Consider the following 51263-nt stretch of genomic DNA (forward strand, 5'->3'; position numbering starts at 1 on the left):
GTTTGGTTTTCTCTCCTGAGTAGCAGAGTTGAAAGGTCTGGCTGAGAATCAGACTTGCAGACACGTTTGGAATCACTGCCACCTGCCCCTCCCAGTATAGTGACTCAGCGATGGTTAAAGGATTAATATTTTGGGATAGGTGTGCCTGCTAATTGGGGTGCAGTTAATCACAGAATCCTTTTTTAGAGAAAAATGTAGTGAAAACTTGGGCTGAATCATCAAAACTTTCCTCTCTCTGTTCATTTCCAAAATCTGAATGTCCATCCCAGAGCAGGATGAGGACAGCCAAACCATTCTTCTCAACACCAATCACCAAATCCTCACCTGAGAGTGTGGATATGAAGAGCACAGTCTCCACCCTTGAGATCCTCGAGCAGGGAGGAGGCAGAGAGAGGTAGGGAGTGTGCTAACAGGGGTAGGACCAAACTGTGGGAGCCCAGAAGAAGGGAACTAATGCAGGCAGAAAGTGAAGAAAGGCTTCGCAAAGATAGTATTTGACATGGCACTGAAGAATGAGGAGGAGTTTCATAGGCAGAAAAGCATAAGGAAGGGCAGTCGAGGCTGGGAGAATAGCATGTGTGCCAAGGCATCTAGGTGTTTGGAAACATGTAAGAAGGGCACTGTGGTTGAATAGCAGGGGGCATGTGAGGTCGAGACTTGTGAAGGTCTCTTAATGAAATGTGAGTGCTCTAGAACAGGGCCACAGTACCCGCTAAGAATCCTCACTAACAGCCCTGGGTGGATTCATCCCCATTCCTAGCCACCCTGAGTATGCACAGTGTCTGATCAGAGAGAAGCCACAGGGCCAACGGTGGAGAGCAGGCATTGCTTTGCAGGCTACACAAGCGCCACTTGCATGGCAACTACCAGGGAGACAGAGACTAAATCACAAAAGAGACACCCAGCAAGGTAAAAGCTTGGAGATGATGTCCCCTCTGCTGAGGCTGAGGTGAGTGTGGAGAATGTCTGCCTCTCAACTCCTTCCTGCAGGAGCCCTGGCCGTCCCAGCCACTGACCTGAGTGAGGCTCACCAACACGCCTAGGCAGAAGCAGCATCTTCTTGCTCCACACAGCTCTCTGGGTGTCCTAACAATGTGCCTATGAGGGGATGCTGTTGATCATTTATTAAATCAGCAAGAGAACAGCAGGTAAGGTGCCTGGAGGCAAGTCAGAGCCTTTTGTCTTCTCTCAGAACTGGCTGGTGGCAGCAGGCTGTTGTCCAAAACAGGTTATCAATGGTTTGGGAAAAAATGCTTTTTATTTTGTCCTAACCAACTCTATCTGGGACACATGATATCCTGAATGAGACACCAGGAAAACAGACAAAAATTTGAACTGTGTTTGACAAACCTGGACTCTCTTTACAATGCTGTTTTCCTCTAAACACTTTTAGACTGAAACTGAGAATCTCTTGGGAGACCCTCTAGTGAGTGGAGCTGCTTGTCTCACCAGACAGGCTTCTGTTTATCTGGGAGCTCTGCACGCCTCTCCAGCCTCATTTAAAGTGCAGATGGCTTAATAGTAATTAATAATTAAATGAGAGATAGGCTGATTTAGGTAGGACTATACAGAGCAGGGGCACACAAGATGTGGGCTATGAGAATTTTTATTTATTAATATTGTAGCTCTTTAAAAATTATTTTGCTTAAAAAATGCCAACACCCAAGTCTATAAACTGAAAAGTGAACCGGCCCCTCTCCAGAACCTACCCACTGTTACCAATTTGCAGCTTCCTTCTAGAGCTTGTTCTATGCACATACAATGTGAAGCGCATAGTCAGACAGAAACAGCCAGAAGAAAGACAGGATCAGAGCTGGGATAGAGATGCATTTGATGTCAGCTGTTCCCTTCTGTTCCTTCCCTGAACAGGCAATATGAGGAGCTAAGAGTGAAGCTCTTGGGAAAGGGAGTGAGGAGTAAAAGTTTCCTATTTCCATATAGCTGAGGGGGGTCACAGTGGAACATCCCTACAGGGAAGAAGAAACGATGCAATGCTTAGAAACCAGGAGAGGCTGGAGAAGCTGGGTTCATGGAGATGTTGAGATTTCTAAGACTAAGAGATGGGATCAGAGGTACCCAACATGATGGAGGGTCTGAGCCTTCTCTGTCCCTGGATCGCTGCAGCCTTTTTGCAGGAACTGGACAATATGCACTAAAGCACTGAGAACGGCTTCAAAGGTCTAGTAGCTAGGATGCTGTCAGTGCAGGAAACATCAGGGACAACTGACAACACTTAGTATCAACAAGGATGTACTGGAACTCTTTTTATTCTGTTTGTTTGTTTGTTGAGATGGAGTCTGGCTCTGTCACCCAAACTGGAGTGCAGTGGCACAATCTTGGCACACTGCAACCTCCACCTCCTGGGTTCCTGCAATTCGTCTGCCTCAGCCTCCTGAGTAGCTAGGATTACAGGTGTGCACCACCATGTCTGGCTAATTTTTGTATTTTTAGTAGAGATGGGGTTTTGTCATGTTGGCCAGGATGGTCTCAAACCCCTGACTTCGGGTGATCCACCCACCTCGACCTCCCAAAGTGCTAGGATTACAGGTGTGAGCCACCATGCCCAGCCTGGAACTATCTTTTTCTGTTTTCTCCACCCCACCCTACCCCCCAAAAAAACCATCTGCAAGTAGCAACTTGCATGTGTTGTTGGTGGGAATGAAAATAATCCAGTCACTTTGGAAAAGGGTTAAACTATATTTTACAAAGTTAAACATACACTTACCACATGACCACTCATAAATATTGATCCAAGGGAAATGACAATGTATGTCCAAACAAAGGTAATACTCAGATGTTTCCAGCTGCTTTATTCATAACTGCCAAAACCTAGAAACAACCTGATTATATCATATATATCCATCAACAGGTGAATGGATAAACAAATTTGAACACATCTATACAATGGAATATCTATGAACAATTAGAAAGAAATGAAGTTCTAATGCACATGACAACATGAAGGAATCTCAAAAGCATTATTCTAAGTAAAAAAAAGCCAAATACGCCATTGCAGTAGCTCATGCCTGTAATCCTAGCACTTTGGGAGGCTGAAATGGGCAGATCACTTGCAGTCAGGAGTTTGAGGCCAGCCTGGCAGACATGGCAAAACCCCATTTCTACTCAAAGTACAAAAAAATTAGCTGGGTGTGGTGGTGGGCTCCTGTAATCCCAGCTACTCAGGAGGCTGAGACAGGAGAATCGCCTGGACCTGGGAGGCAGAGGTTGCAGTGATCTGAGTTCATGCCACTGCACTACAGCCTCAGCAACAGTGAAACCCTTATTAAAAAAAAAAAAAATATATATATATATATATATAAATAAATTTAGATACATGATATTTTTATGACAATCAAGGTTATTTTTATCAAGAACATGATTTTTTTTTCAATTTGTTTTCATCTTAAGAACTTTGATAACATTTCTAGTTTCCTTCATGTAAGTCCTGCAACTCTGGTTCACCAAAGGCCCAAGTATTTTAGAGCACTTGTCACAATTGTGAATGGAACATTCTTCCAGTGTCCATTTATAGGTGCTTACTGGTATTTGCACGTATCCCTTGCATCCTGCCATCTTTCTAAATTATCTCATGAGAGACAACAGAGCATGGTACTTAATGTTATGGAGTTAAACTGCCAGAGACTTAATCCCATCTCCACTATGTTCTAGCTGTGTGACCTGTGCAAGTTACTCTCTGTGCTCAGTTTCCTCATCCATAAAATGGGTAATAATAACCCTTGTAAAGGTTGTGACAAGGATTAAATAAAGTAACATATATGAAGATTTAGAACAATCTCCGGCATATGATATATTATTATATTATTAATTCCAGTCATTTAATTCCATATTAATATATTATTAATTCCAGTCATTTTAATAGCATATCTGAGGTTAGCTAGCCAGAAGGTGGCTTATGCCTGTAATCCCCAACACTTTGGGAGGCTAAGGTGGGAAGATTGCTTGAGCCCAGGAGTTTAAGACAAGCCTGGTCAACATAACAAGACCCCATCCCTACAAAAACAAACAAAGCCAGGTTCAGTGGCTCATGCCTTTAATCCCAACACTTTAGGAGGCTGAGGCAAAAAGGTGGTTTGAGCCCAGGAGTTTGAGACCAGCCTGAGCAACATAGTGAGACCCTGTCTCTACAAGAAAATAAAATAGGCCGGGCGCGGTGGCTCACGCCTGTAATCCCAGCACTTTGGGAGGCCGAGGCCGGTGGATCACGAGGTCAAGAGATCGAGACCATCCTGGTCAACATGGTGAAACCCCGTCTCTACTAAAAATACAAAAATTCAGCTGGGCATAGTGGCATGTGCCTGTAATCCCAGCTACTCAGGAGGCTGAGGCAGGAGAATTGCCTGAACCCAGGAGGCGGAGGTTGTGGTGAGCCGAGATTGCGCCATTGCACTCCAGCCTGGGTAACAAGAGTGAAACTCCGTCTCAAAAAAAAAAAAGAAAGAAAAGAAAATAAACATTAGTGGGGCATAGTGTCACATGTCTACAGTCCCAGCTACTCAGGAGGCTGAGGTGGGAGGATTGCTTGAGCCCAGGAGTTCAAGGCTGCAGTAAACTATGAGCTATGATTGTGCCACTGTATTCCAGCCTGGGCAACAGAGCAAAACTCTGTCTCAAAAAATAATAAAGATAAATCATATGATTAGTAAAAAGTGATAGTCTTCTTTATCAATGTTTATATTATTTCATTTTTATTGCATTTTTAACACTCCAATACTATGGAGATAAAGGGCTAGTTCCTTATTTAATAAAAATTAACATTTTGCCATGTAAGAAATTTGCTTTCAGTGTTTGATAAAGAATATTTATTATATTTAAGTAATTTGCTTTTATTCCTATTTTACTTAGGGCCATTATTAGGAAAGTCTAAAATTTTTACTGAATTTCTTTTTAGCATCTATTAATATGATAAGCAGTGTTGTTCCTGTTTTTTGTTCATATGGACTAACAGATCTGATGTTGACACCCACTTATATTCCTGGACAAAATTCTACCTGATTATAGAATAGCAAAGTTATAATTTCTGAGGCGCACATTTTTTTTTCACATTTTAACATGTCTGAAATTGGGTCATGCGTTACACTTAGCGGTGTCCTGTGGTTTCTATTGTAGGTAACAGATGTGACTGTTGTCATTGCCTACACATGTCAATGTCCTCATAGCTGCTTAGACTGTGGACCCTTCAGTTGAGTTATGAACTTTGCTTATATGCCATGAGTTGACTTTAAATGCTCTATGAAATTATCTAGGGCCAGGTGCAGTGGCTCACGCCTGTAATCCCGATACACTGGGAGGCTAAAAGTGGAGGGCCGCATGAGTCCAGAAGTTTGAGACTAGCCTGGGCAACATGGCGAGACTCCATCTCTATTTTTTTTTAAAAGTAAAATCTTCTAAAATATTACACCATGATTTGACACTAAAATGAAAAAGTTATTGCAAATGTATAAATTCTTAAAATCAAAGCAGTGGAACATAAATTTGATTATTAGTAAAACAACTTTTGTTAGAGGAATTACTTCATTCGCAAAGCATCAACAGAGACACTTCTGGCACCTAGGAAAGCTGTACATACACATGCAAATGAAGTCTATTATGTTTTGCTATTGAGAAACACACAAAAGAATTGCAATGCACTGGAAAAGTTGCCAAATCTCTTGAAATGGAGAAAAGAGATCCCAAAGCAGTGAAAGGTTATTGTCATCAATTCATTTGTTTTGAAGGACTATCATTAAGATGTCAAACATCTTTTTGTCAAAAACTTCTGACGTTGAGCAGAAGACTCTATGGAGCACCTTTTAAAGAAATGTTGTATCACCGGTGTTTCTGGTGATCAAAGGATAATATTGTATGACAAATTCAGAAATCAGCAACTCTAAGTCTAAAAACAGTGGGAATAAAAGGACTTTGAACGTGAAGATATCTAAGGAATGCCTTATCATGTTCATTTCACTTACATTTTTCTAAGTGTGCACACTACGATACTATGAGATGAGAATGAACTCAGACGTAGACCAGAGTGCAGTAGTACCCTGGCCACAATGACTGGCCATCAGTATGAGGCGCTGGGCTTTGTTCACTTTTTAGTCTAACTGCCTTTTCCCCATGCTGGATCCTAGGAGTCATCCTATGACCACAGGGAGAACTATCCTTAATATGAAGCCAACACAGGCATAATGGTAGAGAAGCAAGGGAACCTCCACTGTTGATGACATCATGGAACCATGGGATTACCTCAAGGCAATTTGAATTAAGTTTTTTGTTAACTTGCAGATCAAAGCTTTGTAACTGAATAAAGGCTCAGTTAATGTTAGCTGGTAGTGCATGTGATGATGGTTGCGGATACTTGAGACACTCCTGCTTTCTCAACCTGGGAGCAAAATAATCCCACCATGTAGCCCTCGGCCAGCCATTAGTTTGCCTGGTAAACCACTGGCCACATCTATGGGAGGTTTTAGAAAGAGGTCCCTAGAGAATTTGCTTTGCTTTGAGACACACTGTAGAAGTACAGGATTTGTATCCTTTCAAAAATAAGAAAGAGCTGAATTCAGGGATATTGGCATGTAGAGAAAATATCTGGAGCTCATCTATACACATCTATTTTTGTGACTCATATACAAGTCTTGTTCTTGATTTCACCTTTACCCACCCACAGAATGGGAATCTGTGCCTCACATACTGAAGTCAAACACGAGTTTTTGCTCTGTTTTCATCTTGATGCTAGCTGCTTCCTGAACAGTTCCCAGTGAGCCCAGACACCACAGGGCCATCAGCTTAATCATGTTATACTGCTGACTCTTGAGTCACTGCTGAGTAGCAGACGAAGCTGAAGCCAGCCGAATCTAGAGGTGCTACGATGCTGAAATAGTCACTAGTCTTCACCAGATCTGCCTCCTGCCAGCAATCTTTTCTGCTATGGGACTTGTGAGGGACAGAAGTTTCCCAGCCCCTGTCAAGATGATAACATTATCTAAAGTTATCAAAGTTGTCACAAAGCTTCTAGTCAAGCTTAATTTCTGCCACCTGAAATTCAAAATCTAAGGCTATTCTACAATCTTTACATTTGAATTATTTTTCTCTTAAAAACTGGGCATGTTGGTGGGGTTTTTTTGGTTTATTCTTGAGGTTTTGATTTTGGTTTGGTTTGGTTTTGGTTTTTCGTCCTTGAGCTTAGTTTTCCTGAGCCTGCTTGCCTATAACTTATTTTTCTGGTATAATGACTGTTTTTTAATGAGTTCAGCCTGTGCTTTCTTGTACAAAAAGAAACGAGGGAATGTGAGGAGCATATTAATTAGCTATTGGATGTAGCCTGGTTTTTTGAAGGCCAGAGCTTTGGGAGGTTACCGAAGTATAAATATAATCATGACTTTTGCACATGGTTGCAATTGCATCACAGCAAAGCCTCAGGGGACCTTCCACCCCAGAATTCTGCTATCCCCAACCCCTGAATGGCTATGTCATTAATGGTCAGTTTGGGAGGGCACAAGTCCCAAGGAAATGACTTCCTGTTTTGTTCTAAGTGGCCTTCCCTGCTAACCCTCCTCACCTTTGAACTTCCTATTTTGGAATGGAAAGAGTGACCCTTCTCTCTCTCCTCTTCACAAGGTAAGGAGAAATAAGGCAAAAGTAATAAAGGTCCTCTGGAGATAAACTGACTTTTTTTGTTTGTTTTGCTACACCCACACTGTACCAAAGTATACCAAATATTTTCTGGCCTTCAAATCATATGCCTAACTCCTGCAGGAACACTGCATGGGCACTCAGGCTGATCTCCCTTACCCCACAACTTAACATCCACCCTCTTTCTCACATTTTCTAAGTACATCTCTGCGCTGTCCCTGGACCAGGCTCTGGGGTCCCAGAGATGAAGTGGAGGAACTCAGTCTGGTTAAGGAGAGACCCCCTTGAGTAGATCAAGCTCTCCAAATGTTGCTGTAAGTTTACATGGAACATGGAGTCTGAGTAGTAAGTCCAGGAAGTAAATCACGGAAGCCTTTGGACTTTGTACACCCGTGGGCAGCTCCCAAGTGAAGAGGGAAAGGCTTTGCAGGCGAATGGCCACCTCTGATCCGCGGGCGTCGGCCTGCTTTGCCACTTCACCCTACGCTGCCCTGTGACTGGTCTTTGCACTGTTACTGATAATGTCTTTTTTTTTCCGAAACAGAGTCTCACTGTGTTGCCCAGGCTGGAGTGTAGTGGCACCACCTTGGCTCACTACAACCTCTGCCTCCTGGGTTGAAGCGATTCTCCTGCCTCAGCCTCTTGAGCAGCTGGGACTACAGATGCATGCCACCACACCCAGCTAATTTTTGTATTTTTAGTAGAGATAAGGTTTTGCCACGTTAGTCAGGCTGGTCTCGAACTCCTTACTTCAAGTGATCAGCCCGCCTTGGCTTCCCAAAGCGTTGGGATTACAGGCGTTAGCCACCGAACCCGGCGAACCACTGATAGGTCTTGTGAGTCAGCTCTGCTGTCTCTGAAAGGATGTTTTCCCAACCTCCTACTTTTTGTTTGTTTTGGAGACAGGGCCTCTCTCTGTTTTGTTTTGTTTTGTTTTGGCGTGACCAGGCTGAGTGCAATGGCGCGATCTCTGCTTACTGCAACCTCCGCCTCCCGGGTTTAAGCGATCCTCCCACCTCAGTCCCGAAGTAGCTGGAAACACAGGCGTGCGCCAACATCCCTGGCTAATTTTTGGTTTTTGTAGAGATGGAGTCTTACTATGGCGCCCAGGCTGGTCTTTAACTCCTGGGCTCAAGAGATCCTCCCAAAGTGCTGAGATTACAGCATAAGCCAGCACGCCAGGCCCAACCTCCTACTTTCCTGAAAGTGTGGGCACTTCCAACACGAGGAGTAAGTGAACGGGCGGACTTGTGACAAACCCACTCCAGCGTCTCCCGGAGTCCGCAGGCTGCTCTCGTCGTTCTCCGCCCCAGAGCCAGCATTTTGGAGTGAAAGGGGACGTGAGTGTAGGATAGAGGCTGGCAATCCTGAATCGGTACACACAGCATGAAGGGGCTCTTCGGAGTGTGTGGGTCCTTAAAATTCCCCCTGCCCATGGGGAGGGGGACTATCAAAAGAGCTATCCAAAACCAGGCTGAAGACTGGAGGGAAGCTGGCTGGCCTCGGCTGCAGGACAGGTGCATCCAGACTCCATTAGCAGAGTCCAGCGCCTTCTTTTGCCCCACGCAGCGCCCTAAAGAACGCGTCGGGGCCTCGGTTCGCGGACTCGAGGAGTGAACCGACCGAGCGCTGTGCATAGAACGGTCGGTGGGGGACACGTTCGAGCGCCACCGGGACTGGGAGTCCCCGTCCCGGAGGTCGGCGAGGCGGGGAAGGCCCGGGGCTCCTCCCACGGAGGCGGGGGGGTCACGTGGCGGCGGCGCGGCGGCGCGCGAGGAAGCGCAGGCGCGAAGCTGCGCAGGCGCGGGGCCCGCCCTTGGGACCCTCGGGGCCGGGCGGTTTGGCCCCTCAGCGCCCGGGCGTCGGGGCGGGAGAAGGCCGGCTAGAGGGCGGCACTGCGGGTAGGTGCTGCGCTACCGGCTCCGCGAGGCACGTGATGTCCGTAGGCGGGGCTTGATGCGGCGTGGGTGGGGAAACTGAGGCAGGGCAGAAGCGGCGGCGCGCGGTAGGATGGGTGCTGGGCTGGTGAGGCGTGTCCCTCGGGTCCGCACCAGGTCCCCTAGGAGCTGCTGCGGCGCCGGCGCTCTCTCGGAGGACGACGCCCCCCCGCCCCGCGCGGCTGCGGGTGGAAAAACCCGGCGCACGGACTTTAGAGACCCGGGGCGGGGGCGGGGCGCTGCTGCGGCGGGCTAGGGTCCCCTCGTCCCCGCCCTCAAGCCTTGAGTAACGCTGGTGGCTCCGATCTCCGCGAATTGTTGGGACAAAGAACAGAGTAGAGGGCTCTGTCCTGGAGCGTGGCCCCGGGGGCGTACCGGCTAGCCGGAGGTGCGGACCTGGCCGTCCTCGCCCCTGTGCCAGTTTACGGTCGTGTCTTTTTAGAGGGCGCGTTTTCTAGCTTTGTTCGGCGTCTCGGTGGCACTTGTTCCCCCTCGTTCCCAAGGGTCACAACCGCCCCTCTTTAAATTGGGTAGAGCCCAGCTGTAAATTTCATAGCCCTGCTCAGGTCCGGAAACGAAAAGATGAGCAAGGTACCAATTGAACAGGCTGCCCCCGAGGTTGTTGCTGGAGCGGGCGGTGAAGGCGCAGGTGGAGATCGTTAGAGGCAAAGGGAGGGAACTTAACGCTCAGTAGGGCCAGGGTTGTGGGGAGGGAGCACCCGGGAGTCCATGGCCAGACCGGGATTCACAGCTGCTCCTGTGCGTCTTTTCCTTACTACGCCATGCTGTCTCCACAGCCCAACAACCCAGAACTCAGCTTAGGTTTTTTCGTTTTATTTTAATGTATTTTCCTTTGAACCTGGCAGTTGGTTTTTTTAAAAAAAGAAAATAATCAGGATTTGTTATGAAAAGCATTGTGAAGGAGTCAGCTTGAATAGTCTCCAATGCTCCTGCGTGGGCCCAGCTTTGGAGAATGAGAATTGGGATTCCGACAGCAGACCCCGACTCCTTACCATACTCATTCATCAGAAAACTCTCCATTTTGTGTACAAATAACATTTTGAGGGCAATCATTGTTCTAGAAATGAGGAAAAATTATACGTCGTATTTATTGCACTTTTTGTACGGTACTTCACAGGGCACCTCCTGTACATTTAATCCTTTAATTCTTACAACTCTGTAGAAGGTAATAAAGGAATCATTCTCATTTTACTGATGTGAAACAGTTCCTTGTCCAGGTTTATAAGGCTTGCAAGAAGTAAAGTTACATCTTAGGTATTCTTGGTTCGGTCTTTCCTATATCCCTCTCTTTTATAAGGGCATACCATTTAGTTGAGACCTTCTGCCTTACTCCTGAAGGGGTACAAATGACATTTCTGATAATTGTCTCATCATTTTGTGTCATTTAAATGGTGCTCAGAAAGTTTGGATAGGACTGGAACTCTGTGGCTCAAGCCCCAGGCTCTGTTCCTAAGAAATAAGGCATCTGTCCTTCTAGTTGGGTTCTTGCCTCTTTGTGAAATGTTGAGAAGTTCCAAGTCGTTTTCTGCTGAGGCTTGTGTGGCAAGAACCATCCCGAGGTGCTGTGCAGGGAGCCAGCCTCACCTCTGAGCTCAGTGACCTCTGGCACAGGGAAATTACAGCTGGACCTTTGCCTTCTGTGGCACTGCTAGTGCAGGAGGCAGTGTTGGTTGCTGCAGGAGTAGCATGCTGGCCAGAGGGGCTGAGACAAGCGTGTTCCCAACAGACCTCGAATGTTCACCAGAAAGCAGACCTGCAGTGACACAGCTGCAGAAGGTCAGTATTTTGTGTCTGTCCTACTTCAGAGGTCCTGTCTTCATAGGGGTGTGAGTGAATCTGAGCCCTGCAAAGAAGAGAAAAGTAATGCTGCTTTACAGTTCTCTAGTGTGTTGCTGCATTGCACATTGCTGCTCCCTTATATTCTTTATGACAACTCTTTAAAGTGCCCTTGTTTTTAAGAAGACACTGAGATTCAGAGGGATGAGATGAGCTCTCAAAGTTAAAGAGAAAAAACAGCATTTTTTGGCTTTTAGCCCATGGTTTCTTGTGGTGCTGCCCTTGTCTTCCTATCCACACACCCATATAACTTGATGGAGCCGGTGTTCTGAGCCTAGACAGGAGACTGTGCAAATGAGAGTAGAATGGCTTGCGCTTTGGGGAGCCCCTGCAGCTTGAGCATGACTTAGAGGAAAAGATCCTTCCCAGCCCCCACATTCCTCACTCTTGGCTGTATCTCAGGGTTTCACAGTAGCTGATTGTGTCCTCTTGTTCTGCTTTCAGCATCTATTCAGAGGTTTCTGAATCTGGCATTTGAGAAGAGGGCTGGGCCAGAACCAGGCAGACACACACCCCAAAGAGCAAAGCTGAGTGTTAGAGACTGAGGCAGATAGGTGAGAGCTCATTGAAAGTGAGTAGTTTTGTGGTGTTTAAAGACAAGGATAGGTGGAAGGATATCTGCTGCTCATAAGGCCCTGCGTGCCTGCGTCATCAGTCTGCTAGACAAGAATGGACAGAGTCTTGTTACTGTGGGGAGGAGAGGAGCAGAATGCTTCTCACCTGAGACTAGGCAGTAAGACCCTTAAGAAGACATTTGGCTTCAGATTATAAACTGCTTACCAAGGATTGGGCTTGGGAGAGGCTGATGTTCTCTCTAGACAGCAGATTTCCCAGGCTTGTTTAGGCGCAGTCTTGCTCCTAGCTTGCCTGAGGCTAGTGAACAGGCTTCAAGACCTGCCGGGGCCCACCACTTCCTAAGCCCAGACTCCCATGCTGTTCCAGCATCAGAGGCCACTGGCCTGTGGCTGGCTGCCCAGGACCCAGAGTGTCCAATGCAGGATAGACAGTCATGGACTGGAAGTTGGGAGACCCAGACCTGAGTCCCAGCGCAGCCACTGACAACCTGCCCTGCCCATGTGACCTTGGACTAGCCAGCCTCTTCTCTGAGCCTTAGTTTCTTCATTTACACAGTAAAAGAGAAGCTGAATTAGAGCTTTGAAGGAAGGAGAGGGGAACAGAGGAGACAAGAGGAGGAAGATGAAGCCTCCTTTCAAGCCTGTTCACTGAGGGCCTGAGGCAAGGAAGCTCCTGTGTACTGTTAGTTTTTTGTCTCCCTCAGCACCCTTTCTTGCTTCTCCCCTGTCTCTGCCTCAGGCCAGCTCATTCTGAAGAGGGAGGATTCCCTGGGTGGGGCTGGCCTAGGCAGGTGTTAGAATATGATGCTTTCTCTACTTATTTCAAACATGAATTAACCCACCCAGTGCTGATACTTTGTTTCATTAAGACTTCATCAGTTCCTGCCCAGTGGCAGCTCCTAGGACAGTTGGGAGTTAGGCCCAGGGAAGGAGGCAGTGTGAATGTGCGCACCCAGCAGGAGGACAGTGGTGGCAGGGGTCCCCATGGCTTTCTGGACATCAGATCCCTGTAGTTGCCATCACATGGTACTTTCGAATCTTTGGATGTCAGAGCTGAGACAACCTCATAGAATTTCAAGTTCCTTCCTCTGTCTGTGCAGATGAGATCCAGGCCCCAAGTGTCTTAGCTTATGTCAGATCGCTCTGCTAGTGAGCAGTAGAGTGAGAACCCAGCCTAAGGTTACCTAAGTCCTTAGGTAACCTTAACTAGATTGTTTCCTTTAACGTCAATCCAGCCCTGTCCAAAATTACCTTTTATACTGAGCTGAAATTGGAATTGAGTAACTGTAAGTTCCAAGTCTGCCTCACTGTGGAATTCTAAGAGTAAAATTCAGATCATTTCATTAACTTGTAAGGCCTGGTAATTACCAGGAACTGTGTTGAGTCCTGGGGATGGAAGCATGAAGACGACAACGCATTGTGCCACTGTGTTGTGAAGACAGACATGTAAATAACTAAAATGTACGAAGTCCATTTGTGCATTTTGCAGGGTTGTGAGTGTGTACGCACACGCATGGATGCTATAGAAGAGGTGAATGAGCAGTCAGTTGTTGGGGCTTTCAGGAAGGGGTTTGGAGAGAAAGTGTTATGCATGTTGGACCTTATGAATAAGTAGGCATTTACTGGGTTGACATGGGGTGGGGGATTGGCATCTCAGGCAAAGGAAACAACGTGAGCAACACTTGCACAGGGAGTGGTCTGGCAAGGGTGCTGTAGTGGCAGGGATGAGGCCAGAAAGGTGAGCCTAAGCCAATCTGTGGTGGGCCCATCAGGTGGCATGCTGAGGAGTTTCTTGTTACTGAGAGTCTGAAAGCGAGAGAAAGACATAATCAGGTTGGGGGTACTGGGATGGCTCTTGCTACAGCATGGAAAATAAACTGTAGAGGACCAGACTAGAGCCAAGCCAGGTTCAGTTCCATGGTTCATGAAATATGTTAGGTAGAGTTATAGGGTCCTGGGTTTGGACAGCAGCGGTGAGGTCGAGAGGAGGATGGATAGCATATGCATTTTAGAAGATGGACAGAACTTCATGATTGAGTCGATGTGGGCAGTGAAGGCAAATGAAGGTTCATATGTGACCTCCCCATCCCCCCAGTTTCCGGCTTGAGCAGTTAACTGGATGCTTGTGTCATCCACTGAGCCGGGGAACTCCAGCAGAGAAATCAACTTTAGTTTTGGACATGGTACAACAGAGATACCTCCAAAACCCCCAAGTGGAAACTTTGGGTCAGGAACAGCAATAGGGACTCGGAAGTCATTACCAAAGTGGTGGGTGAAGCGCTGAAGTAGAAGTCACCCAGGAAGGGAGTGTAGGTTGAGGGAAGCCACTGATGTGGCAGAAAAGGGAGGGAAAGCAGGTGAGGGGCCTCAGGCGCCAGCTGACTTTCCAGGCCTGGGGTGAGGAATGGGTCAAGGGAACAGGCTGCATAAGGAGCCACAGGGAACGGGATGTCTTCTTTTATTTCCACGAGTGTGGCATGTGGGCTGTGTTACAGGCTTTGCTTCTTTAGCCTGCACTAGATAGCAGAGAAGGAGTCTATTGGCACTTGGGAAATGTTACAATCTGCATGACTGCAAATGACTCAAAACTTTGCTCAACTTTTTGAAGGGCTAGGGGGCCTTGGCAGCCTTCCATTTAGATGTTTTCTGGAGACTGATTGTTGGCAGCTGAAGGAGCCCCAGGGTTTCTGGGTGGCCTGGTCCTGCCTATGGAGCGACTGAGCTTAGGGGCCTAGTCCCGCCTCCAGCCCTCCCCCTGCTGCCCGCCCAGGCCCGCCTGCTCGCCCCTGGGTATGCTGCTTTGTCAGGAGAAGCAGAGGTGTGGACACCGTAGATGGTGAGTGTCTTGTTTCCAGGTTTGAACTGTCCAAGGTTAGGGTTAGAGACCATGTGAGGAGGGGAGGTGCCTTGTGTGGGGAAGAGACAGGGTCTTAAAGCTGGAAACTGCAACCGGGGAAACGAGGGGCGATGTTGAGGAACCTAGAATGTTCTGACTCCAAAGTGACCTGTTTTTGTTAGACTTATCGGATGTCACTGGGGATCATTAGGAACCTCCTTATGGAGTTGAGAAAAATGGGGCCTGGGGAGGAGCTGACTCAACTTAGCCTAGGGACCCTCTTGCCCCCGTGTTCAGATCAGAGCTGCCACTCTGAGCTGCCACAGCTGTTGTTTGTTTGTGGCCTTATCCTGCTTCACCTTCTGTGGGAGAGAGTGGATCAGATAAGCCCAGCAGTGGGGAACTGAATGCTATAGCTGTGTCAGGTGGGGGCTGGCTCTTCTGCAAACAACCCTGCTATTCTGTTTCAGAGAAATTGACCCCTTCCTGAATGGAAGTGGGGGGATAGAAGGGGAGGAAAGAGAAGGAACATCTGGTGTATGGTAAATTTCCTTTAGCGTAAATATGGTTTGACTGTACATGATGACTGAAAAAAATAAGGTGATTAAAAAAACATTCTTTTTAAGACAAAGGGAATCATACTCTTGGATCTCCAGGACCCACTTCTTTCTCTTTGTGTGTGTGTGTGTGTGTGTCTGTGTGTATGTATGTATGTGTGTGTGTGTGTGAATCAACAATTACAGCAGATGAAAACCCACTTCTGAATGTGTGGGGAGGAAAGTTGGTCTTTCAAGCTTTGGAGTCCTATCCCTGTTGACTCGGATCCAGGTTGTAATGCCGCTGCCTGCTGGCTCTGTGACACGGGAAGTTACTGAACTTCTCTGAACCTCAGTGTTAGCGGCTAAACAGGAAAATCTCTGCATCACAAAACTGCTGAGTGAATAAAACTCGGCCATTACTGACTGGCTTCTGAGACCACTGACTGCAGAAGTACGGACGACTGCTGGCCTCCATACCCCTGCAATCTTAGAGGCCCACGTGAAAATGCATTGTTCTGGCTGGGTGCAATGGTTCACGCCTGTCATCCTAGCACTTGGGAGGCCTAGGCAGGTGGATTGCCTGAGCTCAGGAGTTCAAGACCAGCCTGGGCAACATGGTGAAACCCCATCTCTACTAAAATACAAAAAATTAGCTAGGCATAGCAGTGTGCACCTATAGTCCCAGCTACTCAGGAGGCTGAGGCAGGAGAATTGCTAGAACCCAGGAGGCAGAGATTACAGTGAGCCAAGATGGTGCCACTGCATTCTAGCTTGGGCGACAGAGCAAGACTACATCTCTTAAAAAAAAAAAAAGAAAATGCATTGTTCTGTTTAGAAATTGAAGTTCCTTTGTCCTTTTTTGTGGGTGAGAGTAATTGTGATTTCAGAATTCAGGGTCTGCTCACTGTGCAGCAACTCACAGTAGTATAAGCTTCAAGGCATGCCAGGATGGGAGTTGCTTTGTAGCCCAGGGGACTTGGATAAGAGCCCAGGCCTGTGTGCTCTCCAGATATTCCCGGAACTGAATTTTCTCTGTTTTTCTATGGCACAAAAGTGGGCTGCTACAGGCCCACTGGCTGCAGTCTGTCCATGGAGAGGCCTGATGCTCACCACTGGTCCTGATAACACTCTCAGCATGGTGCTTCAGTGCCCGAGGATGTGGTCCACTGCCCCAGAGGGCTGATTCTCTGCTCACACTTTCAGGATCACAGTGCGGGACTGGAAAACAGCAGTTCTGGGGGTTTTGAGGTCAGGATATTGTACCCAGCCTTTGAACTTGAGATATGGAGATGGGGGTCTTTGGAACCCAGAAGTTTGAGTTCTCAGGGTTCCTTCAACACTGACACCTGCCCCAGTCAGCCCTCTGTCTCCCGGCTTAGCTGGCTCCGTCCCAGCCTAACCTGTCCATGCTGCCTCCTGTGTCCTATACTGGCTCCAAAGCCGCTTCTTTCTGGGTGCTTCTGTGGCTACCCAGACTGGCTCTCATTCCTGCACCACCGTAGCCTCATGTCCATACCTTTCCCAAGCTGCCTCATCTTTTCACTTGATTTTTTGTGATTTGTGTACCAGGCTCATATTTTCTTGAGGATTGTGTATCATTTCATGTCCTCCCAAATCGCCATTTATTGAACGGGTTAGTGCTGAATAAATATTTGGAAATAAATGTTGAGTCTAGTTGAGTTGTGCTCAGGAGCAGACATGCCAAACACCCATCACTGGGCAGTGAGAAGGTAGAGGCTGTTTGCCTCTGAGTGTAGCAGGGGTGTGTTGGAAGAATGTGGAGCTGACTGTGAGGGGCCCTGGACTTTCTGAACGCACTGATGCGTCCCAGGAGTCAGAGTCCATTTGTGGGGTAGATGTAAGCTGGTTTTTGTATCCTGACGCAGAAATGCCATCAAATCTGTGATCAGAGACCATTCCGTGTGCTCCTGAGTCATACAAGTCATAAATCCAGGAACATTTTGGAAGTACATAAAGGTACAGAAATTGTTTCAGGCTCTGGGGAATCTCTTGTTTACGGCAAGCAAATAAGAGCTGTGGTTTTCCTCCTAATTGTGCTGTGAACTATAATCCAGTAATGTACAACTTTGCCACATTAAAGAATTGGAAGCAGGCCTGTGACAGGTTCTTTCCTGCTTGTCCCAAGAACTTTGGCTGTCCATAAGCCATTGTCTTTGACATTCAGTTTTATTGAATTCATTCCATCATGCACTTGTGGTGAGCCTGCTGTATACCAGATGTGTGTTGAGTTAGGCATGAGAGATTCAGAGATAAACTTCGGGGTATCGCCAAAGGAGAGAAATCTGACAGGTCCAAACCAGTATGTCAGGCACATCAAAAGGATCGTGGGTGATGTTTGGGCATGGGACTGAGGAGGAGGTGAATCAACACCTCTTGGGAGTGGAAGTGGGAGGCTGGAAGTAGGGGGCTGGCAGAACATCAGGGAAGCCGCCTTAAAGAGGCCTCTGAGTCATGAAGCACAAAATGAAGTAGGATATTGCAGGCAGAGGGGTAGAGATGTGTGCGTGTCTGTAATGTGGCTGTTCTCGGGGTCACAGCAGAGGGGGCCCAGCTCCCCAAAGCCAGACTGCCCTTGTGACTTGACTTTATTCTGGCAGCTTATGGGCAACCAAGCACAAGTCCTAAATTCTTTGCTCTAAGACAATGCTTCTCAAATTTTAATGTGCTTATGAATTGCCTGCCAGTCTGACTAAAAGGCAGTGTAAGATTCCTTAATTCTAAGGTGGGGGTTGAGAGTCTGCATTTCTAGATGGTGCCATTTATGGGTTACGTTTTGAGTAGTGGGTAATAAGAAACTTCTCCATCAGCGCAGGTCTCTCATGTCAGACACACTGTAGTAGCACCCCCTTCCCCAACACGCACATACCAATTTTCCCCTTCCCAAGTGTATAGATGCCAAATTCCTCTTTCTTAGATGTTGTTTTTATTTGGTTACCCCCCTTACCTGGAACTTTTCTTCTTCTTCTTCTTTTAAAAAAAGACAAGGTCTCATCCTGTCGCCTAGGCTGGAGTCCTGGGCTAAAGTGATCCTCCCACCTCAGCCTCCCAGGTAGCTGGACCCACAGGCATGTATCACCATGTCTGGCTAATTTTTTTTTCTTTTTTTTTTTGAGATGGAGTCTCACTCTGTCATCCAGGCTGGAGTGCAGTGGCACAATCTCGGCTCACTGCAACCTCTGCCTCCTGGGTTCAGGCGATTCTTCTGCCTCAGCCTCCAGAGTAGCTGGGACTACAGGCACCCACCACCACACCCGGCTAATTTTTGTATTTTTAGTAGAGACAGGGTTTCATCATATTGGCCAGGCTGAATTCCTGACCTGGCGATCCACCTGCCTCAGCCTCCCAAAGTGCTGGTATTACAGGAGTGAGCCACCACGCCCGGCTGGCAATTTTTTATAGACAGGGTTCTGCCATGTTGTACAAGCTTGTTTCAAACTCCTGGGCTCCAGCAGCCCTCCTGCCTCAGCCTGCCAAAATGCTTTGATTACAGGCATGAGCCACCACACTCAACCAAGGTTCTCTCTTATTCCTTTTTTTTAAAAAAACAAATTTTAGATTCATGGGGTACATATTCATATTTGTTACATGGGTATACTGTGTAGTGATGGAGACTGGGCTTCTAGTGTACCCATTATCCAAATAGTAAACTTTATACCTCATAGGTAATTTTCACCCCTCCCCTCCCTGCCTTCCACCCTCCCCTCTTCGGGAGTCCCCAGTGTCTGTTATTTCCATCTTTATGTCCATCTGTACTCATTGATTAGCTCCCACTTGTAAGTAGAATATGTGGTATTTGATTTTCTGTTTCTGGGTTAATTCACTTAGTATAATGGTCTCCAGCTCCATCCATGTTGCTGCAAAGGCTATGATTTCATTCTTTTTTATGGCTGCCTCTTTTATTTCTTAAATAGGAATTTCCAGGTGGCTTCAGTGCTGGTTTGGACTACCTTTTCCTCCCAAAGTCACCACCGAGTCCCTCCCATCCCCACCTCATGCAGTGCACCCCTCACAGCCCCTACCCTTGGCAGTGACATTCGGATTTCCAGGGCCTTTCCTGATCCTTTGGAGACATCCTCTCCCGGCCACAAGTCCTGCAGGGGAGAGTTGAGTCAGAGGTTCGATGGGCTGGGGTGAGGTGGGCCACACAATTACCTCCCCCACTGCCTGGCCTATTCCCAGTGATCTAAGCACACAGAAGCAGGCTAGTACTTATGGAGGAAGGCACCAGTATATGGCAGAGCTTAGGATGGTGTGAGGACCAAATGGAAAAATAGATACTATAAGTGGTTGTGGAAGAAGGAAGGCTAGAGGGGGTACCTTGTGAGCTGCTTCCAGGAGCTCCCACCCAGAGGCACAAGTCTTCCTAGCTGGAGGGATCCTCAGTGAGGCAGCCAGGCAGAAGCTGGGAACAAGGCTGAATTCTGACAGAACCCACCTGTAGCTCCCTTTCAGTGGCAGAGACCTTATGCAGCCATCTTTTGCCCAGCCTCCTCTGAAGCAGATGCCATAGGACCTCCTCTTTCTGATACAATACCTGCATTTGTCTGGCAGACATCTGTGTAGTTCTGTTCATGGGAGAAAAACATCAGATTACATACCAGTGTTTAACAGTGGCCTTCAATAGGTGGTACTTCAGAGAATGTTTGCTTTCTTATCGACTGTGGTTTCATGTATTCTCTGTATTTGTTTTTCGTTTGTTTGTTTTTACTATAAACCTGTTTTGTTTCTATACTGAGGGAGAAATAAAGCTCTTCTCAGTTGGGAGAAATTACTGCCTGCCTACCATTAATGAGGCCCTGCTAGGCACTGGCTGGGGCCTTGATGAGTAGGATATGGTCCCTATTTCTGGAGGGTCCTCAAACTAAAGAGGAAAGAAGATGGGAACAGAACAGTGTGATTGGTGTCCTAAGTATCCTCTGATTACAGAAGAGAAAGCTGCCCCTACCCAGGGAGGCAATAGCTGAGCCACCTGGATTGTGAGGGAGAATCGGGCATTGATGAGAAGGGGAATGAGGAAGTAGTCTGCCTACAGGGAACGTAGCTCAGCACAGCTCCACAGAGCTGGGGGCTGCAACCTGGGGCATGAGAAGAGAGAGCAGCAAAGGAAGCGTTTGAGAAGGCTGTCCGTTGTCTTCACTCCTGACGCCCTGGTGAGCTCCGTGGTGCAGAAACCTCCATGTGTGTGCTGCATCCCCAAGTTCTGGTGGCAGCAGGTGCTTAGCAGCCCTTGTCCAGTCTTGCCTCTGACACTGCTGCTCTCCTCCCCTGTCCTGACCCCTGGTTGGCTGTCCTGCCAGAGCCTTGCCTGGGAGATGAAATTCCAGCTACCCTGTGGGAGCAGTAACGCCCTCTTCCTTCCTCTCAATCTCCAGAAATGTCTTTCCTCCAGGACCCAAATTTCTTCACCATGGGGATGTGGTCCATTGGTGCGGGAGCCCTGGGGGCTGCTGCCTTGGCATTGCTGCTGGCCAACACAGACGTGTTTCTGTCCAAGCCCCAGAAAGCAGCACTGGAGTACCTGGAGGATATTGACCTGAAAACGCTGGAGGACGGTAAGTGGTGACCCTTCAGGTCTCAGTACTTTCTCAAGGAGCTGGGATACAGGCGTACTTACTGTTTTCTTTCTAAACTCTCTCCTTTTTTAATTGAAAAGATAATATAACAACATTAGGAAAAATTTAATAACACTTTTTAAACTAGCAGTAATTCTATTACCCTAACACAGTAATTATTTTTATTTTGGCATATTCCTTTCCATGGTACATAGTAGTACCTAGTTGTGCTTGGTGCAGGTGCTGTTTTATATTTTAGCTTTTCCTATCAAAAGCAGTTTTCCTTCTCTATTGTTGTCTTTGTAACTATAATGATAAATTGCTCCGTAATGTGTAGTAGTAATTACAATCTTTTGCTAAACCAGCCCTACCAGAGTATATTCTGAGGAATTTCAGGCTTGTGGGATCATCAAACTAAAAGGAGTTCGTGAGTGAATAAGTGTGAGAGACACCGTTTATCCAATTCCATGCTCCTGATGCTCGGCACAGATATATGCTTATTAGAATGAGGCGTCTGGATTGCTGCTGATTTGGGCATGGTTGGCCCCTCCCTGTGATGAAGCCACAGTGTCTGAAGAAGCGCTTCAAGCACTTCAAGGTCACCTGTTAGAGCAGACCTGCCTGTCTCCCTCTTCTGGGGGACCCCTAGAGTGCATCGTAGACAGCTGAGAGCCACACACATGTGTGTGTTCTGCTTCCTTGCTGTGTGCTCTCAGTGTTAGAGCTGTAGCTTGGTGGGATTTCAGTCATGCCAGTGGTGTGGCAAGAGAGTTTGAGTGGTGAAGGTCTCATTGATGGCGTGGTCACCGTGTCAGTCGCCCCAGGTGGAAGTCCTCATCATCTGTTCAGTAAGTAAGGCAACTTGCCAAAGGAAGGCAGGAGATTGTGCAGTTTCATAGCAGATCACCTTAGTAAGATATTAAGAGAGATCTGTTAAGCTTTGCTCAACTCACGGTTTTGCAATCTTACTCGATTATAGACTCTTCTCCCCACCCTCTCACCCACCTGACCCCACCTTTTTTTTCCACATAACATTTCACAGAAACATGGATCCCTCTGGGAAATACAAAAATAATAAGGGCTCATATTTATTGAGCCCTTATTACTACTAACTCTATTACCAAACACTGTGGTGAGCACTTTTATATTCATCTTTCAATATGCCCTGTAGTCTAAAGTGGAGCTGCGAGATATTTGCATTTTACAAATGAGGAAGCTGAGGTTCAAAGAGCAAAAATAACTTGCCCAGGGTTACGCAGCTAGATTCAGACTTATTCGGACCTTAGAGCTGGGCTTGAACTACATACAGTACTGTACTACCCCAAAGCGTTTTACTGCTGGGCATCTTCTGTCCTCCTCTGTTAATATATTGCAGTTAACATGTTTAGGTTAAAAATTTGAGACCTTTTCAGTTTGGGCCATGTTTCTGCTCTAAAGGATTATTTTTACAATATCTGATGACATCAGCAATAGACGAAATAGCCATTTTTCCAGAAATGTTCCACTTTTGAATGTTCAGGTTGGAAAAAGGATGTTTATGGTGGGAGGGACCGACTAGGATATAATAGGATTGTTAAGCTTGGTTAACTTTCCTCAGGAAGGTGACTATTCCATCTGTCTGTGTTTTGTGTGTGTGTCTTTTCCCGCATGTGAAATGCCTGCCCAGGGCCTCTATTAGCCCTGGTCTCTGACCTTGGCTGGACTTCGTGTGGTTCATGAGCTGCTTAGTGATGGGGAGTGGGCTGGGAGGAGATATTGAATTTCCTTTTTTTCTGCCTTAGAACCAAGGACTTTGAAAGCAAAGGAGCTATGGGAAAAAAATGGAGCTGTGATTATGGCTGTGCGGAGGCCAGGCTGTTTCCTCTGTCGAGAGGTGAGTGCCGATGAGGATCTATTCAGAGAAGAAGATCCTGGCAAGTAGGGGCCAGTGCTTTCCAGCCAGATCCAAGGGCCAGCTTTAGCCTTTTATCTACACTGGTCTGTTCTGTTGTTTGCTCTAGGTATTTTTTTGATTTGTGCTCTATTCTGTTTTTTTTTTTTACCAACTCAGCCTCTTCTACTGGGGTTAGCAACACATCTGACTTTCGCTTAGTATTCCCGGGCCTTTCACCCTGTGCTGTACCTTCTGAGTCCTGGACCATCTTCCCATTTAATCAAGGGCAACGACCAGGTCCAATTCCTTGCCCCTGATGCTCAGCACAGACATAGGAGATGCCTGGATTGAACCTGATTCAGCTGTAGTCAGCCCCTCCCTGTGATAAAGCTGCAATGTCTGAGGAAGCACTTCAAGGTCGCCTGTTAGAGCAGACTTGCCTGTCTCCCTCTTCTTGGGGAGCCCCTAGAGACCATCGTGGACAGCGGAGAGCCACACAAATGTGAGCTCGGCCTCCTTGCTGTATGCTCTCGGCGTTCAATCTGTAGCTTAGTGAGATTTCAGTCATGCCAGTAGTGCATTTGGCATGAGAGTTTGTTGAAAGTTAGAGCTCACTGACTGGGTAGTCTCCAGGTTGGCCCCTCGAAGAGAAGACATCATCATCTGTTTGTAAGTGAGGGAGCTTATCAGTGGAAGGCAGGATCTGTGATTGTTGAAACACAAAATGCTAGTGTCAGAAGGAATATTGCAAATACTTGGGTCTAGCCTTGTCCCTTTATAGGTGGGAAAACTGAGGACCAGAGTGGTTTGTGGCCTGTTTGTAGTCACACAGCCAGTCAGTGGCAGAAGACCCAGATTCTGAAATTACTGCCCTGCCTGGGAGAAAACTGGGAATGACAGTCCTCCTGCTCTTGAGACAACTTTTCATCTCAAGCAGTGGCTGTGGCGCCATCCAAATTGTCATCCTCATTCCCCTGGTTGCCCTCCCTGACCCTGAGGCATTGCCTTTCAGCCTTGCTGATCTCTCCATGCTTGGGCTGTGCTTGTGTGGTTGGGCTGGTGAAGAACCTACTCGTGCTGCTGGATGCATGTGATGCCTGCGGTACCCCACCCCCGGGGCACTGTGTGCCTGCTATCTCAATGGGTCCTCACCATAGCCCTCGGAAATAGAGCTTGTTGTATCACTTTCATTTTATTATTTTCATTACAGAGGAGGAAACAGGTACAGAGGTTGTAACAAAGCCACACTGATTGGGGAGATGTATTAATTTCCTATTGCCATCACAAATTACCTCAAACTCAATGGCTTTAACCGGCACAAATTTGTCTTGTAGTTCTGAAGGTCAGAATTCCAAAGCGGAATCTGGTTGCATTCCTTCTGAAGGTTGTAGGGGAGAATCCATTTCTTTTGCGTTTTCCCGCTGCTGGAGGCCACCTATGTACATTGGCTTATGGCCCCTTCCTCTGTTTTTAAGTCAGCAATGGCTGGTAAGTCAGCAACAGCATGGAAGCCTGTTTTGACTTGATTTCTCAGGTCCATTAAAACCCAGAAGTTTCCAAGAGCAACAGCTCTCCCTAATTATAACCTGTTTCCCTCTGTACTGGTCTGTGCTCTCACAGAACATTTAGTGGAAACTTACGTTTCCAAATTTACGGAAGGTAGTCTGAGTTATTTTGAGTGGCCCAAATAGTAGGTAGTGACTCAGTTTACATGTCATGACTTTGTATAGTGCCATACCAGGAATAAAGAGCGAGGAAAAGTAAGTAAGGCCTTTCATCTCAGCCAGGCGCAGTGGCTCACGCCTATAATCCCAGCACTTGGGGAGGCTGAGGTGGGAAGGTCACTTGAGCCCAGGAGTTTGAGACCACCCTAGGCAACATAGCAAGACCCTGTCTCTACGAGGAAAAAAAAAAAAAAAGCCAGGCATGGTGGTATGCACCTATAGTCCCAGCTTCTCAGGAGGCTGAGGCAGGAAGATTGCTTAAGCCCAGGAGGTTGGGGCTACAATGAACTATGATTGTGCCACTGTAGCTGGGCGACAGAGCAAGACTCTCAAAAAGAATAAAAAGGCCAGGTGTGGTGGCTTGCACCTGTATTCCCAGCACCTTGGAAGGCCAAGGCACGTAGATCATTTGAGGTTAGGAGTTCAAGACCAGCGTGGTGAAACCCTATCTCTACTGAAAATAAAAAAAATTAGCTAGGCGTGGTGGCATGCACCTGTAATCCCAGTTACTCAGGAGGCTGAGTCATGAGAATCACTTGAACCCAGGAGTTGGAGGCTGCAGTGAGCCAAGATTGTGCCACTGCACTCTAGCATGGGGGAACAGCATGGGCGACAGAGCGAGACTCCATCTCAAAAACAGACAAATGACCTTTCATGTCACAAGCAGGTGGTTTTCGATTATATCATACACTGTAGTCCCCTGTTCTAGGGCAAAATTTGCCATTCACTGAAGTTCTTGATAAATGTGATCAATTCTGCTTCATTAGTTGTCTTTTTTCTTACTCTAGAAAATAAATGAAAAATTAAATGTAATTGCAACAGCGTATTTGTATTGGAGGTGAGTAGACTGCATTTAAAAGGATTTCCTCCTGATTCTTTAATTCTGGCACCAAATGTGAAGAACGGATTGAGTTCTTCATGTTGAGCTTTACCATGACTCATGCAGTTTCCTTCATTCATCTAGCATACAGTTTCTGAGAGTCAAGGGTATCTCTCAGCTCAGCTGCATTCTCCCCATTGTCCCCCTTCAAATCTTCCCACCTGGTAGTTAGCACCTATTTTATATCCAGCCATGTTCTAGGCACCAAGGGTTCCAAGAAATGGAAGACATAGTTTTTAACTGTTAGAAACATTTGGGAATCTAAGAGACAACACTCAACTTAGTGATAACAGGCAGACTCAGTACAGAAAATGTCACCGAACAGGGAAGATAGGATATGCACAGAGAAGTAGGGCTTTTCTCCAGGGTGGACTAGCCAGGGATACCTTTCTAGAACAGGGATACCTTTCCAGAGGGTAGGGCTGAGCTGAAGAGGGAAAGGAAGGTTATGGCCAGAGGAGCGTGTGTCTGCTGGGCCCTTGTGTTAGTTTGGTCTAGTGCAGGGAAGGGGCTGGGAGATGAGGTAGGAGAGAAGCGTTGTGGGCAGGAGTGTTTGGGTATGGCTGCTCCCAAGCTCTGGTCAGGACAGCTATAACAGGAGCCTCATCTCTTCTTCCCACTGGAGAAGACAAGAAGCCTGGGCTGCAGAGGGAACCCAGCACTCTGTGTGGAGGCCCAGAGCCAACTGGGACAGAGGTCCCTGAACCCCTGTGTCATCCACAGGAAGCTTCGGATTTGTCCTCCCTGAAACCCAAGTTGGACGAGCTTGGCGTCCCCCTCTATGCAGTGGTAAAGGAGCACATCAAGAATGAAGTGAAGGATTTCCAGCCTTATTTCAAAGGAGAAATCTTCCTGGATGAAAAGGTGCGTGTGCTGGGCACCTTTTAGACACAGACTGCTGGGGATTGTGCTCAGCTGTGGAGAGTCGGGTGGCCCAGGTATGTCTGGCCTGGAGCTGGAGGCTGGCTTCCCCTTCAGCTGCCCTCAACCTGCAAGGCATTTTTCAACCCCCAGAGCAGGGCATGATCAGACATTTTAAAGCTGTCCTTTCAATTACAGATAGTCCCTGGCCCTCTGATGGTTTGACTTATGGTCTTTCAACTTTATAATGGTGTGGAAGTGGTAGGCATTTAATTCCTACATTTCTTCAAGAACCCATATAGCCATTTTGTTTTTCACATTCAATATTCAGTAAACTACATGAGTTATTCACCACTTCATTATAAAATAGGCTTGTGTTAAATGATTTTACTCAACTATAAATTAATGAGAGTGTTCTGAGCATGTTTAAGGTAGTCTAGGCTAAGCTATGATGTTAGGTTAGGCACCTTAAATGCATTTCAATATAAGATATTTCAACTTATGATGGTTTTATAGGGACATAACCCCATTGTAAGTTGAGCTTATGTATTACTTGAGCCTTTCCTGCAGTGTGAACTAGGAGACTACGAAATAGCTGAAACTCCAACAGGGTTCTCCACTGTTGGGGGCCTAGCACAAAGCCCCACACCCCATCCCGTAATTCATTTATTTCTTTCTCTTCTGCTCCCACCTCTGCAGAATGTAGCACTGTTACCATCCTGTTAGGTGCAAGACTAGTGAGAAGTTAGAGTCAGAATTGAAAGCAACAGATGTCTCCCTAAGTTGGGCCTACCTTGAGGTCAGAAACTGGACCCAGCAGGGTTCTGTTTCCTTGGGCAGTTGAGAGTGGACCTGGATGGGCTGGGCATGGTGGCTCATGCGTATAATCCCAGCACTTTGGGAGGCCAAGGTGGGCAGGTCACTTGAGGTCAGGAGTTTGGGACCGGCCTGGCCAACGTGGTGAAAGCCCATCTCTACTAAAAATTCCAAAATTAGCCGGGCCTGCTGGAGGGCATCTACAATCCCAGCTACTTGGGAGGCTGAGACAGGAGAATCACTTGAACCTAGGAGGCAGAGATTGCAGAAAGCCAAGATTGCACCATTTGCACTCCAGCCTGGATGACAGAGCAAGACTCCATCTCAAAAAACAAAAAACAAAAATAGAAAAAAAGAGTGGACCTGAGTGGGGGTGGTATGTGTATTGGGTGGGAGAGAAGATGAGCCAGCAGGCCTTGAGTCTTTGCCTGAGAACCAATGCCCGGTCGGGAGCCTTTCCTCCCTGGGGAAGGCAGGCATGTAGACCACTCATATGGGATCTGTCTTTCTCACTCCATAGAAAAAGTTCTATGGTCCACAAAGGCGGAAGATGATGTTTATGGGATTTATCCGTCTGGGAGTGTGGTACAACTTCTTCCGAGCCTGGAATGGAGGCTTCTCTGGAAACCTGGAAGGAGAAGGCTTTGTCCTCGGGGGAGTTTTTGTGGTGGGATCAGGAAAGCAGGTAAGTTCTTGGTATTTACTTGTGGGTCTGTAGGTGTCTGTGTCTGTGAGCCTGAGAGCAGGGGCTGGAGTGGGGGTTGACTTTCCCTGTTTTGGGTCTCCTATCCTTTTTTCTAGCAAGCCAGGAGACATGAAGAAGGCAAGGGAAGGCAGTTGTTGTTTATCACACATCTTTCTCTGCTAGTACCTCATACTTGAATCTGCTCCCTCATTACAGTGACACCATGAGACAGTTTGATCATTTTGCAGACAAGGAACTTAGAACTAAGAAGGGATGAGCAATTGCACAAAGAGCACAGCCCATTGGCAGCTATTTTGGGGCTGAGCCCAGGTTTGCTGACTTGAAGTTTGTTTTCTGTGCTTGAATAGAAGCATAGTTTTATTCTGTTTATGAATTTACTCCCTTGCAGTATTCCAGGCCACCATGGTTGGATGGCAGAAAAAAAAACTGAGACAGAAAGAAGGAATAGAACCAGGCCTAATTACGGGAAGTAACAAGGAGGTGGCAGGAAGATGATGCTTTTCCCTGTGGGGGTCTTGGTGTCAGGGCTGGCCTAGGAAAGGTATCTGACTCCTCTGCAAACAGGCTATTATCATAGTTCTGGTTGTGAAGCTCCAGAAGCAGCATGGGGCCCTAGGGGAAGGTGTGGAAAGGAGGGATGGGATCTCTGTAGGCCCAAGAGCCAGGTGTGCAGTTGTTCGTGTCAGAGTATAGACAGCCTTGAGCCATGGTGGCTCCCCCTGCCCTGGAGGGTGGTGTCAGCAGAGGCCAGGAAGATGTGTAGCAGGGATGGGGCAAAGTGGACGAGGGGGCTGGGCACCATGGCTCGTGCCTGTAACCTCAGCACTTTGGGAGGCTGAGGCAGGTGGATCACTTGAGGCCAGGAGTTCGAGACCACACGAACCTGGCCAACATGGCGAAATCCCATCTCTACTAAAGAAACAGTTAAAAAATAGCCAGGTGTACTGATGTGCTTCTGTAGTCCCAGATACTTGGGAGGCTGAGGCAGAAGAATCACTTGAACCCAGGAGGCAGAGGCTGCAGTGAGCTGAGATTGTGCCACCACACTCCAACCTAGGTGACAGAGTGAGACTCCATCTCAAAAAGTAGATGAGGGAAGGATATGGAGAAGGACCTGGAAGCTGGTACCTGAGTTCTAGCCTGTCTCTTTCAACCTTGGATGTAACATTAATCTGTAGAAAGTGTTTTCTTTCTGTAGAAAGATGGGGTTTATCTGCATTGTTGGATCTCACTATTGATGTTGATAATTACATACTCTTACCAATTTGCAAGGAATAAAAGGGAATAGAAATCCTTCAAGTTTAAGCTTTATTTCTTAGGTTTTCATTTTATAGCTTGGTAACTGATTCACTTGACAGTATTAGAATTTAGAATAAATTGGTATCTGATGTAACATAAACGAATTTACTAATTTTCTGGTAAATCTGTCAAAATGTCTTAGTAATAATGGTTTCCACTGAGTGCCTGTCTTGTTCTACATGCTCATGTACATGATCTCACGTCTTCCTCACAACCAATCTGGGATGTTAGGTGTTTTTATTCCCATCTACATATACAGTAGGGGGCCTAGAGATTTAAAATAACTCAGGCAAAGACACAGCTAAGTGGTCCAATGGAACTGAAACTTAGGAACTCAAATCTATTGAACTCCCGGGGCCGTTCCCTGCCCTGCCCCTAGCCTCTCCTTGGAGGTGGTTCCCAGTGACCCCTTCCTGTTGTCCATATGCTTGGGCAGGCCACTTCCCCAGAGGGTTGCCCATCCTCTTCCTCCTCTGGCATAGTAGGGTTCTTTCACCTACTCGCCTCTGCCTTCTCGTGGCCTCTGGGGCAGGGATGGGCATGCCTGCCAGCCTTTTCTTGCCTGGCGATGACTCATCTGGTGCTCAGGGGCCCTACTGGCACATTTCTGATGTTGCTAGGTGTGTTGTTTAACTTTATTGGTATTCCCTGGAGCTCCTGGCCTTCATTCTCCCAGGTGGAACGTTAACTGGCTAGCTGAGCTTCAGGATTTACCTCAGTTCTTGTTGGGTATAGAGCTTTTATAGTCTAAAATTGGGGGTGGCAGGATTTCCTTTTTTTTTCCTTTTTGAGACGAAGTTTTGCTCTTGTTGCCCAGGCTGGACTGCAATGGCACAATCTTGGCTCACTGCAAACTCTGCCTCCCAGGTTCAAGTGATTCTCCTGCCTCAGCCTCCCCAGTACCTAGGATTACAGGCACCTGCCACCACACCCAGCTAATTTTTATATTGTTAGTGGAGATGGGGTTTCACTATATTGGCTAGGCTCATCACGAACTCCTGACCTCAGGTGATCCACCCACCTTGGCCACCCAAAGTGCTGGGGTTACAGGCATGAGCCACCACGCCCGGCCTATTCTTAGTATTTGTAATGTCTGTATTATGGTTTATTGAGCAAGTAAATATAATTTTCTGATCTGCTTCCCTGTAATCACCACAGTGTGGTGGGACTTTTAAGTCTTTATAAATAATGACACAGCATATTTACAGATTTTCTTTTTAAGATGTAATGGATCAAAGAACTCTAACAAGGATTCCTTGATGCTGATCTCAAACATGTTATTTTGTCTCTTTTATAACCTTCGACTTTAGGTAACTTTGGGGAATCCTGTGTCTTAGTGCATTTTTCTTCACTATATGAGAAGAGAGTGGCTTCCAGTTTCTTAGGAAGACTAAAGGAAAAAGAGGGTCTCTCTTTTAGATGGTCATTCAGTGCCTTCCAAAGTCTAATCTCTGAGCTCCACTTCCACACCTTGTGGCCTTTCTATGTTAGCTTCATTTTTTTTTCTCTTCACCTGATAACATTCTTTTACCTGCATCTCTACCTGTAGACATCCTGGTTACCCTCCATGCTTTATCATCTGTGAGCCCTTCCCTGATTGCCCTTGTCATGCTTAGTCACTCCTGACTTCCTGCTTCCAGAGAGCTGCTGGTACTGGCCAGATAGATGTGGCCCTCCTTAATCTATCTTCCCCAAAGACTGAACTTGAGGGCAGGAGCCAGGCCATATTTGGATCTCTGTTCTTTGCTGTTCAAGCACAAGGCTTGACAGACAGCTGACCCTCGATGTCTGTCTGATGAACGAATGACTTAGAATGAAGACTGACATTACCTCTTGTTTCCTTTTAGGGCATTCTTCTCGAGCACCGAGAAAAAGAATTTGGAGACAAAGTAAACCTACTTTCTGTTCTGGAAGCTGCTAAGATGATCAAACCACAGACTTTGGCCTCAGAGAAGAAATGATTGTGTGAAACTACCCAGCTCAGGGATAACCAGGGGCATTCACCTATGTTCATGGGATGTGTTGTTTCCACTTGTGTCCCTCAGGAGTGAGAAACCCACTTATACTCTATTCTTAGTATGGATAATGAATGTATTTTAATACTCTGTTTAGGCCCAGTAAGGCAAAATAGCCCCAAAACAAAACTGACAGAAATCTAAAAAAGTAATGAGAATTATTAAGCTAAAACCTGGAAAATATGAAACTTAAAATTGACTGCTGGGCTGGGCATGGTGGCTCACACCTGTAATCTTAGCACTTTGGGAGGCCAAGGTGGGCAGGTCACTTGAGATCAGGAGTTCGAGACCAGCTTGGGCAATTTGGTGAAACCCTGTCTCTACTAAAAAAAAACCAGCCAGGTGTGGTGGCGTGCACCTGTTGTCCCAGCTACTCGGGAGGCTGAGGTAGGAGAATCACTTGAACCTGGGAGCTAGAGGTTGCAGTGAGCCAAGATCAGGCCACTGCACTCCAGCCTGGGTGACTGAGACTCTTATCTCAAAAAAAAAAAAAAAAAAATTGCTGTGCCTGATTACAAATGTGTATGTTGTTTGAGTGCTGGTGTTTGAAGTTATTTTTCTTTTCGGGTCTTCAAAAACCTAAGAAAAGTGATGATTGACTTGAAGATTACAGAATTTAAGGTTTTTTGGCTTCTGTGTTTCTGTTAATTTGATTCATAATGTCAAAGTAGTACTTTCATAATAGAATTGGCATGCTCTGGGATAGTTTGACAAATGTAAATTATAACGTGGAGTCGCTTGTTTCATTGTCTTCCATTCTCACCTCAGAGATTTATTTCTCTAGAAGAAGTGACCATCTCTGGCTTTAATAAAATTATGCATCAGAAATCACCTGTATGTATAAGCTTTTCTGATAAAACTAATAATAAAAATGTATTTACCATAATGCTGGCTGAAAGTAAAAAATCAACATTCTCCATGGCTGAGGGGTAAAGTGCCTGGGGGAATTCCTCTGGTTATAGTAATCAAAGTGGTTTGAAAATGACCAGAAGAATTCATCCCATCATTCATGTTAGTAATTTTGCTGTCTTTCCTAGAGGAATGACTTTGGTGTATAAAATTGGTAACTCTTTGTCTCTGGGTCTTTTAGCCTAACATGACAAATCAGGAAAAGAAAAGACAGAAAGAGGATGAAGTATAACTTAATTTCATAATCTTCTGTGTTTGAATCTCATTGTGTAAGTTTGAGTGAGATCAGCAAGAGCTCCCAGGGAGCTGGAGTGCATCAAGGCATCAAACTGGCCCAGGAGTAGAAAGGTGGAGGTGGAAACAGACATAGTGTTTACCCAGAGGACGGCCCAGCTAGGAGGAGAAGGGAGTCACTGTTTACCCCGGAAAGCAAGAATGGATACAGACGTTGGAGGTAAAGCTGGGAAAGTAGGAGAACATCGGGACTGAGTTTGCAGAGTGAGTTAGGGGCGAGTGGTTCAAGACTAAGACCCACTAAGACCATGCCTATATCTGATTTCATGTAGTAGTGGCTGCACGGGGTGTGTACAGGCCAGGAAGGGCTGGGCTTCTGCAGCTTTTTTTTTTTTTGAGATGGAGTTTCGCTCTTGTTACCCAGGCTGGAGTGCAATGGCATGATCTCGGCTCACCGCAACCTCCGCCTCCTGGGTTCAGGCAATTCTCCTGCCTCAGCCTCCTGAGTAGCTGGGATTACAGGCACACGCCACCATGCCCAGCTGAATTTTTGTATTTTTAGTAGAGACGGGGTTTCACCATATTGACCAGGATGGTCTCAATCTCTTGACCTCGTGATCCACCCGCCACGGCCTCCCAAAGTGCTGGGATTACAGGTTCTACAGCTTTTGAGACCACAGCCTTCAGTACTTGCACACAGTTGGTACCTGTCATCCCTGGGACTCCAGCTACCGATAGGATAAGTCAGTACCTAAACTTAAAACTTTAATACCTAAGACACTTGATGCTGAAACAGTTCTCTTGCAACTAAGGAAGAATCTGAGGTTGAGTGTGGTGGCTCACGCCTGTAATTCCAGCACTTTGGAAGCTGAGGTGGATGGATCACTTGATATCAGGAATTCAAGACCGGCTTGGCCAACATGGTAAAACCCCATCTCTACTAGAAATACGAAATATTACATGGGTGTGGTGGTGCACACCTGTAATCCCAGCTACTCAGGAGGCTGAGGCAGGAGAATCGCTTGAATCCAGGAGGCAGAGGTTGCAGTGAGCCAAGACCGTACCACTGTACTCTAGCTTGGGCGACAGAGTGAGACTCCATGTCAAAAAAAAAAAAAAAAAGCCTCAGAGGGCATTGCACCAATGGAGATGCATCAAGAGAAACCTTTTTGGTTTTTTGTGAGTGCTCTCACCAACTTTCTTCCCTTGGGTCCTCATGTGCAATGTGGTCTTCCCTTTCTGATTAGCGTGTATTTTGGAAAGAGCCCTGGATTGAGTCATGAAGCATGTTCAATTTCTAGTTTACCAGTGTGATCTTAAGCAAAGATATAACTCTCTCATTGGTAAAATGGGCATATTTTTTTCCCACCATTCAGGGCTTTTTATGACCTTATTAAAATGGAGCCTTAAAAAGCTGAACACTAAAGGCAATAATGACAGATTTTACTCAATAACTACTGCAGAAGGAGAGAGTCCTCAGTATAGAACTGAGCTTAGCTCCAATCTGTGCAGAGGTGATGGAATTTTAAAGGGGGAGGGAGGAGGTACAAATAGAACTGGGGAAGTGGAAACTTACAAAAAGCTGGTAAGGAGGTTGGTCCATGTGATTAGACTATCTGTGTCTACTAACAAGTTTATCAAAGTTAGGATACTAGCTTCCCACAGAGACCAGGAGTCAGCCTTATCATTCCAGATAATTACATGACAAAGGGATGGCTCCTAGAAAAAGAAAAACACATTCCTTTGCTGCAGAAGATACATTGGTATCTCTCAAAGGGTCAGAAAAGATTTACAATTATAAATTTTATGAAGTAAGCCCTCTAAGAAGAGGGAGAGGCTGGGTGCTGTGGCTCATCCCTATAATCCTAGCATTGTGGGTGGATCACCTGAGGTCAGGAATTCAAGAGCAGCCTGGCCAACATGGGGAAACCCCATCTCTACTAAAAACACAAAAGTTAGCTGGGCATGGTGATGCACACCCGTATTCCTAGCTACTTAGGAGACAGAGGTGGTAGAACTGCTTGAACCCGGGAGGCAGAGGTTGCAGTGAGCTGAGATCGAACGATTGCATTGCAGCCTGGGCAACACAGCATGACTCATTCTCAAAAAAAGAAGAGGGAGGTTGGAAGGCTGTGATCCAGTTTACAATAGCAAAGACCTGGAAGCAACCCAAGTGCCCATCGATGATAGACTGGATAGGGAAAATGTGGCACATATACACCATGGAATATTATGCAGCCATCAAAAAACGATGAGTTCGTGTCCTTTGAAGGGACATGGATGAATCTGGAAACCATCATTCTCAGCAAACTAACACAGAACAGAAAATCAAACACCGCATGTTCTCACTGATAGGCGGGGTGTTGAACAATGAGAACACATGGACACAGGGAGGGGAGCATCACACACTGGGGTCTGTCGGGGGGAAATAGGGGAGGGACAGCAGGGGGTGGGGAGTTTGGGAGAAATAGCATGGGGAGAAATGCCAGATATAGGTGAAGGGGAGGAAGGCAGCACATCACACTGCCATGTGTGTATCTATGCAACAATCCTGCATGTTCTTCACATGTACCCCAAAACCTAAAATGCAATTTAAAAAAAAAAAAGGCTGTGATCTGCATTGGCTGGAACAAATGGTAAATTGTTTTGGCAGCCTTGAGCTTCCCTTGGCAGGGACCCAAGGAGGCCTGGGCCATCCCTGAAACATGGCCTTGAGCTGCTAGAAATTATGCTAGTGTTTGTTCAAGTCAGTGTCGGGGGTGGGCAAAATCATCTGTGCTGAAAATCAATGATTTGCAGCTCTCAAGATTCCAGTAGAACAGTCTGGGTGGGCCTGAGTTTCTGCATTTTTTTCTTTAGGTACAGGATCTGGCTGCATCACCCAGGCTGGAGTTTAGTTTGTGGCCCAATCGTGGCTCACTGCAGCTGCAAACTCCTGTTCAGGCTCAGCCTCCCAAGTAACTGGGCTTACAGGTGGATGCTACCACACCCAACAGATTTTTTTTTTTTTTTTGTAGAGATGGCAGGGGGTGGGGGTCTCCCTATGTTTACCAGGCTGGTGTCAAACTCCTGGGCTCCCAAAATGTTCAGATTACAGGTGTAAGCCATCACACCTGGCCAGCCTCTGCATTTCTAACAGATTCACGGTGATCTTGATGTTCTGCTGGTTCATGAGTCCCACTGAGAAGCAAGGTTCTAAAAGACCATACAAATAAGTCATTAATCTCTGTAGGCTTTGGGCCTGAAGCTTCAGCAGACTTTGACAAGCATTTACAGGGTTCCTTTTTGTTTATTTGATAAACAGAGAATCCATATGCAAAAAAAAAAAAAAAATGCAAGAAACTTTAGAAAGAATGTAATAAAATGTCCTTGCTGTAAATCTAGTGGTTCTCCATCTTGGATACACAGTTGAAGCACCCGGGGTGCCAGGGGGTGTTAAATTCCTGATGCCCAGTCTCGTTAAATCAGAATCTCTGGGGTAGGCCCCAACCAACATTTTTCTTTCATTTTTTTGGGATAGAATCTTGCTTGTCACTTAGGCTGGAGTGCAGTGATGCGATCATGGTTCGCTGCAGCCTTAACTTCCTGGGCTCAAGCAATATCCTCCCACCTCAGCCTTCCTAGTACCCAGGACTATAGGCGTGGAGTACCAGACCCAAATATTTAAAAAATTTTTTATAGAGGCAGGCTCTTACTGTGTTGGCCAGGCTGGTCTTGAACTCCTAGGCTCAAAACAGTCATCCTGCCTCAGCCTTCCAAAGTTTAGGGATTACAGACATGAGCTACAGCTCCAGGCCAACAATATTTCTTAAAGCTCCTGGGGTGATTCCAATATGCATCCAAGGTTGAAAAACACCCTTTAAAAGAGCTCAGCAAGTGTAGAAGACCAGCACTCACACACTGGTATACTTTATCCAGAGCCCGGCTGCCCAGTCATCTCTGATAACCTAAAATGAAGGCCTCAGAAGCTGCCCTGGAAGCAAAAGTTTCTCTCTGACCTCCTGCCCTCTTGTTTCTGGCTTCTTATTCTCCCCCAATGCTGGCCATGGAAACTAGAATCTCTTCCCCAAGGCACGTCATCAAAACCAGTTTTACCCAAAGCCAGCCATAAAACCTAAAAATAGTCCTTTCACTCCCCACTCCCCTTTCTGTGTGAAAACTGGTCAGAGAGAGAGCTGGAGTAAAGGGAGCTAGCAGAAAAAAAAAAAAAATGGTCAGAAATGATCTGACCCACTGTGTTTGACTGTCATAAGACACCCATTCCAGAGAGGGTCCCACCCCATGCTCAGAAGGAAGGAACAGAGAGGCCAAGAAGAATCTAGACAGGCCTTGCTGGGTTTCACCTCTCAGTCTATTAGTATTAGACCTTTCTTGTCCAATCACATTTCTACACAGTCCAAAATCTGTTGAACCTAAGCATAAAAATGGACAACTTCCCTGTATCTTTAGGTCTTCATTCCAAAGGCTCAGATAAAATTATGATCCAACAAATTTGTTTGCTTTTTCTCCTGTTAATCTACCACTTATCAGTGATTTTTCAGCAGGTCTTCAGAGGGTGGAGGGTGAGTTTTCCCTTGGCCCTGGAAGTGGCAAGGGTCACAGATGGTGTGGACATGAGTGCATGTCCCAGCTGGAGGAAGTTTCAAGGCAGAGATTTGGATAGTGAAGCATGACTAGGGGAGAACAGGTAAGAGTCCAGTCTGTTTTGTTCATCTGGTTCTATGTTCTCTCTTTCTCTCTCCCAACATGCAGATTTCTCAAAAGCAATGCCTGTGTCTACTTTCTCTCTTTCCCAGAGCAAGGCATACCATTGCAGTGTAGGGGAGTGGAGGGCGGGGGAGGTGAGCTGTGGGGAAGAGGCTCCAGGGGTTGTTGAGGATAGAGGGTGGATGCAGTCAGAGGCAGAGACTGAGGTTTCTCCCCAGCCCTGTCTGCCCTCCCTCCATTCTGGGTGGCTAGTGCCCCATGGGGCAAGCAACGTGGTATGTATTCGTGAGTTTATGTTTGGGAGGGGCGAGGAAAGAAAGTAGACTTGTTCTCATGTAACTCTTCAAATCCTTTCTGCGCTTAAAAGAGAAGGACTTCTTTGTCATTTTGTTTGTTTTGAAGACAGTTACACTTGAGGATGATAGTGGGTTAGATCCCTGGATTAGGGGTATGTGTGGAGGTCCTTTCAAGGACATACTTCTCTCAGCGGTACCTGGTCACCTTTCTGTATTACCTAATGATGGTCAAGGTCAGCCCACACACAAGTTAGAATAGGGATAGGAGCTTGATAGTGGGTTAGATCCCTGGATTAGTGGTGTATGTGGAGGTCCTTTCAAGGACATGCTTCTCCCAGCTGTACCTGGTCACCTTTCTGTATTATGTAATGATGGTCAAGGTCAACCCATACACTAGTAAGCAATAGGGATAGGAGCCAATTCTGAACTGTACTGGGAGCGATGGGAATTTGTCAAGAGGGTTTTTAAGAGTGACATGATCTGATATCTATTATTCTGGCTGCTTTGAGAGAACAGATTTTAAAGAATCAAAGGTGGCAGCAGGGAGCCCATTTGGGAGGCTGTTGCAGTGATTCAGGCAAGAGATAACGGTGGTGGGAACCAGGTGGGAGCAGAGAAGATAGTGAGAAGTGTCGTGCTGGATATATTTGAAGGCAGTGCTAAGAGGATTCTTGAACTGTTGGATGTAGGATGTGACAGAAAGAGAAGCTAAGAGGATTCTTGAACTATTTGGATATAGGATGTAAGAAAAAAAGGAGTCAAGGTTACCTTCACGATTTTTCTCCTGGACAACTAACTGCTGGCGAATTCTTGATCATTTTACAGCAGAAAATGATGAGGTAGTGGAAGGTTTTACTGTGCTATAAGTTACAGTGAATGAACTAGAGGTAGAAGTATCAACTTGGATGCACTGAAACAATGCTAAGGAAAAAAACAAGCTTCAGAATGTACATCCATTAGAATATAATTTATATAAATTTGTAAGGCTTGCAAACAGGATTGTGTAAGCCCCATATATAGATGGCAAAAGTATAAAGACAAATACAGTATAATTATAGCCAGGATTGAGCCCCATCTGGGAGCCTCACACTTAACAAAACAGAACAAAACCATTGCTCAGTCCAGATCCTAGTCCAGTTAAACCAGAATCTCTGGGGATAGATCCAGGCATCAGTGTTCTTTGGCGCGTGCCTGTAATCCCAACTACTCAGGAGGCTGAGGCAGGAGAATTGCTTGAACCCAGGAGGCGGAGGTTGCAGTGAGCCAAGATCGCACCATTGCACTCCAGCCTGGATAACAAGTGCAAAACTCAGTCTCAAAAAAAAAAAAAAGAATAATGGCAATGAATTAAAACACATCAGGTATATTTAAATCAATGAGTTCATAGTGATCCTTAAATAAAAAGAAAATCTCTGGACGATGCTAAGAAAGCAACCCATTTTGAAACCTGATAAAGAAAGACAAGCATTTATCCTGCCTTTGTCACTTGAAAGTAACCAGAGTTGATGATAGAGGTTTCTCATTACAGAAGCACTCATTAAGGCCCAGGTCCAGTCATAGGGTGAGAGTTGCCAAGGGGTGGCCAATGGGAGATTCCAGAATCCCAAAAATGCCCCTCTGAGTCTGTCCATAGGGCAGCTCCTTGCAGAGCTTTCTTCCAACAGACAATGCCTTTAATTGTACTCTTCATCCAGCAAGATGTGTGGGTCCCACTTCCTGCACTAAATGCTCTCCCAGCACAGTCTAAGTCAGTCAAAAGTCTTGATCTTGGGGTCTGGTGCGGTGGCTTATGCCTGTAATCCTAGCACTCTGGGGCTGAGGCGGGCAGATCACTTGAGGCCCAGAGTTGAAGACCAGCCTGGCCAACATGCTGAAAACTTGTTCTACAGAAAATACAAAAATTAGCTGGCGTGGTAGTGTGCGCCTGTAGTCCCAGTTACTCAGGAGGCTGAGGCAGGAGAATTACTTGAACCCAGGAGGCAGAGGTTGCAGTGAGCCGAGATGGTGCCACTGCACTCCAGCCTGGGCAACAGAGCAAGGCTCCATCTCAAAACACACACACAGACACAAAAGATAACAAATGTTGGAAAGGATGTGGAGAAAAGGGAGTCCTTACACACTGTTAGCAGGAATGTAAATTGATACAGCCATCATGGAAAACAGTATAGAGTTCCTTAATATAGAGTTCTTGTATGATCCAGCAATCTCACTACTGGGTATTTATCCGAAGGAAATGAAACCAGTATGTTGAAGAGATGCCTGCATTCTTACGTTCTTTGCACTGTTATTCACAATAGCCAAGATATGGAATCAAGATAAGTATACATCAGTGGATGAATGGATTAAAAAAAATGTGGTATATGTACACAATGGAGTACTTTTCAGCCTTTAAAAAGAAGGAAATCTATCACTAGGTGTAGTGGTACACATGTAGTTCTAGCTATTTACTCAGGAGGCTGAGATGGGAAGATTGCTGGAGCCTAAGAGTTTGAGACCAGCTTGAGCAACATAGCCACACCCCATCTTTTAAAAATAATAAAATAAGAAGGAAGTTCTGTCATTTGGGACAACATGAATGAACCTGGAGGCCCATATGTTAAGTGAGATCATGCAGTATTTGTCTTTTTGTGCCTGGCTTATTTCACTTATTTGTGGAATCTATTATTATTATTATTTTTTTTTTCAAAAATTGAACCCATAGGCTGGGCTTGGTGGCTCATGCCTGTAATCCCAGCACTTTGGGAGGCCAAGGCAGGCAGATCACCTGAGGTCAGGAGTTTGAGACCAGCCTGGCCAAAATGGTGGAACCCTGTCTCTACTAAAAATACAAAAATTAGCCGGGCACGGTGGCAGGCACCTGTAATCCCAGCTACTTGGGAGTTTGAGGTGGGAGAATCACTTGAATCTGGGTGGTGGAGGTTGCAGAGAGCCAAGACCACACCATTGCACCCCAGCCCGGGCAACAGAGCAAGGCTCTATCTCAAAAAAACAAACAAACAAACAAACAAAAAACCCATAAAAACAGAGAGTAGAATGCTGGTGGGATGGTGAGATCCTGCACATTGTATGGGCTGGGGGTGCCACTGGATATCACGCCTGGGAATGAGATGCAGCATTGGGCCAGCAGCCCAAGCTGTACACCAGGCTAACTAGGGAGCCTGCCAGGAGGTGTAACTGACTCTGGGTTTATGTTCTTTATGAGCTCTTTGGTACCTTCCTAGGAGTCAGTGCTCATACAAGAATGATAAGAAATCTGTCCCTGACCATGGCAGATGCTGCCTCCTTCACTACCACTGTCTTGGCAGCCCTGCAGGCATCCCTCTTTTCCCTTGGGAAGGTTGTTTTACATACCAATATTGCTCTAGACTTTCTTTTAGCCCAAGTGGGAGGGGTGCGTGTGATTGTTAACACCTCTTGCTATACTGTAGGGCACGTTGTGAGCCAGATGTATGGCTGATGGCCCCACAGGGTTGTGGGGTGAGCCTTATGCTGTGCTGAGGTGCAGGATCTGAGAAATAAAGAGACAGGACACAGAAGTACAAAGAAAACGCAGCTAGGCTTGGGGAGCCACGCCACCTATAAGCGGAGTCAGGTGAGGCCCTGAATGTCCAGAAGCATGAGTATTTATTGTGTATAGGTTAGGGGGCAGGGCAGTGAGTGAAATCATCTTTAAGGATAGTGATAGGGTCGTGAGCAATAAAACATAGGGTCCACCCCCATTAGGTCACTGAGGCTTGAAGGTGGGCCATGCACAGTGAAGAGGGTGCAGTGTGCGATACTTCTATCTATGGGAAAACTACTTCTAAGAAGATTTATAGGAGGATGCTTTAAGTCACATAGCAGTGACAGAGCTGTCAAGGTTACTGCCACCTTCTGGCAGCTTCCAATGGGTTCTAAAGATGCTTTTCAAGCAGCACAGTAGCAAGAGCTGATAAAGTTCACAGTCACCAAGGTGGATTGCCGTTCTGAGGGCAGCCTTCCACAAGAACTGGAGCAAGGTCCTACAACTCCTTTATCAGGAGGAGTGGCTCTCGCCCCAAGCCTGCCATACAGTGGGTGTCTTTACGATACTGAACGCTGCCGCCTGGGCCATGGATTCTTGTCCTGGTATAACTGTTTTCCTTTAAATCATGCTCTGCACTGTGTCTGCTCCAGGCATTCCTCCAATTATAAGCTACTTATCCCTTAATTCATGCTCTGTACTGTGTCCACTCTGGGCATTCCTCCGATTATGAACTAAGATATAATTATAGGTATATATGTAGGGAAATATTCTTTAGGCACTCATACTATCAACTATTATATGAATATATAGAGAGGATTATATAAAGGGATTCTTCAAGCCCTATTTCCATAAACTAATATATGATTATGTAAAGGATTATATAAAAGGAAATAGCTGAGTAGTAACACTATAAAGTGAGATATTCCTCAAGCCCTAACTGTGCCAGGGTTCTGCTTAGCTCTCATTCCTCGGTGCCTATATGGGGGGTTATCCACACTATACCTGGATAAGCACATCAGGTTTCATAGAAACACAAGTAGGCAGGGCACGGTGGCTCACGCTCGTAATCCCAGCACTTTGGGAGGCCGAGGTGGGCAGATCACCCAAGGTCAGGAGTTCAAGATCAGCCTGGCCAACATAGTGAAACCCTGTCTCTACTAAAAATAAAAAAGTTAGCCAGGCATGGTGGCAGCCGCCTATAATCCCAGCTACTCAGGAGGCTGAGGCAGGAGAATTGCTTGAACCCCAGGAGGTGGAGGTTGCAGTGAGCAGTGAGCCGAGATCGCGCCATTGCACTCCAGCCAGGGCGACAAGAGCAAAACTCTGTCTCAAAAAAAAAAAAAAAAAAAAAGAAAGAAACACCAGTAGAGGAAATTTAGGAGCAGGCCCACTGGCTGCAGACAGTGGGGCCACCTGAAGCATCCTTCTTTGACTTCCTTAGCAACTTCTTATCTGGATCGCTGGGTCCTAGGTTAGGTCATGCTCCAAGCAGCCCTGATCATTCCGTTGTGGTAGGGGTCCTCCTGGGCCTCATGAAATGGATTCTGGCTGTGGCTCAGTGATGTTGCACTGAGATTGTGTTAGTTGATAGCGAAATGATGAGACAAATCTCTGCCTTCAAATCCAGGGAGGTTGGTGGCATATGAAATTGACCAGTTTTGCTAAGGGGGATGCCTGGGTTTCTGGTGGACTACGGGGCAGTTCTCCAGGTGGCCTTAGATTGACCCAGTTCTCCCAGCTTTGTCATTGTAATTCTCAAGAATAACTATAGAATGTGCTGGGAATGCATAGCCTGAGGTCAGGAGGAACTGGCCAGAACAGCCTGGGCTCGTTCCTGTCCCCACTATGAAAGAATGCCCTTCAGGCTGGGCATGTGGCTCATGCCTGTAATCCCAGCACTTTGGGAGGCCGAGGCAGGCGGATCACCTGAGGTCAGGAGTTCAAGACCAGCCTGGCCAACATGGTGAAACCCTGTCACTTCTGAAAATACAAAAATTAGCTGGGTGTGGTGGTGTGCACCTGTAATCTCGGTTACTCAGGAAGCTGAGGCAGTAGGATCACTTGAACCCGGGAGGCAGAGGCTGCAGTAAACCAAGATTGTGCCACTGTGCTTCAGGCTGGATGACAGAGCGAGATTCCTCCTCTCCTCAAAAAAAAAAAAAAAATGACGAAGAAGAATGGATTTGGGAAGAAAACCAAAAACCAGTAGTATCTGCCATAATATATTTATGAGAAAATACATGAAAACTTGTAACAATATTCACTGTAGGAACAGGATACTGGTGATTGGGTACATAAAGGAGAATGTCCCTTTTAATATCCTTTTGAACTTTTATAATCTGTTCCATGTGACTATATTAACTAATCACACATTTTTGAGAGAGTAATAAAAATGCACCATACCACATGAGTGGCCAACCTCCCTAGCTGGTTCACTGACAAGAAATTTTTGTGCCCTCACTCTTAACCCCTCAGAGAGGGATATTTGTGTTGTGAAACTCGGGCCACATGGAACTGTAAGAAATCCATTTGATTCAGGGAGCACAGGAAGTCTCATGGGCCTGCATGGGCAGGAGCCCAGAAACGAATACAAATCCAGCTAAGTGTCCTGGGGGTTGCCAATCTTCCTGAGCCAGTGGACCCAGCTGGTACTGGGCCTCCCTTATTCCCTTCCTGACTGTGGTAGGCTTCCTTAGGGGGAGAGAAGGCCAGTTCTGCTGCCAGACTCTTGCCCCAGCACTGCTTATACACAGAGGCAGGAGGAGGCCAGACGCCTCTGGCCAGAAGGGACTAAGGTGGGGAGCCTGGGGGCCAAAGCACAGCCAGCTCCCAGGAAAGCGGGTGCTGGCTGAAGCAGGAAATCTAAAGTCTCTGCCATGCAGAGGTCTGGGCTGCCCTTACAGGACTCTCATCTTTCTCCAGCCTTCATGACTCAAGAGAGCCAAATTTATGAACCTCATCATTCTTCAACTGATGATAATTTTTAGAAAGTAGATTTTCCTTGAACATTTAAACATTAAATATAATCAATTACACTCTTCCCAACTGTAATGACTCAGTCTCATAAATGTTTCAAATGCCTTTAAAAATTGACAAATAATAACATAATCATTACAAAACTGGATCTGTATATGCATACTAAAACCAGTTACAAATGCTAATATGTGGCTCTAAATTTGCTTCTTTATTATTTGCAGTCAGCAGCCCTAGCAGTAGGTGGCAAGACATGTGCTCAGATGTCACTGTCCCGTCCTGGGGACCTCAGAGTTGGCCATACCACACCTTCCATTGGAAGCACCCAGACTCCCCATGGTCTGGACCACAAACCCTGACCCTGGACACATCAACTGGACCAGGGGTGGACCCTGGACCCTAACTCAGATCTCTGTGAACTAGTCAGGGATCTGGAAAAAACCTGTAGAAAGTTATTCCCCAGAAGGGGCGCAAGTGGTGACAGCTGACCAGAGAAATCAGTGATTCATTCCTGGGGTGTCTGAATGCACCTCTCAGGCAGGAGCCCTGAGGGGAAGCTGGCCAGAAGTTGCTGGCACAGTGGAGATAAATGAGATACCAATGTTGTAGCGAGCATGGAGAGTGGGCGATGCAGAGGCAGTACTGGCTCCTGACCTCTGCTGGCCAGTTCTCCTAAGGGTCTGGCTGAGAGGCTGTGCTGGGTGGCTTTCTGCTGCCTGTGCTCAGACAGGCAAAGGCAAAGAACTCAAAAGCTATTCTGAGCCAAAGTGATGGCATGTGCAGAGGTCAAGTGAACAGGAAATGGAAGCTGGTCCAGAAATGTGTGTGCAAGACGTGAGGGGAGCAGGACTGAGTGGAGGGCGACATTGAACTGTGAGGCCTCAACTGATCCCACAGGAGCTCTGAGCTGGGATCACCCAGCAGTTGCCCTGAAATGAGAAAAGAGGGCTTTGTAACTCTCACCCATCACTCATTTAGTGGACATAGGCTGCAACCTACACCAGGGATGGGGGTGGAGCAGAGCACTGGGTGGGGCAGCTTCCTTCTGCCAGGGGCAATGTCAAGTGAGTGATGGCCACTGCGTGTGAGGCAGGCCTGTGGTCAGAATGTGGTTGCAGAAGTCCACTGAGAGGCCAGGCCTGTTTAATCCCAATAGAACATGGGAAGGAGCTGGTGTTCATGAAATGAACCTCTAAGGGTTTGCAGGAGGAGGACTGATGGGATCAGATTTTCCTTCTAGCATGAGGGAGGGGGAACCAGAGCTCAGGAGAGGGCTCTGGCCACAAAGATGGGTGAGGCCAGTGCACAGAGGGTTCTAGAGACCCAGGAGTGGCACAGAGGGAGAGAGCCTGTGGAGATGAGAGGGGAAGGAAAGAGGCGTGAGCACAGCATCTGGGAAAAGTAGCATTTGCAGCCAATGTGGAGCAGGATCTTCAAAGGAGACTGAGGAGGAGGTGGGTGCAGGACAGGTGGTCCTGAGTGTGTAAGTAGAGGAAGAGAGCCAAGGGCTCCAGGAAGGAGAGAATCAGCAGCGCCAGACAAGGACTGAAGAGCCCTCCCATCCCCCCCCAACACACACACACACACACACACACACACACTCTCTCTCTCTCTCTCTCTCTCTCTCTCTCTCTCTCTCTCTCCTCTCTCTCTCTCGTCTCTTGCTCTCTGTGGGTTAATAAACTTGGAGTTTCTGGAGACTGCCTCTAGGTGGCAGTGTGTGCACGTGGTATCAGCAGCTGCGCAGCACTCCCCAGGGACTACCGGATTCCCCCATGGAATCATGTAAAAGTCACTAGAGCTGTGACAGGGACAGGGACAGGTACCTGTGATGTTTGCAGCATCCATCTGTGCTCTGCGTCTAGGTATGCCTCTCTCCCCAACTTTGTAGTGGGAAGGGGACTTTCAGTGCCTCTCCTAGCAGTGTCTGAGCCTAGAGGTCCCAGGGCCTTAGCATCTCAATCTACAGACTGGGGACTCAGGTGTGGTCATAAAGCTGACAGTGCTGGTTCTACCACTTACCAGCTGGGTGATTCCCTCTGAGCCCCCTTTCCACATTTATGTTTCTAGTCAGAGCTTTGTGAAGGTCAGTTTGCATGAGATTGTTGCAGAAGTAACACTCTATGCTGTCAAGTGGCTTTCACAACTGCGTAGATCCCAGAGTTCCCTGGGTAGACGTGAGCAGCTCTCCACCCTGAGTGGGCCCAGCTTTCAGGGGCAGAGTTGGGACTTAGCCCAGGCAGTCCGACTCCTGGTATTATAGTTGCTCTTAACATCTAGAATCTGCTCCCTCCCTCGATGTCTTATTTGGCCACATCTGGGGTTTTCTTCTTTGGCAAAACTTTCTTCTCCCATGTGGAGTCATTACCGTGTGGTTGACTCACAGGCCTGAAAGGGCCCTGGGATGTCACCTACTGAACAACCTTTCTTTCTCTGCCACCTTCAGTTTATGAAATAGGAAGAGGGCAGAAAGACGATGGGACTCCTTGTCACCACCATCTGCTTGGATAGTCTTAGACGCCATCATTAAAGGGTGCTCCACTGTGTCTTATGCCCACACATGTGCTCCTATCACAAATCTTAGTCCTGTTTGCAGGGGACACCACTGGAAGGCAGAGGTCTTATTGCTGAGGCTGTAGTTGCAAATAAGAGTAGGAGCCTTCTAAAAGTTTGCAGATTCCTTAAGATAGATTGTTCTGGAAAAAATAGGCCAAGTATTGAATGACAGGCCAAGAAATAAATTTCTGTTCTCCTTTCCCCAAGGCTTCCTGACCTCTTTTTTAAAGCAAGGCAACACCAATGCAAAAACTGAGCTTGAAGTCAAAGTGCTACCAAAGATGTTGGCACCTAGCTCATTGCCATTGCCTGCACCCCAAGTCCTGCTATATACTGATACAGTGGCCCATCTTCCCACTAGCCTCTTGGTCCTGACTTCCTCACCCTCAGGGCCACTGGCTTCTCCCTTCTCCGTGTCTTCCATCCCGATCACCTGGTCCCATGGATACACACCTCTGTCTGACCACAGCCTCACGCCACCATATCTGCCTTCTTTACTTGCTGAGGGTCCTCCAACCCCAGCCTCATCTTCTTTCCCCCTTTTTTCAGCCCCGCCAGCTGTCCCTTCTCTCCCCTGCTAGCCAAGACTCAGGATACAACACCTCAACTGCTTTATTTCCAACCTTCTTGAATCCTTTGCACCAGTGTTTTTCTATCATGCTTTCCTGGCAAACCCCAAACTTTGATCAACCCTGCTGTCTGTGCTCCCTGCACTTGCACTTAACCCAGCTGCTGAGTATTGATGAAGAAGGTCATGTAATCTGCAATGTGTGTTACTCTCACTCTGGGTCTCCATTTGCAGCTGGGCTCGCAACCCTTCCCCAAACCTTCCTGCTTGCCCCTGCTCAGAGGTTTCTCTTGTTCTTTCCCAGGTTTCTCTGAAGTCCTTGGATCCCACCTGATGCCCACTTACCTTCAGCAGGTGCCCATTCCATCTACTTTGAGAGAGGGTAGACCCCCTTCCTCAGGAAGCCCCACCAAACCTACAAATGTCTGCTTTCCTACCCAGCTTGTCTTTCTGCCGCCTGTCTCTATGAAAGTCTAGTTGTTCTCCAGTTTGGGGCTGTCCTCTTGTTCTGAACCCCAATCCTTGCTACCTGCTCCAGCAAGCATTTCCTCTCTTCCTCCAGACTCTCCTGTCTCCCCTTTTCTCTTGCCTTCTCCCTTCATCATTTAAACATATTTGAGTCTCTCCTTTGTTTTTCTTCTTATTTTCTTTTAATAGAAACAGGGTTTCAGTATGTTGCCCAGGCTTACCTGGAACTCCTGGACTGAAGCGATCCTCCCATCTGGGCTTCCCAAAGTGCTGGTATTACAAGCATGAGTCATCGCGCCTGACCCAAGTCTCTCCTTTCTTAAACAAACACCCTCCTGCAACCCTGTATCCTCATCATCTTCCAGCTAACAATCTCTCTCTAATTTTCCATTTGCTGTTCAGCCCACTGTTAACTTCTCCACGGAAACATTTCTCTGAAGCTACCAACCCTATGGTTGCTCTTCGGCCTTGTTTCACTGGCCCTCTGCAGCATTGGAAACTGGGACCACTCCCTTTTTCTTGAACACTTGTTGTCCCTGGACTTCCGTCCATTCCACCCTCCTGGCTTTCCTCCTACCTCACTGGCCAGTGTTCCTCAGTCTTTTTGGTCCCTCTGCTCTCTGATTTTCCAAAGAGTCTGTCCTTGGTCCTTTTCCCTTCTCATCTCCCAGTCCCAAAATAATCTCCTCTACTCTGATGGTTTCAATTATCACATACTGCTTCAATATCAATTCTCCCTTATTTCTTTCAAACAGGAGTTAATTTTTTAAACTACATTTCCCAACCTCCTTTGGAGTTATGGTTTGTCATGTGACTGTACTTGGCCGGCGAGGCAGAAGCATTAGTTGGGGGATTTCTGGATAAGTTTTGGGTGTTGCTCCTTCATTCATTTTGCTCTTTCTTCTTTCTTTCTGGAATGTGGGTGGGAAGCTGGAGCTGGGGCAGCCATCGCATGACCAAAAGCCAACTCTGCCCCGTAAGGAGAGCCAGGCAGACCAACAGAGAGGAGCTGGGACCTGATGACATTGTGGGGCTGCTGACCAGCCTTGCTCTGCCTACCTTTAGACATCTTGTTGTGTCTGAGTTTTTTCAACAACTACAGCAAGAAAACTGAATGTAAGGCAATGTAATGGGTTAAGTTAAGGCAATGTAGTTGGGTTGCTGTTTTCTTTCTCTCCCTTTCCTTCCTTCCCTCCCTCCCTCCTTCATTCCTCACTTTCTTCCTCTCTTCCTCCCTCCCTCCCCTCCCTTCCCTTTCTCTCTCCCTTTTTCTCTTTCTCCTCTCGCTCTCTCTTTCTTTTCTTCCTTTTTATTTTCTAAAGAGATGGGGTCTTACTATGTTGCACAGATTGGTCTCAAACTCCTGGGCTCAAGTGATCCTCCTGCCTCAGCCTTTCAATGTGCTGGGATTACAGGCGTGAGCCACTGCATCTGGCCTTGGGTTATGGTTAAAAAAAAGCTAAACCCAATTTCAAATGGATACAACTCCCTAATTGATAACTTCCGCTTAGCTGTCTCTCTTAACTCCACATAGCAAATTTCACCACTGCATCCTGGAACACTTGAAATGGAAGAGGTCTAAGTCATCACCTCTCACCAAACATATACATCCACATAGGGTCTCTTGTGTTCCTTCTCAGTGAATAGTGCCACTGCCCGTGCAGCCAGAATATGACGCCTCCTTATTCCTCATTCTCCCATGCAATTAATCACTTCTCAGTTCTAGCTCCTAAATATAACTTGATTCTGTCCACCTCTATTTCCTCATCATTTCCTTCCCTCCCACCTTGTCTTCCCACTGCAGTCTTAGGGATCTTTCTAAAGCGTAGATGTAACAATGTCACCATTCTGCCTAAAACCTGCCTAGGGCCTAAGGAATACTTGGTATACAAGACTGCTAAAAGTGATGATGCCGAGCCTGCACACACCACCCCCTCTTCTGCGTAGGCCTTGCCCTACTCATCACAGGCATGGGCATGTGACCCAGACCTAGTCCAATTATGGTATCTCATCACCCTCACCACAGTGATTGGTCCGGGAATGAACACGTCACCAGAGCTGACCCAATTAGGGTCCTTTCTTGAGATCTGTTCATACCGACTTACCGACTTTAGACTCAGTCACATACCTGACAAGGCAAACTCTGAGAACTAGGAGAAACAGAGGGCAGGTCCCCGGTCTGGGACCGCTGTCAGGATCAGCCCCCAGTTTTCAGTGTCACTCTGGTTTCAAGTTCTTTCAATTCTGTGAACCATCTGAGTCTCCTACCAGTAATCTCCGCTTTGATGACCTAAGCTAGTCTGGGTGGGGTTCTCATTTCCAACCAAAATGTCCTGACTGTTGTGAAAATCCTTGGTAGTCTGGCCCTAATAAGACATCTTTCCCAGGTAACAGAGTTCTTTACAGCTTATCCAGTATTTTTCAAAGTTTTACAAACTTTATCTCTTTGGGTTTTTATTATAAGCTTGTGAGGTGGGTTTTAGTATTACCTTGACTTTACAGATAAGAACAGCAGGGCTCAGGGTTGTGGTTTGCTCAAGATCAAGATGTTGAGAACTAGGAGAGCTAGGACACCAACTCCCTCTTCTGTTCAATTTCGCCCTGACCTGCCCACTGGCCTGTAAACACACACACAGGCTGCAGAGTGGAGCCCAGGGTGAGCACTGGAGACAGAGACAGAGGACTATGGAAGAAGTCAGGGGAAGACAAAGGCCAAGCTCTTCCACTTAAAATTTTATTTATGGCAGCTTCAGATCCAGGAAAAACTCTCAGCTTCTTTTTTTTTGTTCCCACAGTCCATATGTTAGGCTTGCAGTCTGCACTACAATTCAGTTATATTCTTGGCAATTATGGTTCTAGGTGCTAGCCAGGAAAGTAAACCACTGGTTACAATATAACCCTTTTATGAGTTGGGGCTGTCTATTTGAATTTTTATTTTTTAATAAAGGAAAATAAAATAGACCGGTTCTGCGTTTTATCTCTGAGGCTCCCTCAAGCCACTCGATGTTGCTGTAAGAATGGGTCAGATAAAACTTTGTGGGTCTTTGCTGCAGCCAGGAATGGCAGGTGTCAGATGTCACTGTCTGGGGGCTGGTGGGGAAGGCCACGCTGGCTTTGTAGCTATTTCCACCACATTTTTCACACCCTGCAGCAGTGTGGCCAACTGTTCCAGAAAGGACACGTCTCCCAGAGGCTGCTTAGGCCAGCAAGATCTCCAAAACCACTCAGTCCATGGTTCACAAAGCTGGCTTCCCTGCCTCCTTCCTCTTTTTCTATACCCATGACCTCTTGCACATCCAGGATTAAGCAGAAATCACCAGGTGTGAGTAATCATCTTCCCAGTCCCAGCCTTACTAGAAACCTCCACTCTGTCTCCATACTCCTCTCCTTAATAGTGGTGGAAGTGTCCCTCTGTAGGAGGTGACCTCATTAGTGTCCATACCCCATCTTCTTTCACCTGCTTTTCCTATCATGGCCCCTGCCTTCTTCTTAGCTCATTCCCATCACCGTGCAAGCCTGCTCCGGTGACTCCCACATTTTAACAAACCCCTCATGACAGAATTGGAAATTCTATCATGAAGGGACAAGAGAATGGCTACTAGGGCCATCTAGCAATCTCTACCAAAGCATCCTATACTTCCACATTCTTTCTAGATCCCTCCCAGTTCTCTGTTCCCTGTTAGACCTAAGTTGTGCAAACATGGGAGCTCTACCACAGCCTGCCTTCCACCCTGCTACTCCAGGAACATGCCCTTATCATGTTCACCAGTTGCCTTCATGTTGCCAGAGCCAACAGATCGCAGTCATCTTACCTGATCTCTAAGCAGTGTCTATCACAGCTGACAACTGCTTTCTGGAAACATTTTCTGTCTCTGGGATACAGTGCTCTCCTGACTCTCCTCTAGTCTCCCCAGCCTTTTTCAG

At 46.7% G+C, this 51263-nt stretch overlaps 1 protein-coding gene and 1 long non-coding RNA gene across 7 annotated transcripts; both read left to right on the forward strand.

Annotated features, from left to right (window-relative positions):
- Positions 1 to 8741: 8741 nt before the first annotated feature.
- Positions 8742 to 31954, forward strand: PRXL2A (peroxiredoxin like 2A). 6 transcript variants are annotated; one of them, XM_032259246.1, is made up of 6 exons: positions 8742 to 8862; positions 20770 to 20949; positions 22731 to 22822; positions 26150 to 26290; positions 27624 to 27788; positions 30956 to 31954. In XM_032259246.1, exons 2-6 carry the CDS (start codon positions 20772 to 20774, stop codon positions 31067 to 31069), a joined length of 690 nt encoding a protein of 229 aa, XP_032115137.1. In that variant the 5' UTR covers positions 8742 to 8862; positions 20770 to 20771; the 3' UTR covers positions 31070 to 31954. The 6 variants fall into 6 exon arrangements, with proteins under 6 accessions (XP_032115137.1, XP_032115140.1, XP_032115139.1 ...); XM_032259249.1 differs by lacking the exon at positions 8742 to 8862 and adding an exon at positions 9261 to 9275 and having other exon boundaries at positions 20787 to 20949; XM_032259248.1 differs by lacking the exon at positions 8742 to 8862 and adding an exon at positions 9381 to 9533 and having other exon boundaries at positions 20787 to 20949.
- A 3836-nt stretch (positions 31955 to 35790) lies between these two features.
- Positions 35791 to 38379, forward strand: LOC116537193. Its single transcript, XR_004263012.1, has 2 exons — positions 35791 to 37433; positions 37581 to 38379. It is a non-coding gene; the product is annotated as an uncharacterized LOC116537193 (long non-coding RNA).
- The last annotated feature ends 12884 nt before the right edge of the window (positions 38380 to 51263 follow it).

This window comes from Sapajus apella, unplaced genomic scaffold (assembly GCF_009761245.1).
Source record: "Sapajus apella isolate SASKATOON/1434 unplaced genomic scaffold, GSC_monkey_1.0 scaffold107, whole genome shotgun sequence".
Lineage (NCBI taxonomy): Eukaryota > Metazoa > Chordata > Mammalia > Primates > Cebidae > Sapajus > Sapajus apella.

Bases quoted from the DNA above. Each gene is read 5' to 3' on its own strand.
- PRXL2A (XM_032259246.1), top strand. From the start codon at position 20,772: ATGTCTTTCCTCCAGGACCCAAATTTCTTCACCATGGGGATGTGGTCC. The intron at 22,823-26,149 runs GTGAGTGCCGAT...TGTCATCCACAG, and splicing joins GCTGTTTCCTCTGTCGAGAG to GAAGCTTCGGATTTGTCCTC. The intron at 27,789-30,955 runs GTAAGTTCTTGG...GTTTCCTTTTAG, and splicing joins TGGTGGGATCAGGAAAGCAG to GGCATTCTTCTCGAGCACCG.